The sequence below is a fragment of the Bubalus bubalis genome, chromosome 23 (genome assembly GCF_019923935.1).
Source record: "Bubalus bubalis isolate 160015118507 breed Murrah chromosome 23, NDDB_SH_1, whole genome shotgun sequence".
Taxonomy (NCBI): domain Eukaryota; kingdom Metazoa; phylum Chordata; class Mammalia; order Artiodactyla; family Bovidae; genus Bubalus; species Bubalus bubalis.
In genome coordinates, this window is record NC_059179.1 from 21,739,495 (window position 1) to 21,800,442 (window position 60,948).

The 60,948-nt window shown below is 49.3% G+C and overlaps 1 protein-coding gene and 1 long non-coding RNA gene across 2 annotated transcripts; both read right to left on the reverse strand.

Annotated features, from left to right (window-relative positions):
- Positions 1-12,625: 12,625 nt before the first annotated feature.
- On the reverse strand, positions 12,626-25,683 carry LOC102389524 (octapeptide-repeat protein T2-like). Its single transcript, XM_006053210.1, has 4 exons — positions 25,595-25,683; positions 25,189-25,401; positions 13,616-13,733; positions 12,626-12,877 (listed from the first exon to the last, which is right to left on the reverse strand). Exons 1-4 carry the CDS (start codon positions 25,681-25,683, stop codon positions 12,626-12,628), a joined length of 672 nt encoding a protein of 223 aa, XP_006053272.1.
- An 18,800-nt stretch (positions 25,684-44,483) lies between these two features.
- LOC112581528 lies at positions 44,484-54,476 on the reverse strand. Its single transcript, XR_006547888.1, has 3 exons — positions 54,342-54,476; positions 45,309-45,535; positions 44,484-45,096 (listed from the first exon to the last, which is right to left on the reverse strand). It is a non-coding gene; the product is annotated as an uncharacterized LOC112581528 (long non-coding RNA).
- Positions 54,477-60,948: the final 6,472 nt, after the last annotated feature.

Consider the following 60,948-nt stretch of genomic DNA (forward strand, 5'->3'; position numbering starts at 1 on the left):
GCACGCCAGGCCTCCCTATGCATCACCAACTCCCAGAGTTTACTCAAGCTCACGTCCATTGAGTCAGTGATGCCATCCAACCATCTCATCTTCTGTCATCCCCTTCTCCTCCCGCCTTCAGTCTTTACCAGCATCAGGGTCTTTTCAAATGAATCAGCTCTTTGCAGCAGGTGGCCAAAGTATTGGAGCTCCAGCTTCAACATCAGTCCTTCCAATGAATATTCAGGACTGATTTCCTTTAGGATTGACTCGTTGGATCTCCTTGTAGTCCAAGGGACTCTCAAGAGTCTTCTCCAACACCACAGTTCAAAAGCATCAATTCTTCGGCGCTCAGCTTTTTTTATAGTCCAACTCTCAATTCCATACATGACTACTGTATGCTTGCCTGAAAATTCCAAAAATGGACAGAGGAGCCTGGCAGGCTACAGTCCATGGGGTTGCAAAGAGTCGGACATGACCGGGCGGCTGAACACACACACACACACACACACACACACACACACACACACAACTCAACCCGAAACAGACATGGTCAGAGTTGTGCTTTGATAGATTAATTTAGTAGGGGTGAGTGGGACAAAATACATCCTAGAGTGACAAGTGGCAAGGAGACTGCTCAGAAAGTAAGAAATGAAAGGATCTACTTTGGACCAGTGGCAATGGGGATAAAGATTTTATAGAACCTGACAGTTAGGAAGAGGAAGTGGGGAGAAGGGAGTGTCCAGAGGTTTTATAAAGGAAAGAAGGAAGGGATGAGGAGAGGGAGCAGAAGGAGGAGAGCACAGAAGACTCTAAGCTCTTGGAGGGCAAGGACTGTGTCCTTCATAGGGTGTCCTCCCTTGGTGCCTGGCACAGCAGCTGCATATCATAAGCCCTTGAGAAATGTTTGCCAAAGAAACAAATGCATTTGGTTTTGCACATGGAGAATTTGACATATCAGTGGAAACAAGCAAGTGGAAATTCAAACTTGGCTTTTGGTAGAAAGTGTTGGGATTAGAAATCTCTGTTGGGTGCTCATTTCTAGAGGGATTACAGGTCAAGCTAGAATTGATAGAGCTCATGAAAATGCAGGACAGAGAGGGCAGTGAAGAGATTTGAGGGCAGAATCCCGGGGCACCCTTACATTACATTTAAGGGATGGGAGATGGCAGAGTGGCTGGTAGGAGACCAGGCTAGGACCTTCAGAGATGGAGGAGGGGAAGGAGGGAGGTGCAATGTCAAGGAAATCAAGAAAGGAGACAGTTTCAAGGAGGAGGGGCGGAGCTGCTGCCAAATGCTGCAGAGGTCGAAGAGAAGAGATACTGAGAGGCCTGTGGATTTGCTAATTAGGAGACCAGTGGCGGTGTCCCCACCTGGTCAGGGCAGGAGGAGGCGAGGGGAGCCTACTCCAGGCAAAGAATTTAAGAGGCTGTGCATACCTACACATATGCGCTTGCACACGCACTCGCCCACTTCACCTCTGCATGGGTCAGTATATGAGAAATAGAGCAAAACAGAACAAAAGCATGCTGGGGCAGGGATTGGTGCATGGGTCGGGACTCAGGGTCTGCAAGTGGGCTAGACACGGGGCTGGAAAAAAGCTGGCTCAGGAAAAGGGAGAGTAATTCTTAGTCTCAGATGAACCGTCTCTGGTGGGTGGTTGTGAGCAGTGATGCCCCAAGGAGATGAGAGGCTCTGGGATCCCAGAGGCCCCCTGTCTGTGGAGGTTTCTGTCACGCCTGCCCCTCAGTGGGGGAAGGTGATCTGGCCCTGGTCCTCAATCCTTTAGTCCATGTGGAGCCCACACTACTGCCAGTCTTGTTTATCACTGTATCCCCAAGGCCTGAATCAGTATCTGGCACATAGGAGGTGCTCAGTCAATACTTACAATGGAAATAACAATGACTACATCACCACCAAAAGCTAAGATCACCTAAGCACTTACTATATGCTGGACATTTCATGTTTATTGGGCTTCCCGGGTGGCTCTGATGGTGAAGAGTCTGCCTGCAATGCTGGAGACCCGGGTTCAATCCCTGGGTTGAGATGGTCCCCTGGAGGAGGGCATGGCAACCCACTCCAGTATTCTTGCCTGGAGAATTCCATGGACAGAGGAGCCTAGAGGGCTAGAGTCTACTGAGTCCCTAAGAGTCAAACACAACTGAATGACTATCACTTTCATTTTTCATGTTTATTATCTTATTTAATACAATAGCTCCATAGGTAGATAGTATTATTATCCCCACTTAACAGATGAGAAAGTAAGAGTTCCAAGTCATTTAGTGAGTTTCCAAAAGTCACTCAATCAGGAAATGGTAGAAGCAAGATTTGAACCGAGATCTGTGAGCCTCTAGAATTCTTATCCTTGACCATTAGGATCATTAAACTCCAAGAAGGTAGGAGTTGAGGGTGGAGGGAACCTGTGTCTGCGTACTGTACTATCCTGCATGTATTTGTGAGTGTCCACAGCTGCATGCATTTGTAATTGTGTGTGTGCATGCACACATGTATGAACAGTGCACCTGTGTTCAATTGTGCAGTCTTGTGGATTTCAGCCTAAGATGGTGTTCCACATGCTGTCCCCAGGTTTGAGTGCCCAGTTTCTCTCTGCTGGTGGAACTTGGCTCTCAGGTGTGTTCAGAGCTCAGTCCTAAACCCCCTCCCCTTCAGAAGGCCCATGAGGGGTCCCTGCCCCCCACAGTTCTGCCCATAATTCTCCTTCCTTGTTTAAAGGGGCCAGTGGGTTTAATGATTAGTTACCGCCTTGTCGATATTCTCACCCGGGGAAAGGATGAATGGCCAGGCGCTGCCCCCGCCCCTGACACACACACACATTCTGTGGCAGATTAAGGATGAGGGAAGGGACCCTTCAGCAAGAGAGTTTAGGGGCGGGTGGCTCTGGAGAAGCTCAGCACGGATCTTGGAAGGGCCTTCTCCTGTGATTCTTCAGCTGCCCCCACATAGATGGTGGCAGAACAACCCCCTCCCCCAGTCCTCTCTCCTCCAACTCCCCCAGGTTCTGGGAGGCTGTGGGAAGACATCCTGGTGAGGGGAGGCCTTTCTTGAGGTAGGAAAGCAGGCCTGTCTCAGTTCTCATTGTCATGTGTTTCAATGTGCATATATCCATACAGTTTTGTGTCTTTGTGAGTTTCCATTTTCACATACTTTGGTGGCCAACCATCCACGTATCTGCATGTGTAACCCAGTCCATAAACATTATTTGGGCCTTCTGTCCCTCCACGTTCAAATGTAGCTGCATGTCCATGACCATGTGTGTACCCACACATGTATCCCTGGGGGAACATCAATGTCTGTATGTATGGGTGTGCATACATAGATATGTGTGTGTGGGGGGGGTGTCTGTGTATGTGTGTGTACTTCTGTGTCCTTGCCCTTTACAATTGTCAAGGGAAGCTCTCTTCCCATCCTGTTCTGCATCCTGAACACACTTCTTGATATTATAGGTAGGAGCTGGCCAGTCGTCTCTTGTTGAGGAGGGGCTGAATGAAGCTTCCACCCCTCCCCTTCCCTCTGAGCCTCGAAGGCTGGTCATGGTATTCAGGCACCACGCTCTGGATCCTTGACCCCATCTCCAGTCTTGGCTCACTCAGGCCCTCCCTACTAGGCTTCTGGATCCTCATGGTCTTGAACCTGGGTCTCCTCATTGCCCAGGGATGCCCTCAAGCCTGGAGCTTTGGAAATGAAGTCCATTCGTGTTCTGCCCACTCAGACCAGAAGCCACCCGCATCCATGTAGTGACTCACTTTGTGACACGGATGTCTTTGGGGGCAAATTCCAAAGCGCCCTCACACTTCATAGCTTTTGACCCCTAACCACTTACCCATTAAGCCCACAACTTTTGACACTCTCTCCTTTGGCTTATACCATCTGCCCCTCGCTTCACTGAATTCAGCCCTGGAAGAAAGGGAAAGAAAAGGGGAACTACGTGGCCAGTTGTTCCCCTTATTCTGGGACTCAGAACCTGGCGAGGGGAGACTGGGGGCACTGAGGGCAGCTGAGGGGAGGGAGAGGAAGGAACAGGCAGAGAGAGGCTGAGCTTGGCAGAAAAGAAAGGCTAGGGCTCAGGTCCATCCTCCCGCAATCCCCCTGCCCCTGCCGCACACACACTCACACACACACTCACCCACACTCACCCTGTTGGAAGGTGACATTTGCTATTAACCTTATATTGGGCCATTTTGTAAATCAATGTCACTTACATTTAATAACAAGTGTAATCAAAGGAATTATGCAAATTTAATTTGATGCTTCTTGAATTATGCAAATCCACGGTGCACATAATGTTCTCTGACATGTGCCCGTTGGAGAGAGAGCAAGGGAGAAAGTGGGGAGGGGCAGGGAGAGGGGGGCTAGGACTGGGACTCAGGGGAGGGGAGGACGGGAGTGGGCTGGGACTTGGGATAGGGAGAGGGGAAGGCAGGGTGGTGGAGGGCAGCGGAGCAGCTGCGGCCCAGGTGCTCACCGCCATGGGTGGGAAGGGTGGTCCGGTCCGTACCTCCGCCTTCTCCCTGTGCCTCTCTCTGGCTCAGATTTCACTCCCTGTCCACTGCCCACACAGCATGACCTTGCTGGCCACATGTCCTCAATGTCTCCTTAGGTGAAACAGGAGTGACCCAAAGGTGCTGACCACTTTGGAGACCAAGACTCCTGATACAGCACAGTCCTCTGAGAGGACCACAAACCCCATGGCAAGGTGACCTGTTGTGGCACCTGTTTTATCCTTAATGGTCTCTAGGACCTGGCAGAAGAAATTTCACCACCCACCAGGTGACAATAAAAACCTGCTGACCCGATCCCAGGCACAATGCTAACATGATAATGATGCACTCATATTGACACATGCATTTATATCAGAGATGACACAGTCACGCACACACTGGTAAAACAGTCTGAACTGTGACGTCTAAACAGTCTACTAGTGACGATTAAACATGGACCCAGTTACTCTCAGGGACGCCCATAAAGGCTACATAAATACAAACACTCAGGTGTGCACACGAATATGAGAACATTTAAAATGTAATCTGGACACACCTGGGCTCAAGGGACATTGGTTCCTAGTGGTATACACATCCCAACCCATGCTATGCTCAAAGTCGAACACACACTAACACTGACATGTGAACACACAAGTTTCCTGATGCACACCCTCACTGACTCTTGAAGCAAACTTGGTGATCCAGGAAGCTCCTAGCAGAAATGGTGCCCCTGTTTACTGGCCAGATCCTGGCTGATGTTAATTTGGCCCTGCCCTCAATATTGTCTGGAGCAGGACAAAGATCCTGGCACTTGGAGTAGAAGTGATTCTACAGTGTGAAAAGATGGGCCAATGTGAGGGGGAAAGACCACCCAAGCCATGAAACTGTTCCCCAAACTCTCAGGAGGTTACCTCGCTAGTGTAGACCAGCTCCCCCCAAACCCTCCCCTCCTCCACAGCCCCCACCTCCCACTAAGGCCACCGCAGACTGGCCCTGGGGCTCTGTCTGTGTGAATGGAACACAGCAATATGGCGGGTCCCTCTTGCATGGTGGTGGGGGCAGAGAAGAGGTCCGTGCCTCTCCTGAGATGTCAACATGAATCCTCAAGGGTGCTTGTGAAGAGTACTGGACAAGCATCCTTATCATTTTCCTTTCCTGTGTAAGTCGTGTCTGGGCTTTACACTCTTTTTCAGCACTCCCCATCATACTTGGAGTCCAGGGGTCTATTCCTCTGTACTGTTGATTAGATAGTGACCAGGAGTTTAGTGGGGCTTCGTGGGGCGGCGGTGGGGGGTGGTGTCAGGAGTCATAGTGTTTCTGTCAGTGAGGGTGTGGCAGCGTACCTGTGCATAAATGCTGCTGCTGCTGCCTGGTGGGCTGCCATCTATGGGGTCGCACAGAGTGCATAAATGCTACTATGCACTTATTATGAGTGTCATTATGGCTCAAAGTGTTTCTCCTCGTCATTCATGTGTTGTTGGCTCATTTGTATGTCCATGGATTAAGGTATGTTTGTGTCTGCTCTTTCAGTTTATCATTTCTGTATCAATGCACCATACATTTTTTCTTTTTTTTTAAGCTATTTTATTTCAATGTTGCCGTCATGTGAATGATATTCTAGGAATGTGACATTCTGTATGACATGCTCTGTGTCCCTATGCTCTATTTCATACATGTGAATAAGTGAATACCTGATATCATCATGTTGGAATTTTTAAATATATTCTGTGTGTTACTATGTCTGAGTTGTCAAAACGTGTGTGCTATCACACCAGAGCCATCATGATGTCTGAGTTGATATAATCTGTGCCTAAATCTATCTCACTGTTTGAAGAGCCCAATGTGTGTCTCTATGCTTGAGTTGTCATTGTGTGTTCTCATGAGCAAGCCTGTTTCAGCAGGCCAAGTGTCAGTCATTATGCCTAAATTGTCACCATGACTATACCATTGTATTTGTAATGTATGTGTTGCTAGGTTTGGATTATCAGGGATATTACTGTATCTCCTGTATTATTGTATGCAATCAGTTTTGAGTTGATACAGTGTGTGTAATTGTGTCACTTTTCTTGCAGTTGTCCCCAAGTTGTGAGGGTCTCACCAAGTTTGAGTTGTCATGGGTTATTTGTGTGTGACAATGTATGTGCATTTTAACAACATGGTACATATCTCTCTGAGTTGGCACAATCTATATGCCATCATGTTTGAGCATGTGTCACCAAATGTTAATGTTGTTACAGTGTGTGTCTGTGTGAATTATTGTTTCAGTTGTCACAGTGTATGGTTGTATGTCACCACGTATGAATTATATACATCTGTATTTATGTGGCAGTGTTACAATAGGTGTCTGTGAATATCATGTTTACATTGTCACGATGTGTATTGCCATGTTTAAGGTGTTACAAAGCCCGTTTGTCACAAAGCCTGTTTGTCACAATTGAGTGTATTAACACATTTGAGTTGTCAAAAGGTTTGTGTGTTGCCATGCCTGAGGCACCAGCGTGTTTCACCCTGTGGGTGTGCACATTTGTGCCCATGTGTATCTGAGCATGTTCAAGGTATTTCAATACCTGTGTGTCACCAAGTTTGAGGTGTCTCTTAAAATCTGTGTGACAGCCGATTTCTCAGCATGGGTTCAAAAGGAAAACTCTAGGAATGAGAGGGAAAGAGGGGGAGCTGGAGGAGGGAGGAGGCTGAGCCATAATCTAGATGGGTGGGATGGGGGCTGCTGGGGGTTAGGGTCAGAGTGAGCTCTAATTGGCCCGCGGTGAATTATTCACATGTATAATCCGCACAGAATTTCAGCGCGGGCAGTGCCAGTAAATGCTGTGCATGTTTAAAAGTCATTTCCATAAGTAAGTGCAATTTCTCTACTGTTTGCCCCTGTTTAATGAAGTGAAATCTTGTTTGCATTCCTCCCAATTTCCCAACGAAAGGCGCCCAACCGTTCGCACCAAAATTACACCGCCCAAATTAAAACTCGGGCTCCAAGGGAGGTGAGGGGACGGCAGCATTGGGCCCTTCTGGGAGGGCCTCTGGAGAGGTGGGGGGCAGGAGGAGCCAGGCCTGGGTTTTTCAGCTCATTGCTCCCCTGTAGTTCTTGCAATTTCAAGTCCTGCCCCCGCCATGTTCCCCACCCCCACTTGCCCCCATCATGTTCTTGCTCCCCTTTGCCTCCCCCTTCTTTAGCTGAATCCCCGGGGTATGGGAACTGGGCAAGATGCATTTGTTCATGCATATGTATATGCACCCTGTATGACTTATATGCACAGTCACGTGTGTACTGTGAAATTGTGGCATACAGTCATACACTGTGACAACTGAAACCCAGACATTCACACAGACACAGTGCAACAACATGCACACAAATGGGAATGCGTGCATGATTAGGTTTGCACCCCTGCCTATGTATGTATGTGGATTTGTGTACTACGTGTCTAGCTTTATGTGTTGGGTGTATTGTATGTGTCTAAGGTGGATAGTTACATAGACTATAGATAAAGAGAGATTATGGGTATATGTGTAGTTTCTCCACTGTCCAGAGTGGTGTACTTGGCTCTATTGCTAGGACCTACTCCTTTCTGAGAGGTGCGTGGCTGACCCTTTACCCCCCCAACAGCTGATGGAACTGGGGCCTCGGGATTAAAGGAATCACCTCCTACTGCTCCATACCCAACAGTGCCCTCTGAGGATGGGTGACAGGACTGACCTTTCAGCTCCAGCTCCATATCTGGCCCTTGAACAAAGGCACTCCTGATGACAGGAGACTCTCAAGCCTCCAATCCCTCAAAGCTCCACCCGCTTCTACTGCCAAATGGCACCTGCCTGAGGGTCACTTTGGTGTGGAGCCTAAAACTGAATTGCACATTACCCTCACTTGGCTCGGGTTTCCCAGGTGGCGTAAGTGGTAAAGAATTCGCCTGCCAATGTAGGAGACATAGAAGACACAGATTGGATCCCTGGGTCAGAAAGATCCCCTGGAGGAGGGCATGGCAACCAATTCCAGTATTCTTGCCTGGAGAATTTCATGGACAGAGGAGCTTGGTGGGCCACAGTCCACTGGGTTGCAAAGAGTCCAACACGACTGAAGCAACTTAGCATGCACACACGTGCTCACTTGGATTAGCTGGGAAAGTTGGGAATGGGGTGAAGTAGGGTTGAGGAGAGAGCAGGAATGATGGCCCCACCCACCAAGGCCTCCCAGTGACTCCTCGGATCTGGGATCTCCACTAAGGGTTCTTGAAGCTTTAGAATTCTGAAAACCTGGGCTCTGGAGGCAAAAGACTGAGTGGCATCATGTCCTGGTAGGAGGTTGTGTGTCTTTGGTCTTTGTGGATATAACACCTTCACAATCTAATCATCTGCTGCTCACCTTGCTCCAGTTCACCTCCAGCCTGGATGGGACAAAACCAACCTATCATGTAACTACCATGATACCATCCTCTTATCCATAGACTTAAGACCACCACCCTTTCCTCAACACATTGCTCACTGCGGGACATTGGTGGAAGAGCTGGAAGAGATTCAGAATGTTTGCTGAAGGTCTGGTAGAGAACATAATTCATTATTATTCTGGTAGGTGAACTCCAGAAAGAAAGGAATTTAGGAGGGGTGAGAGATGAATCAATCAATTAAGAGTGAAGGCTCTCCTCGGGAGAGCTGATTTTCTCACACCTCTTTGATGTCTTAGGGGAGGTGAGACCTACAGGCACGGGGGCAAAGTATCATCCTGGTCACAACTTCCCCATCTTGTCTCTTTCCCAAATCTGTCCTCCTATCCATGGAATCAGCCCCAAAGCACAGCTCTGACTTCTGCTTCTACAGCTCAGAAAGGATCAATGGCTCCCTATTGCCCAAAGAAAAAGGCCACATTCCTTTTGTTATCAGACAAAGAAGCCCTTCGCAATAGGTCACGCCTTTCCCCTTGAATTTGCTTTTCTAGCCTTGCCTCCCAGGGATGCTCCCTGACCCCATTGATATACCTCCTAAGCCCCATCCAAGCAAATAGGGAAACTAGATATTTCCCCAACCTCCTCCAGTTTCCCCTCTTCCCTACTTCTGTTCTTTCTACTTCAAATGCCACCATTAGCCTCATCCCCATTCCAATGTCTTCCTGGTGGGGCCCTAAGGATCCTCCAGTGGATGCCACTTTCTCTGAGATTTTTATGCTGCTCCTCATTGTGCCTACCATCCACAGCACCACTGGCTGGCTCCTGCAGAATGGTTTATCTGTCTCTCTGATATGAAGTTCTTGTCCCTTCTCTTTGCCTGCTGGGGACCAGACCTACTGGGCTCCAGTCTCTTTGGGCACCAGGCTTTGAACACCCCTGAGTGAAGGTAGGGAGCATATCACAAAGGTTTTGTGGATAAGATACCAATTGACTGCAGAAGAGATGTGGAGAGTTAGGGTGGGTTTAGGTACATGTTTCAAGGTGGTGGGTGGGGTGGGAAGCTCATGTCTGGAGCTCTTCTCCCTGTTCCAATCCAGCAGATTTAAGCCCCAGCCCCAGTTCTCCAGGGCATCCATCTTTATCCTGTTTCTTTCTCTGTGGCAGCAGGAAATGTCTACTCCATGCCCTTGGCAGGAGGGGCTAGGGGCTTTCTACCAGCTGAGAGGTCCTTATCCTACTGACTCTGGATAGAATTCATTCTCCTCCATGCTGCCTTGGTTGGGGTGGCAGTGGTGGGGGGGTGGGTCTCATCCTGCCTCCTGGGAGCTCTATCAGTGTTATCCAGGCTGCTACTTTCATTAGTGAGGTCCTTCCCTCTCAATAGGGGAAGACTCTGTAGTTAATGTGTGACAGTCCCACTTCTCCTGTCCTGGGCCTGCCTTCCATATTAGCTACACCACTATCCCACCAGAGTCCAAGAGCCCATTGACAGACCCTCCACTATATTCCCTTGGCCCTAAGACCCTCTCAATGATTTCCCCCATTAACCACCCCTGATCTTTTTGTAACTGCCCCCCATATCCATCCCATCCTTCCCCTCCCTGACTCTCAAGGAAGAGCCACCATCAATCTCCACTAACCCTTCTTGCCTGTTGTTTTCCTCTAATTCTCTCACCAAACCCCCTACCCTCCGCCTCTTCTCCCATCACCACAGCCATCTACTGGCCAGTCTGAGGCACCCTGTGGTCAAGATCCTCAGGAAGAGGACTCCAGCTACATTTCTAGGTACACCCTCAGGTCCCACACCTTCCCAACCAGAGCCGACATCCCTACCAGATGCCTAGGGCGGGGGCTGTGGGGTCTGGTGGGTTCCAGACAGGAAGGAGGCGTGGACCTCAATCTGGAAGGTCTCTGTGGGCCCTTCCCCCTCCCCTTGGCAAGTCTGGGAACTCGGCCCAAGCTTGGTCCTCACTCCCCCGCCCTCGCCTCTCAGCGCTTTCATCAGAATTCAATTTCCGCCCGTAAGTGACTCCGCGGGCCCCTGATCCTTCTCTTGATGAATGAGCCGCCCGGCCCGGCCCCGTCCGTCACCGTCACCCTCGCCTCGGCCCGGGCCGCTGCCGCCCACTCCCCACCCCCCCAGCCTCGGCCCCTCCATCAGGCGCCGGCCCCGACCCCCCACAGCTCCCACCCGGGGACCCCTGCCGCCTTCATCCCATCGGGTACCTCCCCCACATCCTGCAGCCTGCCCCACCCCCATACCCGCGTGTCTTTCTCAGTCCAGGTCTCTGCTTCTCTCGGTGTGACTCTATCTCTCCGTCTCTGCACGCTATCTCTCACTCTCCCTCCCTCCCCTCCCTCCCTCTTTCCTCCTTCTCTCCCTCTCTCCCTCTAACACCTCTATTCATCTCTGGGAGCAACATCATTTATTTTGCACTTCCCAGATAATTTACTTTTTTTCCCTTCTACAGGAATTCTCCATTTCCCTATAAAATGAAAATTCATCTAGAATTACATCTTATGTCATCATTATGTTTATTAAGCGTGGATGATGTATATGAACAGGACGGGCTTGCTGCTGAGTGCTTAATGGTGCATAAGATTAAGCCGAGGCTCTCAGCTGCGCAGCGACTCCCCTCCGGTTCCCATGTTGTCGAGGCATGCTGGGAGTACAAGTTCCGAGCGCACGGCCAGGTGAACGCGCCGCAGCCGCGCGCCCCCGCCCCCCTCTCCCCCTCCCCCCAGACCCGCCAGGCCTATCCCCGCCCGACTGGGGGCGCCCGCGCGGCCTGCGCCCCCGGATTCCCGAACACATCCGCGGGATGAGGGCAGCCCGGCCCCGGGGTCACTATCATCCCCCATCCCCGCCCCCACCCAAGGCTGGGCGCCTGGATCACACGCCCCCAGCGACCTCGTCCTCCCCGCTGAGTCGCCCCTCTCAGTCCCGGGACCTGGCAGCACCCCTCCCTCCCTCTCTCCTTCTTTTCTCTGGGTTTCTGCTCCTGCTCTTTCTCTCCATCCTGCCTCTCCTTCCCTGTCGTATTTCTTGGGGCTCTCGTCTTTCTTTCTGTCTGTCAGTCTGCGTCTCCTTCTCTCTCGACTCCCCTGACTCGCCCTGCTTCCCTGTGTCTCCGTGTGTCCCTCCGTAACTCCCTCTCTCTCCCGGGTTTGTCCATCAGTCTGTCTGCCTCTCGCGGTCTCCCCGGCTCCCCCTCTCCCCCTCTCTCCCCTCTCCCGGCGCTGGCGGCCACCGCACTGCAGCGCGGCACCAGCAGTCTATGACAAAAACATTATCCTTCTGCTGCTAAACAATCCAATAAACCTCTCCACAGGGAGAAAGTTAACCTCTTGTCTCTTCGGCTGATGCCTTCCCGCCCACGTGACTGCTGCCACAGTAAATTCAAATCATTAGTCTCCTCACCCCATCAAAAAACTTCTATTAGTAATGGAGACCTCGCCGGAGACCTTCCGCGGAGAGCGCTGCCTTCCCAATTCCCAGTGGAAAAATTCTGCGCGAAAAACTAATTCTACTTTTAATAATCTGTCATCAGGACCAGAGGCAGTCATAAATTATATGGGAGCGCGTGCGAGAGCGCGCCACAAGAGGGAAATCAGGGCGAAAAATCAAAGCCCAAGTTTGACAAACTTTCCTGAAGATAAATAATAACTTACAAACAGGATTAGTTGTAAAGTCACGCTCCGGCGCGCAGCCACGGCGGCAATCACGTCTGCCGAGGGCCGCCACCGCCGAGGCACCTGTCACCGGCCGCTGCCGCAGCCAGCAGCCTTCCTCCCCATCGTCCTCCTCCTCGCCTTCCTCCCTTCACCCTCCTCCCCCCGATCCTCTTCCTCACCCTCCAACCTTCCTCTTCCCTCCTTCTCATCATCCCCCTGTTCTTCTTCCTCCTCGTCTCCCTCCTTCCCAGCCTTCTCTCCCCTCCTCCCCGAGCCTGGGGTAGGGCCAAGGATCTGATCCTCATCCTCCCCCATCCCACCGTCGAGGGTCCCCAGCTGCCAGGACCGAGGTCAGAAGAGGGTAAGAGGATTCGCGGAAGCACGGTCAGTCCGTGCCGTGACCTCGAGTAGGAGCTCAGCGTGTAAAAGGGAGTTTGTGTGCGGCCTGAGGCCCTCGGTCCCCGTTTCGACGGCCTCCCCTGCCTCCTTCCCCCAACCCAAATCTCCCTGCTCCCCGCCCCTGCTAACCCAACCGTAGGGGAGCCGGTCGCGGGCAGTGTGTGGTTGGGGGCGCAGTCCGACCCCTAAGTTGGTTTGTCTGTGTTAGCGTAGGGGGGCCGCAGGTCTGCTCCGCCAGCCTAAGGGCCGCCCCTGCACCCGACGCAGCGCGACCCTCCCCCACCCACCCCGCCCTCGCCCCGCACAATCTCGGCTCTGACAGCCGAGCGGGTGATAAATGCCGGCGACGCGGGGAAGGAATTGCGCAAAATAAAGAAGCATGTTCCAACAAGTCCTGTCAGGATTGTATTGATTTAATCATCTGCAGAAATACACATTCTGGATTACTGTAGCGTGCCGGGGCCGGGGAAGGGGCGGGCCGGACAGCTAGGGCCGGGAAGGGAGGGGCGGAGCCGTGGAGGGAGGGGCGGGCAGAGCCGGGGTTGGCTCCGCCCCTCGCCCAGGCCCCGCCCCTTAGGCCCCTAGGCTGGGTCTGAAACTTGCCGGGGACTCGAGGGTCGTTTTGCACCACTGGGCCCTTCTTCCTCACAAGCCTGGGGAGGTGGGCTCGCCGACCTCCGATCCTCGGAACTCTTCCATCCGGCAGTCGAGGACCCTCTGAAGCTGGACGCGCTCCCGGGACAGGGAGTTGGGGGAGAGGGAGTTGGAAGACCGGAAGAAGAAAGTCAAGGTCCTGAATTGGGCCTCTCTGGGCTTGCAAATGTTTTAGAGTGGTTCCCTGCCTAGGCAAGTTCTCGGCTACCAAGTTTAGGGGTACGTGGAGGGACGCAGGGCACTCCAAAACTACCACTTCATGGAGCTAACCTGTACTCAGCAGCTATCTCCGAGACAGGGATAAATGAGAGCCGCCTCAGTCAGCCCTCAGGAAGTGGAGCTGAGGTCTTCCTAGTAGGTCCTCAATAAAGGTTAAATAAACCAACAAACATTACAGCTTCTGACTTCTCTCCGGTCATCCGGGCTCAGAGCCCACGTGAGTACTTGTAGCAGGACTGAATTTTCTTTCAATTGAAAACCTGGCCCTTTGGAAGAAACATTCCTCCTAACAGGGGTTGGAGCAGCAAAGGAATGGGGAGATGAAGGAGCCCTCAGAGTGGGTGGTGGGGTCCAAAGGTAAAGAGGAGGAAAGAAAGTCACTTATTTACTTATTGGTTGATTTTAACATGTTTATTTCAGAAGATCCATCCAATAACCTAAGGAGGTTATTACTATTAATATCCCCCATTTTACAGATGGGAAAATTGAAGTTCCAGGGGTTGAGTGATTAACTCAAGGTCACTGTAGTGTTAGGTTGGGAAGCCCAACTTTGAGGCTGTGTCTGTTATACTCCAAACCTCTCTCATTGGTCTTGGCGAGACACTGCAGTGGTTTCAGAAACTGCACAGTGGTGGTGGGGAGACATTGTGAGGAATGCAAGGGAATCAGATCTGGTAAGCAGCAAACCTTGTCTGTTCCAAAGCATAGGCCTAGTGCTTAAACCTTCCCCAGTGGTCCAGTGTGTGTGTTGGGTGCAGGCACCAGAGAATAAACATCACAGTGATTTTGATAGGTGCCATCAGGACATTTGTCCTGGCTTGGAGGAGAGGAACGGACTTCAGGAAAAGGACAAATGGTGGTGAAACATGTAGACCAGAGTAATTTTATCTCAAATCAGAGACTAGGCATTAAGTTACCAAGGGTGTGGGAGTGAGGTCATTTGTGGTGGGAGAAACAGACTTCAATAGAGTAGCTTCATCAGTGACAAGCACAGCTCCTCCCTAAGTGACCCCTCACCCAATTGAAAGCCCAAAGGAATGAGCACATCTGAAGGCACGAGTATGAAAGGAGATCCTACAAGAAAGACCCTGAAGACCCAATGGATGACAAGCAGAAAATGATATGTGAACAGAACTAGGTGTGAGAAATGAAGATGTACTTTATTTGTGTGCATGAGGGGAGAAGGAAGACCAGGGAAATGGGGTGATAGAAGAGATGAAGAGATGGGAGAAGGGAGCAGAGGACTTCCCTTTGAGAGGGATGAGGTATCCATCCCAACTCCACTGTAAGAAGAGTCCTAGCTCACTCATTTCTCCCCATCTGCACCCATTCTGCCTCAACAGGAGCTTTCCTCTGTGCTTCCATCTCCCATCAGCCCAGGAAGGATAGAAACACACATTTATCAATACTTAATCAACAAATGATTTTATAGTTTACTCCTTGAAAGGCGCTGTTCCAAACACTTTATGCATATTAACTCAGTCCTCCATAACAAAGCTAATAGCATTGTTATTTGTTAATAGTGGATAATAGCATATCTCGATTGTACAGAACAGGAAACTGAGGCACAGAGAGCTTTATTAATTTGCTCAAGGCTATCCAGTTAGCAGTGGTGAAACGGGCTGAACCCAGGCATACTCTCACTCACTATGCTCAGAACCCTCAGCGCCAACACCGGACTGGGAATCAAGCTACCGGGTCCCAGCTCCAGGCCTACCATCCCTGGGCTGTATGACCTTGGCCAAGCCCCTTCCGGTCCTGGGCCTCAGTTTCCGCATCTGTAAAGTGAGAGGATTGGGCCGAGGCTCCCCTAAATCCCTTCCAGACACCAAGCGCTACCATCTATGATTCCTTCCCCACAGACCCCCGTTCCCTGACCCCTCTCATACCCTCTTCTGTGGTCAACCCTCAGCCCCAGCCACCCCTCGCCCCCCACCCCCCAGCCCCCTGTCTCCTGCCCCGCCCGCTCCCCGCGGGCTCTCGCGTGACTTTAGCGCGCGCGGCTCGGCCCAGAAGGTCACCTCCTTCATCACGGATTCTATTTGCATCCGGAATCGCATGTACATGAAAAATGTGTCCGCGTGCGGCCCCGACTGCAGACGCAGATGAAATTCTGTGCCGAGCCTGATGCGCGGTAACCTTTGCAGATGGCGCCGCTATTGCTGAGAAATGGATTGCTTAATAAAGCGTATCATCCGGCATATTTGCTGCTTGGCTAGCCAAATAGAAGTTGTTTTTTGCACAAATTTCCTTGTCAAATTTGTCAATGTTCATGTCATTTTTGCTTTAGGTCACAGAGCAAGGTGCAAATTCCTGGCATCTTTACTAGTTGCAGCCAATTTCGGCGATTTCGGCGGTGACGGGGATTCTCTGAGGAGTCGCGTGCCCGCGCGCGCGCGCCCGCCGGTTGCCCCAGCCGAGCGCGGCTCCGACACCTCCTCCCGACACCTCCTCCCTGAAGCCAGCGGGCAGACGGATTGAGAAGAGAGGCTCAGGGGGGCCGGGGGTGGCGTGGGGTGCGGAGGGTATCTTCCTCTGCTAAGCACCCACAGCTAACCGCAGTGCCCGCGCCCAACCAAGGAAGCTTGCGGGGAGGGGTGGGAACGGGGGGGTAGGGGGCGGGGGTGGGGGTTGGCGCTCCAGATCCACCTCTCCCCGTGCCACCTCCTCTCCCCCAAGTAGTGGCCCTTTTCCCTTCTTCTTTTGCCTCCTCTGGCCTTACAGAGAAGCTGAGGAATGAATGGGAAGGAGAATCCTCTTCTTTCGTAAGGAACTTTGCCTCCCAGGGTCTCACAAAAGTCCACCCCCGCCCTCAGACTGACCTCTCCTGCCCTACCAGAGATTTACTGAAAGGGGAGAGTGGGTTGAAGAGTAGTGCCCTATGCCCTCCTCCCACAAGCCCCATTGTCCACTTTGGGGGATGCTAGGCCTCTCCATTCCCCCCGGGGAACCACGGATAAACAGGTTCGTGTGGAACAGGTAAGGATGCAAAGGAGCACACCTTCCTGAGGAGGTATGAAAAGCTGGTCACTGCCTAGGTTGTCACCATTTGTGCTTCAGCCATTGGGATTAGGTCAGGCCCACTCCGGGCTAATCTGGTAAAAGCAGATTATTTTAAGAGGTCACTTGGGGGTTGGGGCAGTCCAAGCTCATTGTGGGGCAGTTTATCAGATTATCTCCACCCCGCAAGAGTCAACAACCACCACTGGAGAGTGCTCCCAGGTGCCCTCTGCCTGGATTATCTCATGAAATAATCACTTCAACAATCCCATGAGGCATTGACTAATACTATCCCCATTTTACTGACGCAGCAACAGCTCTAGGAGATGGGACCACTTGGAGAGTTTTGGTTGAGGTTTGTGGGCCTGGGAGGAAGGGAGGAATGGGGGGAGGGTGCGGAAGAGATAAGTGGCAAGGAGAGGGTACCAGTGAAGCAGTCACGCCAGAGTTACTGGTGTGAGAGGAGAGGAGCAGATGTGTGGGAAAGGGTGTGTGTGGACAGAGTTCTTGAGTATGAAGATAAACGGGAGATTTGGGGACATGTATGGGGGAATAGATGCTGGGGACTGGACTATGGTAAAGGCTGTATTGTAGATAGGTGTCTGAATAAGACATAAAAGGGATAGGTACGGGAAAAGGGCATGAGGACAAGTGTACAGGGCAGGCAAGTGGAAGGTGTGTGAGGGCTAGAGTCAAGCATGGGTGTGGGGGTGTGGGCACAGGTATAAGGGTCAGGCTCATGTAAAGGGTGTGAGAAGACAAGTGAATGATGACTCTAAGCTCTAAGAGGTTGATTTGTGTCTGCAGTAGCTGCTGTGTTCCCGGTGCCTGGCACATGATAGGAGTTCAGGATATATTGATCTAATGACTGAATTGCGGAAAGGGATTGATGGGAGACAGGTGCCAACCAAGGTATACAGGAGAGGTGGACAGGATGATGATGAGATAGTTTAGGGGAGAGTGGGTTCTCCCTTCAGCCTCTCTAGCACTGGAGCAGGCTGGGGAATGGTCAGACCTGCTTCCCCCTGAACAGGAGACCAGCCTGGGACGGAAGCCCAGTGTGCCCAGTGGGGGCTGCAGAGCATTGGATGATGGCGGGTGGGGGTGGGGTGAGGGTGGGGGAGGACTGCCGTCAGATTATTAATGGCCATGCGTTGACTCAATTAAATCCAGCCTGCTTTTGTTGGCAGGCCTCCGCAATTATGCATCTCATTACGGGCGGCCGCCCAAATGCATCCTGGGAAGAGACCAGAACTCCAAATTAACTTTTCTTGGCGCTGCGGGGGCCGGTTGGCCGGCACTGCCTGCATGGCAGCCAATCAGTGTTGGCTCCAAGGGGGGCGGGGTCAAAAGAAGGGCGAAGGTAGGGGGAGGGTAGGCTTTCTGATCTGGGGTGGGTCCGGTCGATAGGGTGAGGACCTGTGCGTCCATCTAGAATTTAACTCCCAAGCCCACCTCACCCTGATCCTTACCATGGTGCCTGCCTGGGTGTTTGAACTCAGTCTTGGAGGGAGTCTCAGCCTTTTCTGTACTCCCTCTGTGGTGAGGTCACCTCAACGCTGAGCACAAGGAACCAGGGATTCCAGGTCCTGTTAGTTCCCTCACCTCCCTATCCATGCATGACCTGGACTAAATCAATGTAACTGCAGGACTGCACCAAACCCATAAGAAAGTCAGGGGTGAAGGTGCAGAGAGGGTATCCTTCTGGATTCCGGAAGATCACTCTGGAGATTGGCCAGCCTGGCTTCTGCCTGCTGGGTGTTGCTCGCATCAGGGTGTGTATGTTTGTGTGTGTGTGTGTGCCCTCTCACAGCCTGCCTCTGCAGTTATACCACCAGTATAAAGCGCTTCATTAACCTGTCAATCAAAGCCCTCTCTCCAGCTCTTGTGTTCTGCCCTCCAATAACCCATATGTATGTATGCTCTGGCACATTTTGCCATCCTGGGACCACTTGGCATTGCCCAGTCTCTCCCTACACAAACATGGCTCCTGTTGCCTCCCTCACAACCCCTAAACATTCACGCCTTACCCGGAAGAGTCCCAGTGTTACCTATGTGTAATATGTGTGTATGTAGAACATTATCTTATTGTTTGAGTGGCCTTGCTCCAAGCCATGCATTCATGAGCGATGGATGCTTTAAAATCTAGAGCACCCCGGACTAGTATGAGATCTAGCTCTGAACTGTGTGACCTTGGAATTGTCACCTTCCCTCTCTGGGCCTCACGGGGCATCATCTGTGTTAGGTCAGCTGGTTTGGGTCAGATGATCTCTGATGTCCTTCTTCCCTCTGGCCTTCTGAGTTCAGATGGGTGTGGTTGACTCTCGACCTTCAGAGATGTACACATGTGTACGTGGTGCATGTCCTTTCTCATCTGTTTTCCCTCCCTGGGAGCCAAAAGGTGGTGGAGGGGGGCAGGAGGCTGGCTTCAGGAAGACCACCAAAGCCCACAGGTTGCTCTTGACCTCATGTCCCTCGCTGAGATTTCACCTTCCACGATCCACCAGAGTCCACTCATAGGAAAAACACTTACTTTGATTAAATGTCTACAGGGCTGCAGACATGCCTTTCTAAGGCAGGCACTCATGTGTACCCAAGCAGGTGTGGGCCGGGACAATGCCCACCCTTGTAGACAGGTGCCCTCAACAATAAGGGTCACCTGATGGTCCCAAGTTTTCCAGTTATGGGATCCTGGTCTTGGTCCCACCTGCCAGCCCCATCCGTGGGGGAAAGGAAAGAAGGGTTGTCTTCCATGAAGGGGGGGCCTCTGTTCACCCCACTTGTGGTTTCTTTATTGTGTGTTAATGAAACCCTGTTTCTTCTGGGTGTTTAATTCTTTCCATCTATTATGTTTAGACAACTCATTAACAATCATTCGTTATAATTAGACTTCAATTTTAGGCTCCTTTCTCAGGGGAGACAATGCAAAGCTTTTACACATATTTGCATCATAAACAGCCTCCAAATCTCTGGGTGCCACCCCTGCCCTGTCCCACTCCAGCACCTGACCCTCCTTTTCTCTCCTTCCTTCCCTCCCTTCTGCCCGCCCCCTGCTCCAAATATCTGCTTGAGGGTGGAGAAAGGAGAATGAAGTGTGCTTAGAAGGCCCTCAGATCCTGCCTGGCCTTTGTTGAATGACACTAATCTGCCAATATAAGAGATGGGTTTCCCTGGACCCAGATCCCTCCCTCAGACTGGCAAAGCATGGCACTGGGCTTTCGTGCCCTCTAGTTCTCCCCAAGACCCCTGTGGCTGCTGGTTCTTTGTGTGTTCCCAGGTGGTTTCATATACACAGAGATATGCCTGCCCACACCAGACACATACAGCCACTTAGGGGATGGTGGAGGGAATCTCTGTCGAGGATTTTTCTTTTTCTGTTTCTAAACTGAGGCATTGGTTCCCACCAACCCCAAATTCCTTTAAGTTTAGTCCCTGTAAGACTCTGATCCCTTTTAGTCTTTATTTGCTAAATCAGAGGTTCTCTATTTGATGAATGAATGTTTGTTGAGAGAATGAATGAAAGAATTTTAGTGGAAATTGTATAAGTATGAAGATAAGACACACTTGATTCAAATCCTTGCTCTGTAACTGACTGGCCATGTGGCCCTGGCTCCTGCTTTGACCTTTCTGAGCCTCAGTTTATTCATCTGCAAAATGAGGATAATAATGTCTGCTTTACAGGTAGTTGTTTGTGAGGATGAATGGAGACGGCTAAAAATGTAAAGTATGTGCATTTTATAGGCACTTGACCTATGGTGGCTATAATAATTAGTACTGGTGAATAATTATATTAATAATTTATAAGTAATTATAATAATAATCCCAGGAAGAGGTCTCATGGGTCATTCTGTGCAACTTCCCTTCCCATGGATCGTATTCTCTACAGCATCCTCAGTGAGTGTTGTTGAATACTTCAGTGATGGGGAGCTCAGCACGGTCCTCTTCTATTATTGGGCAGATCTGGTTACCAGAAAGGTTTTCCTCAGGTCCAGTTACAATAAGGATCCTTGCAACCTTTCCCGTTAGCCCTAGATCTGACCTTTAGAGCCTCTGGAAATCTGTCTCCTATTCAGTGGGTACCTTAGGAGGCCCCCATCAGGGAGGAGACAGAAGAGGGCAGGAGAGAGGGCAAATGCTGTGATGGGGTAGGACCTTCAGGAGGAGGCAGAGAGGCTAATGGGAGAATCAGGGTTGGGATATGGCTGGACCTCTCAGAGGCTGTGGGAACCAGAGAGAGCCACAGGAGGGGAGACAGAGACAGAGAGGGGACGCTGGGGGAGAAGGATTTTCTATCAACAAAACAGCAGGACAGCTTCTGGCTGGTCTCTGGAAACATCTTCATCCGGTGCCTGAGGCCAGCTCTGAGCTCCTTTTAGCTCATTACTAGCAATTAGTCCTCTGGGCCCAGCCTGAGGGAGGGGGGCACTATTAGCTCTCACTCCCCTGGACACACACACACACCATGAATCAAGCTGACAACTCTGCCCGAGCCTGCCCTCCTGGCCCTGCTCTGTGTGTGAAATGGGATGCGCACATTTACAAGGATGTGGTGTGTGAATGCACATGTGTCCATGTGAAGCTGTCACATGGCAGAAAGTGTGAGAACACGTGCACAGCAGTGTGAATGTGAGTGTGCATATGAGCAAGGAATGTGTATGCACTTGTGAGAGAGATGGACATATGTATGCCCAGTGGGAGAACGTGTTAATGCCCAAATGAGCACGTGAGCACAGAACGTATGCATGTGCAGAACATACGCGTGTACATGTCGAGGATGGGCATTGAGAAGGGATGAACTGGACGTGGGAACTTGTGACTGCATGGGTTTCTGTTTCCTTGGGAATCCTGAACCAAATGGCTGATTTAGGGGGTTAGGTTTCAGAAAGGAAAAGGAAAAGATTCCTGCCTCGATCCATCTCAGAAGTTCTGCTCCTTAGGGGGCCCTGTCCTCTAGGAAAAAAAGGGTCCTTTTGAAGTGAATCCCAGGGAGGGACCCCCAGAATTGCTCCCCTCCCAAACCCCTTTCCTTCCTAGGAACTTTAATTTAACACCGTCCAACAGAAATATCAATAAAATGTGTGTGGGCCACATACACAATTTAAATTTTTCTAGTGGCTATATTTTAAAAAACATTAAAAGAAACATGAAATTAATTCATTTCATTTTATCAAGTTTTAAATTAATATGTAGTTACAATTTAAATAAATATTTAAAATATAGCTCAAATAAGACCATCTTAGCATGTAGCCAATATTTTTAAAGTGAAAATGAGACATTTTACCTTTTTTATCAATACTAACTCTTTAAAAATCAGTGTGCATTTTTTGTTTGCAGCACATTTCCATCGGGATTAGCCACGTTTCAAGCACTCAGTGGCCACATGTGGCGCATGGCTGGACTGGCTTGGCTGGTTCCCCCCCTACCCCGCCCCCAGCCCCGTCAGTGAAGGGTGCTGTGTGTGCCAGCGAGGAGATAAAGGAGAAGTCAGGGCTGCACTCTTCATTCTAACTCTATCTCAGAGCCTGCCCTTGCAGGGTCTTCTGGCTCCTTTCTCCACTGACTGATTCCCAGGTCACAGAGGAGACACATGGATTCAGTCTCAGAGTCTTACTCTAGGAAGTTTTTCCATTAATCTCACTTCTGTGCTTCCTACTGCAGGGGACTAAGACTCATGACTTTCAGTTTTGAATGTCTTGTGCAAGTCATTCTCAAGAGGCCCCCTACACCCACCTCCCATTCTATTCCATCTAAGAGACTTTGGGGTGGGAGGAAAGAACCAGTAGAAACTTCAGTGGGCAGGGAGGGGAGATGGGAGAAGGGAAAGCCTAGAAAAGCCCTAAGTCTAAGAGAGGTGGATGGACTAGAAAGTGACCACAGAATAAAAGCAAAATTTCTAGAAGGTAACTCTTCAGCATCTTAGCCCCCTTACCCCTTCAGATTTTCAATCTCAGCCTCTTAGATTTCTTGGGCCTATTTAGGCCACCCCCATCCCTTTAGTTCCCTCACTTCTCAGCCTCTTATCACCTGCACCTCTTGGCCTCTGTAGCTCTCCATCAGCTTCTCAATCCTTCACCCTTCAGCTCGCTACCTGCTCCCACTCATTATTTTCCATTCGAGCCCCAGCCTAGAGTGCTGGGACTGGGGAAAATTTGAGGAGTAGAGACCTGGAATGGGGTGTGAGGGCCTAAGCCAGCAGCATCTCCAAGAGAGAGATGGAAGCAAGACCCTCCCAGTCCCCTCCCATCCTCTTACCCCTCCTCCCAACCCCTCCCCCACGGGGCTGCAGTGATTCCACAGTCTCAGGGCTTGAGGGTCTTGGGGCCCCTCGCTAATGTAAGGTTATTGTAATTGATATGAAGGTAATTGATAATGTGTTACGGTGAATAATGTCTTCAATTTTCTGCTAAATCCCATTTTTGTAGCCATCTGGGCTCCTCCAACTGCCCCCCTGGGACGCTGGGTAATAGAGAGTAATTATTCTCAAGTCATTTACTTTTTCAAAGTGTTTAGTGCTTATCTGTTTTACAATTAAAATGGAAACGACCCTGATTCACTTCCTTTCTTTTTTATTTAAATAGCACTCACCCCCCCACATACCCCCCACCACACACTTTCAGTCACACACAACCACAGGGGCACACAACACTCCAAGAGACACACACAAACACAGTTACAATATCCTTGTAGGCAGCAAACATGTCCATGTTCAAAGCAAAGAAATACATGTAAATTTTCTTTGCCATTCACACATAGGCACACATATACAACCTTACATTCAGACAAAGAACACAGACTCTGTGACCCGGACATACATTCGTAGCCTTTTGCCGTTTTCCTTTGGAGTAAGAAGACTGGAGGTGGGCGTTGTCAGGGTAAAGGGCAGGGGGATGGAGCCACCTTGAGTGTATGTCTGAGTGTGCAAGGTTACATTTGAACATGAAAGGTGATCATCTGTGTATCCACATGAATGTGCTCTGCATGTGTATCTCAAAGTTGGGTTCATATGAGGCTAAAAATGTCCACATTTAAAGCAGTAGTGTGAGAGCACATTCATAGCCTCACTTCTGTGTTTGTATGTGTTACTGGTGCAGGCAGATGTGTGTGTATGGAGCTAGTGTTCACACCCAGTTACACACTAACCAAGAGCCCTAGCGTGCAATCTCAGCTTGGACACATGTCCCCAGGAGAGCAGTGAAACCAGAATCCAGAGGCGTCTGGCCATGCTGAGTCGGCCCAGGATGAGAGCCCTCACCTGGCACTGAAATGAAACTTGACCCATTTGCTGTAACTGAAAATGTCACAGGAACACAGTCCATGGAGTGCCAGGAGATATAAGAGTAGGGGGGAGCTGGGAGGTGAAAAGAGCTTACACTGGCCCCTCAGACACCTCCACCTCCCTCGCCCCCCTCAACCCCACTAACACCTCCAACTGTTGGAGAACCTCCTCACTGGCCTTCCTGCTGCCTGGCCCTTTACCCTCTTACTGGCCTCTCACTGAGCCCTGATTCTGGTTGGAGGTGTGGAGAAATGAGTGGTCCTCAATGACTGGAGCTTCTTGGCCCTCCCTTGGGCTCCTCCCCACAGTGGGTGCTCTGTGAACACATCACCAGTGGTGAGGCACTGACCTTGGGGAACCAAAAAACAAGATCATATATACCCCAGATCCTTCCACAGTACCAGGTATGACATCTCTCAGATGTCAAACAGGCCCAGGGGAGGGCAACGGAGACACTGTACTCAGGGCAATCTGGCCCTCAGGTGACTGTGGAGTGGAGGTCCAGAGGCCTGCTTCTCATTATACAGACTGGGACACTGAGTCACAGGGGCAGCCAGGATGGCCATTGGCCCCAGGCCATAGACCCTGACGCTTGCCTATCTGCTTCATCCCACACCTGCTGTCCCCTGAGTCTCCAGCTGCAGGCACTCCAGACCTCTCTCACACACACCCCCACCCACCGCTGGACAAATGAGGGGCATGGAGGGCAGTGCTGTCCCCCACTTCAGTGCAAGCCCAGGCCAGCGCCTGCAAGGCCCAAAGGACACCAGGTTGCAGGGTAAGGCCTAAGAGAGTACTATTCCCAGAATACACCCCAGCTCACTCCAGCACTCCCCTGGGAAATGCAGCCCACCCCCACCCCCTAACCTGCCCCCTTTCCTCCCCCACCCCCGCTCCCCCCGCCCCTCGCCCCGTTCTGGTTTTCATTTTGTTGTTTAAACTGGGAGAGTGGCAGCATTATGAGCGGGCAATGTTTCTTTCTGCTTTTTCTCATGAGGTCTCATTTTGTGGGCATCCTTCTTGGCCCTCCTTGCTACTCTCTTGGGAGTCTGCCTCTCTTTTTTTTTTTTTTTTGGTCTCAATCTCTGTTCTGTCTTACCCTGTGTTTCTGGCCCTTCCTCCCCACGTCGCTCCCCTCTGCGCCTGCTCCGAGTCTGTCTTTCTGTATTTCAGTCTGTCCTGCTGTCTCTCTCCAGCCTCCTCCAGCTTCCTCGTCTCCTCGCACTCCTGGGTTTCTCGGCTTCTTGGTCTCTGTCTCGGGTTTCCGTCCCTGTCTCTGCCTCGGCCCCTCCCTGACTCCGGCCCCTCACACCTTCGCGGAAAAGTAAACATTTAATTTTTTTTGCTGTTAATAGATTTAATGTTCATTTGTTGGTAGCCCAGGGGCAGAAACGCGTGACATTTCAAATAATTGTTGTTTCAGGGGTATCCTCTGGAGGGAAATGCGGCAAAAGTGTGGAGAAGATTTAAGCAAATGACTGTGTCAGCTTCTATTTACTCCTGACAGGATCGCCGGGGGCACGGCTGCGAGATAACCATTAGCGCGGCCGCCGATAAAGCGGGGAGGCTGCACTTCTAAAGGCTCCGTGGCCATTACGGGAAAGTTAGTGTGAAACATGTTAAATTATCCCCAAAGTGGAGGGAGCGGGGGAGGCGGCGGGGGGAGCGGGCGCCACTAGAGCCGACGCGCCTCCGCCGGGCCGGGAGCGAGGACGCGCCACGGTCGGGCCGGGCCCCGTTGTCCGCCCGCCCCGCCGCCACCAGGGGGCGGCCGCCTGCCGCCCGAGCCTCAGTCTTCCCGCCCAGAAAGTGGGTGGGTGGCCCCGCTTGCGCCTTCCTCGCACTCGCGGGCGCCCGTCAGGTCCGCGTGGCTCTTCTCCCCGCTCCCCGGCCCTCGCTCAGCAGTCCCGCAGCCGAACCAGCCCAGGGCGCGAGGTCCTTGGGACTCCACCCTTTTAGGGTCGCTGCCAGGTCCTAAAGAGCTCCCCCAGGTGTACGCCTGCAACAAACCTACAGTTGCAGGAGCCCAAATGTCAATATGACCACGAATATGCAGGGCCCCGACTTCACCTCTCAGATCTGCTTCTAAGTAGTGGGGTGGCTCTCTGCAAGTCCTCTTGGCCTCAGTTTCCCAATCTGTAAAATGGGAATATCTGTCCCACATACCTCACTCTCTAGACTAGTGGGAACAGTGAGGCCATGTAAACGTGATCCAAGAGGTCAATAAATGCAGTACAAGTGAGGAGTATTGTTACTATCGTGCATTAGTTATTATTAACATCCTGCTGTGTCCACAGGAAATACTTGTGTGCAAGGCCACAAACCAGATGCAACAGTACGTGGAAAATAAGACCTCGATCACAGCTCTCTCTGAGTTTGGGACGCATTTCTCCCAACCCTCCTCATTTTGCCGCTGTCAAGCTCACTTGGCGTAAATAAACACCTACCGGCTAGTGGAGGGAGTGCTTCAAGACAGCCCCTTCAAAAGCGTACTTACAGCATACCTGCACCAGAGCAGGAACAAAACTGAGAGCCCTGTGCTGGGGGCGGTGAGGGGACCATGTGGGGCAGGGGGAGAAGAAAGCAAAGGGGAACAGCTTCCTCCTTTGTGGTAATATTATCTCTCAGACTGAGTTTCTTCCCTCCCTTCTTAAAAAAAAATTCTATAAATATATTGAGATTGTACCATCATCTGCATTAAATATTTTAGGCCTTGGAACTCAAATCTGTGGAGCAGTGGCAACTCAGTGCCTTGAGTCATCATTAATACTGCATATTCACTGGTTTCCAGCACGCGTTGGTGTTTTCGGGAACTTGGAAGTTCCTCCAACTCACCCAGCACTTTTGAATTCTCCCACGTGTCAGAGCTGCTGAGGGCAAAGGAAAGCCAAGACTACCTTAGTCTTCCTGAGGTTCACCATCAGGCAGAGAGACAGATTTCTACAAACATCACAATGCCCTGTGAGCACTGAAATGGAAGCACACAGGAAGTGCTGCACAGTCAAGGGGGCAGGACTTCCTGAGGGCATCTGGGAAGGTTTCTTAAAGGAGGTGGCATTTGATCTGGGGCTTTGACAGAAGGCGCAGAGTTTTCCAGGGGAGAGAAATAGGCTGTTACATAGTAACAATAATAATCCCTGTGATCACTGCAAATAATGACAAATACAAGGATGATAATAGCACTTCTGTGGCAGGTGCTATATTAGGCACTTCACACTACACTGCTACTTTCGATTTGTCATAACAACTCTTGGGGGAAAATACTATTATGTACCCCCTCTACCTGACTGATAAGGAAGCTAAGACTCAAAGAAATCCAGTAATTTGCCCATGGCCACACAACCATCCTAGTATTGACACTAGATGAAGTACAATGCCTTCCCCTCTCTGCCTGTCATTCCAAGAGCAACTTTGAAAAGAGGCTGAATTTGCCTCTGATAAAGGTCATGATCCCCTTCTCAACACCTCTTCAGTCATTCAACTGTTTTCTGCTTGTTTTCTAGGTGTTAGGCATTGGGTTGGCACTGGGGGTACAAAAAATGAGATGTAGACCCTGTCCTCATAGAACTCACAGTTCTAATGAGGGAGGAAGACTTACAAGTCAATCAACCACAAAGCAATGAGCAAGATGCGGGTCGGAGCAGCCCAAGATGCCCTGGGCCAACAGGAAGGGGTCAAGTGCAGGTATAGCAGGGCTCAGCAAGAATTGAGTTTGGGCAAAAGGAGTTTACAAACCAAGGCAGAGGGCACAATAGATGCAGAAGAGCAGAGATGAGGAAGAATGTGACCCTCTGGTATGTGGTGTTTGAGGAAGGCAGGGAGGTGGAGAAGGGAGGAGGTTGCATCATGTCCATTGAATGTAACCAGGAAAGGGGCTTGAACTTGATCCTTAGCGTATTATTTTCATGGAGTAAAATAAAGTCAAATAAAGGACTCCTCCTTCCTTCATACAGGATCTCAAATTTAAAAGGGATTTTTCAAACCTTATAAATATTAGAAAGTTCTGTGTTTTTTTAATATGGGCCACCAGCCCAAGAGGTGACCAGCCCAAAGAGGGACCAGCCCAATGTCACCTTACTTTAATAAGTGATCATTGGAATTTGGCACCATTTGCTTTCCCTGTCATAATGTCTGTCTCCCCAACAATGCTAGGATATGGTTAGCTTTTTTCCCACAGTGGAAATCCCTGAGCCCGCATGTTGATCCACATGTTGGCATGATGACGACTGGGGGTACAATGGCAGTGACTGAGTTGGTTCCCACCCGTTTCCTTGCACTGTCCTGGCTCACATCTCCCTTTGACCTCAGGACTCTCAGCAGACACTACTTTACCTTCTACCATCTTTGAAGAACATCTCCTTACTGGGAATGGAGGATAAACACCTTCCAGGAGGTAGATATGGGTTAACACATTTCTTTAAGAAAGAATTTTCTAATCATCAGAGCTGCCTGAAACCAAAAAGCTTATCTCAGGAAGAAGCAAGTCTCCTACCCTGAAGGAGTTCAAGCAGAAGATCCTCAAAATGAGACTACTATGGGAGCAGTGAAATCCTTGGCCTCTAGTATCATTTGTAGGCCCAAGGCCCTAAGAAGTTTCTCCCCAGAGGAGGATGATTTCAGGCACTTTCAAGAGGGTTATTTTGACTGAGGAAGTTAAAAAATGATTGAGGATGGACTCAGTGATCTCTTATTATGGGAAGGGGCATTGAGGACAGAGACTTCCCTCCCCAAAGGGTGTCTCCACAGCTGTTCCAGCCTTATCCAAGGATCTCCTTTCCCCTACTGCCAAGCCCATGGACTCTCCAGGGGATACGCATCTTCTCACTGTCTTCTCAAAGATGAACATGGATCCAGCAAGGAGCCGGCAAAGGGAGGAAGATGACACAGTTTGTAGATATAGAACATTGATGATATTCAAGCTATATCAAGTTATCGCACATTTGACTATATATTGTCAGCCCCAACACCTTTGATGTGGAGGTTTAATCCTGGGCGGTCCCTAAGGGGATTGGCATCTCACTCATTGCTATGCCCCCTGTGTTGAGTGCAGAGACTGGTGAACAGAAGGCACATAGGAAGCTTCTTTTTCTTCTTTCACCTTTCCTTCCTACACAGGAAATACAGAGAAGAAAGACAAAAATAATGCCCATATAAGTTAGACAACCCCAGTTGCTATTTTAATGACCATTCACCAGACAACTCTTTCTGCCTGTAAATAAACATAGACACAGGTGCATAATATGACACAAACAGGATCAAATTCTATGTTCTGTTCTGTAATCTTCTCTTACATAAAAATATATGATGGATGCCATTCTGTTTCAGTGAATATAGAGCTGTGTGATTGTCGGCATAACTGAAGTATATTCCACTGTATGATGTGTTGAGTCAGTCTTCTGTTGATCCACATTTACGATATTTCTAGTTTGCACTGTTTTAAACACACTGAGATGAATATATTTGTGGACAGATCTTTTCACATTTGTACGATTATCCCCTCAGGGCAAGTTCTTAGAAATGAAAGTATTGGATCGAAAAAATACACATTTTACATTTGGGTAAATATTGTCAAACTACCTTCTCAAAAGGTTGTACCACTCTATATTCTTACCATAAGAGGGTATCATCAGTCCTTTACCATTTGCTTAAATAAAAGGGCTCTTTCTTCAAAGGCAAAACAACAACAAAACCCCTAATTCTTCAGACCACTTTGTATGTGTGTGTGTGTGTGTGTGATTAAGAAGGTATAAGTAAACCTTCTATACAAATGTGGTTGTGTATCTGTATGTGTTCTATATACAATCACTACCTCATAAGCTGAAGTCCTACATGAAAAGTTCTCTACCAAATCTTTCTCTGCCCCCTCAGTGCAGGGATGAGGTCTGTTGCAGCCTTCCTGGCCCCAAGAATGTGCATCCATTGTCAGTCTTGCTGTTGTTCTTGCAGTCCCCTGGCCAAGGTTGTTAGGGAGAGAGTAGGAGGGAGGCTCGGCTGGGTTTGCTCATGGTGGGACTTCAAGTGTTAATTCACCACAGCTGTGGAGCATAAAACTGGGTCTCCAGCTCTGTGTGGGGGAAACAGTGAACAGATTATCCCAAATCAATACATCTGAGTCAGTTGTAGATCATTCCAGGGGGCTCCATAGGTTAGGGAAAGGGGAGGATGATGCGGTTCAGGGTCTTCCTACTTGTGGTGCCTACTTTACAGATCGCTCCACCATCCCTCTCTCCATATCAGCCCATGGTCAGTCTCCGTCTCATATATATCACCCCTACACTCGCATTTTCACATATAGTCCACAACCCATATACTTCCCTTAAAATTATACTCACATTCTCACAAAATTTGACTATAATAATTTTCATACCATTACACCCACATCCTTGCATATAATAGATTCATAGAACTTGATGCTTACACACAACCACTTACATAAACACACCCAGTCACCCAATATTCACTTCCCCACAGTCTCACACTGTCATGCTTTGTCCTAAGGAAACCTAGTCACATGTCCCTCCTAGTTATTGTCATTTATATTATTGCAACCACAACTCCATACCTTATATCTCCACCCAACACTCCCCTTTCACACTCTCTCAGAGTCCCACAAAATTCATAGTCATACTCTTAGATCTTATTCAAAGTCTCTTGAACACATCCAGTTACCAGTCTTAGAATGTCTTAGCTCATCCAGTCTACCCATCTTATTTTACAGACGGGTTAACTGAAACTCTGAGAAGAAAAACTTGACTAAGGTCACAATTAGTTAATGGAAAATCTGGGGTGTCAATTCCAATCTCATGACTCCCACACTAGTGCTTTCCCCAATGCTTGCCCCTCCCCAGTAGTCTCCCTTCCAATCCCCTATGTCAGTCCCCAACACTGACCCTCAGTTCAGTTCAATCGCTCATTCGTCTCCAACTCTTTGCGACCCCATGGACTGCAGCATGCCAGGCCTCCCTGTCCATCACCAACTCCTGGAGTTTACTCAAAATCATGTCTATTGAGTCAGTGATGCCATCCAACCATCTCATCCTCTATTGTCCCCTTCTCCTCCTGCCTTCAGTCTTTCCCAGCATCAGGGTCTTTTCAAATGAATCAGCTCTTCGCATCAGGTAGCCAAAGTATTGGAGTTTCAGCTTCACCATCAGTCCTTTCAATGAGTATTCAGGACTGATTTCCTTTAGGATGGACTGGTTGGATCTCCTTGCAGTTCAAGGGACTCTCAAGAGTCTTCGCCAAAACCACAGTTCAAAAGCGTCAATTCTTAGGCACTCAGCTTTCTTTATAGTCCAACTCTCACATCCATACATGACTACTGAAAAAAACCATAGCTTTGACTAGACGGACCGACATTCAAATAAAACAGACGGCTCTTAAAGAGGCAGGCAGCCAGGTGAATGGAACAAGTGTGAATCTGGAATACAAAGAAGCCTGAATTGGAATATCAAATACCTTATGGGGTGATGACAGGGTTCAGAGAGAATGTATGTAAAGCACCTAGCACAGAGTAATAACTGCTAACATTTATTGGACACTTACTATGTGCTAGGCACTGTGCCAAGCACTTTATGCATTATCTCATTTAATTTTTACAGTCTCTTTAAGTGTGATTATCTCTTTATCACAGAAAAGGGAAGTGAGGCCTGGAGAGGTTAAATTCCTTGCCCAAGGTCACACCAAAATCACAGAGATTATCCCCTCTCTAACTCCAAGTCTGGCTTCCATGAATTATTGTGCTTCTTTCTTTGATGACAAAGGTCTATTTTTTTTTAACTGAATTCTTGTTCTGTCCCAGATGCTGTGCTATATATACATAGTTTCTAGGTATCTTTACAGAAGAGAGAGACTGGGGCCTGGCAGGTGCTCAAGATGACTTTATCATTATGGAGAGAAAGATTCCAGCTTCCAAATCAAATTTAGATCTGTTTTGTCACCAGATAAATTCTTCAGATCATATCATCTTTAGTGGATTTGATCATCCCCATTGATTAGTTCATTTCAAATCAACTCTCTTTTCTTGCTAATCTGTAATCCCCTGCATCTTCCACCCCAGGCATCACAGGAAGAGGGGTGCTGCTATGACTACATACACAGTTCCTTACTTCCACCCACTAGATGAAGTCATATCAGGCACAAGTCTTGCATACACTATTAAGGCTACTGTGGTCTAAGCAATTACCAAGAATATTAGGGAGTAGAGTGAAAATGCCTGGGTTCCAGTTCCATCCCTTAGTATAAGACCACAGGAAAATTACTTTCTCTGCCTCAGTTCCTTGCATCTGCGATACTGGAATAGCAAGTCTTCCCTCCCAGGATTGTTCTGAGTTTAAAGTGCTGTAAGATATTATTATAGAAAATCTGGCATACAGCTGGCACTTAAAATTTGCCACACAGAGATCTCACACACAAAGAAACAACACCAACACTTAGGTCAACCCGAGCAGAGATGACCACACAAACTTGTAGACAGACTTGTATAACACACCAAGCTGTAGATCTGCTCAGATCTGCTGATGGTGAGCTGCCAGAGTGGTTGAGAGAAGGGACTCTTAATTAATCTTGGGCAGGTCACTTAACAGCTCTTTTTAACCAAAAATTTAACAGTTAAAGAGGTTTTCTTGCTTTTCCTTCCCAGAAAGAGTTAACACACACACATGCACACACACACACACACACACACACACACACACACAATGTCATTATCATATCTAAGAAAATTGGTAATAATTCCATAAATCATCAAATACTCAGTCCATATTCAAATATTTCATTTTTTTTTACATTTAGCTTGTTAAGTAAGGAACTAAACAAGGTCCACCCACAATGTATTTGATTATTATCTCTCTCTTTCCCTTTTCTTTGAAGAACCTCAGTCATTTGCCCAGAAGAACGTCTTAAGTGAAGAAAAAATTTTCAAATTTTTCAAGCTTATTTTTAATGCACAAGTATTACAAGAACATATTTTGGGTTATTAAAAGAAAAAATAATGGAAGAAATCAGACATGACAGATAGAGTGAAATTCCCCCCTAACCATCCCCAACTCCAGCTCTTTAACCTGTAGAAGTCTCGGTTTTCTCATCTTTAAAATGGGAAAATCTTTCTTTTTAAGGTTGCTGTGAGTATTAAATTATACAGAGCTTGGAAGCCCTTAGCTCAGTGCCTGGCTCCTGGTAATCTTTCAGTAACAGTCGCCTATAATGATTTTTAGTCATTGTTAACATCCCGGCAAACGCAGGAGAGACACCCAGCACTGCGTGCGATCAGCACCCTGGACAGAGGTGGCGGCGGCCAGCGCCCTCCCAGCCCAGCCTCTACCACCGCCTGCTAGAGGATCTGTAAATAAAGCCGCCTGGCTTCCGGCCGCCCCGGCACGCCGGTGAAGGGGAAAGAAATCCGGGATTTTCCAAGCCGCCTGCTTCGGCAATGGGTCTGGCAGAGACAATTACCCGGATACGCTCCGGCTGGCCTCCCCGAGGCCCCGGGTCATTTCAGACTGGGCCCCTGTCCTTGATCAGGAAGCAGGGCCAGGCGGGGGTTAGAACCGATGACTCAGTCTCCAGAGTTGCATTATAGCCACAAGGGGAGGATCACGGAAATCGCCACGGGAGGCCCCTAGGAAATCTTTGCCCGCCACAGGGCCCCAGCAGGGGCCCACCCCAGCCCCTGTTGTCCTCGGGTGTTGTTGGGGGCGGGTACTGGGACGGGGAGAGCGACCTCCGGAAGCCGGCCCAGGGCACAATTAGCAGGGAGTGGAGACGCCCGCGAAGGCTGATTTAATTAGGTGACACGGTGCCAGGCAGGGATGCGGGGGAGGAGGGGGCGGTAGGGGAGAGCAGGGTCAAAACATTTTGTAAAAATCTGTTTCACAAACGCTGCTGCTCCCCTCGGGGCAGAGAGAGATTACAGAGTCTTTGGTGTCGATCAAGGCTGGAAAGAGGCGGCCAGGAGCGTGGGGGCATTGCCTCCTCCTCAGACTCTCCCTTTTGTCCAGCCCCCAAAACAGTCCCAGGAGGCAACAACTCCGCTGGGTTGTGGGGCACCGAGGGTGAGGGGTGACTTGAGAAGAAGGCCCCTATAAGTAGGAATGAAGTGCTATGGGTCTAATGCACCCTCCCCTCCAATGCTCACATGAACATCAGCAGTAGTTGCAGGAAGCATCTACTATCCAAATAAAGCTATCGTTTGCTGAGCAGGTACTCTGCCTTTCCTAGCTGTCTGATCTTGGTTATTTATACTCTGTGCCTCAGTTTACTCATCTCCAAAAGAGTAAGAACCCTTCTAGAATTGATGTGAGAAGTAAAGGATTAAATATGTAATAGTAAGCACTCAATAACTTATTATTATTACTACCACCACTACTGTTACTGCTACTACTTCTATTGTTTTATTACTCTTAGGTGCCAGGGTAGCTGTATGATATCCTGTGTCCCTAATCCTGCAATGACTATATGCCATAGCTATGATTATCCCCATTTTACAGATGTGGAAAGTGAGACTCAGTTTAAGTAACTTGCTATGCCACTGACCTGATTGGGGACAGATCTAGGAATTGAATTCAGGACTATGGTATTAAAGCCTGTACCTTTTCACCATCCCATTGCGGAGCTGCCTTAGTCCCCTACCTGTGACTTTTTATCTCAGTTGACCTCACTGGACCCACCAACATAACCATGCATGCCTTGCCTCACCCTCCCTGGCACAACCAAGCCCATATCCAATAACCACATCTTTGTGTGGTGATGAGTAAAAGGAAGCATACAACACACACACACACACACGCACATGTTGCCAGAGACAGTCATACATGATCACCCTCCCAGGTGGTGATCAGAAAGATACTCCCATAGTCACATCACTCAGAAGTGAAGCAATACTCACAGAGGTACCTACCTGGCACTGATCACATACAGAGTACCCCATCACAAGAGAAAAGGAACTACTGCCTAGAGAAAGAGTTATATCCAGCATCACAGGAGGGATAAAGTAATGTACAAAATAAACAAAGTGTGTAGATTTTCACATACAAATCAACCAAAATAGAAAGACATGAACAATTACATACATCATCACCTACACAGAAAGATAGTTTTTTGCAAGACACCATTTATACAAATATACACAAAAATACATGGTTACAATATATCCACTACCACACAGTCACACCATCTATAGAGCTGTATAGCTATACACCCACTATAACATACACAATACACTCATACCTGAGAGATGTAGCCAGACATAGTATGACACAGAAAGAAAATCAATCATAACCCAGTTCAGACACACTCCTTAAACACACCTACACAGATCAGTGATGACACTAATCTCACAGGCACACACACACACTTGCTCACAAACATACACACACACTGAGTCTCTTCCCAAATCCTCTGGCCAGCTGGCTTGAAGCCAAGACTTTCCTGCCTCCTAAAGTCTTCAGGGCTTGGGGGTCAGTTGATTCCCTTTCTCTCCCTTCTCCCAGCTGAGCCCAGGACAGCAGGGACAAAGTCCTCCAGCACATAAGGGGAGGGTGTTTCTGGACAGCCAGTCTTGGGGATACATTGTCCAACACCATATCCATTCCAAGCAGGGGACAATCACTGGGTCTTGGGGGCAGTTCTCCCATCTCCTAAATTCACTCCTACCACCATCCCAGCCTCAGGCCCCCAGCATCAGCTTTAGGGAAAGGGTAAATGGATTAATCTGTGACCTCCTTCCCTGGGGAAAAAGGACTCACTCCTCAAGTCTCTCCCCCACCTGTTGTCACCTACCTGTGCCAGGTGTTCAGTCTCAGCAGCTCAGAGCTCCAGCCTGGGCAAGGTCCCGGAGGCAAGTGGGTGGAGCCTGGTTCCATCCTCTGCACGCCCCCCACCGCCCCCACCCCGTTCTGGTTCCCTCTGCAGCTGCCCCCTCCAGCTCTAGGCCCCCTGGGCAGCCCCCTCCTTCCAGCAGCCTGCTCACCCAGTGCTGCATCTCTTCTCTGAAAACCAGACTAGGGACTGGGGGGAGGGGGAAACATCCCAGGAGAGGAAGTGGCATCTGACGGCCCCAGCACCAAACCTGGGGGGCTGCAGAGGGGAGGGAGGAGCAGGGAAGCTTCTCATTGTGTGAGGGAAATTTTATTTTTAACAGATGCTAAGGCAGATGGCGCAGAATTAACAGAAAATGGGAGAGGAAAGAGAGGAAGAACATTACTGACTCCGGAGAGAGTGGACATTAAAAAAATAAAGAATAAGGGAATGAAAACAAGTTTAAGTGCTCTCTCCGGGGGGGGGGGGGGAGGGGAGGGGAGTTGAGAGGCAGAGAGGGACAGAGCAGCGTGGTGATAACCAGAGGCGTGAAATTACAAAAGTAAAATTTGTGGGACTCGGGAGGGGCTGAGAAGGCCCCAGTTTCATTGCAAAACTCACTCAGAAATTACTGATGTGATGTTTGAGCTTTTATCATTAATAATAATCGAGAGGGGAGAAGAAGACAAAAGGACTCAGGGGCTTGGGGTGGGGGTAGTTTGAGGCACCAGGAGAAAAGGTGCTTGAGCCATGGGGGAGGGGTGAGAGAAGAGTCATCTCTGTGACAGAAAAACTCAGGGAAATACAGCAGAAACAGACAAATGGAGAGACACAGGCAGAATTTTGTAAATAGGAAGGAGAGGAAGCAAGAGGGAAAGGGAGAAAGAAGGGAAGCTGTAGGAGCTGGGGAGGAAGTGATTGACAGGAGATACAGAGATGGCGATTGAGACAAAGAGACAATAAAGAGACAGAGATGGGCAGAGGGAACCAGAAAGAAGCAGTGTAGAAACATAAACACACTAGTGGGCGAGGAAAGTAGCTTCAGAGATGAGAGTCATAGTCAAAGTGACCAAAAGCAGGGGACCAAAGGAAACAGGAGGGAGAGACAGAGACAAAGACAGAGGCCCAGTCAGAGAAATGCAGGAAGAAAGAGTAAAAAGGAAGTAGAAAAAGAACAGAAACTAAGACAGACTTTGAAAGAGACACAAAAAAGAGTCGGAGAGACAGAAACAGATTCACAGGATCAGGATGAGAAAAAGGTGAGGTGGAGAAAGGGAGAAAGAAAAACTGAGCTAGAGGCAGAGAAAGACAGAGACACAGAGAGGCTGTGGGGGAGATGACAGAGAGGGCAGGAAGGGAGGAAGGGATGGGAGACAAAGAGGAATGGCCGTTTATCTCTCCTCCCAAATTAATTGAGGCTACATCAGCCTGAGCCACTAAAACGGAGTGATTATGAATGGGTTAGTCACAGGTGGAGTTAAAGGCCTTCAGAGGGATATTAGCCAAAATTGAGTGGCTTTTAATTTCTTTCTAACGAGAGACTGTGGCTGGGGAACCAGGCACCGCCTCCACTCAGCTCCACTGCTAAACACGGCGTGGGGGTGGCCGGGGCCACTCGCCACCTGACCTGTGTGGCACAGGCAGCCAAGTGGAAATGGCCATGCCTTAAACATGCCTGAACACGCTTGCAACATGCCTATAACATTGCTGTGACATGGGACACAACGGTGGGTAGCCCAGTGGAGGACTGGTAGGGGAAGAGGGGTCACAGTCCCTCAAAGTGGCCAGGCCAGGGGGCATGGGGCAGGGTTGAGCAGTCTGGGATCAGGGGAGGGTGGGAGGGGCAAGTAGATACCACACTGAAAAGTCCTGCCATTGCCACAGGGTTCTCCAATGATCCCTGACCCCGCTTTAGGAAGAAACATGGTCCAGGACTGCTTTTCTCCATTGTGGAGAAACCAAGGCTCTGGGATAAAAAGAACTATTGCATTAAAAAAAAAAAAAAAAACTATTGCCAGTTTACACCTGAGTGACAGAGATGACCTGAACCTTAGAAGATGAATGGTGAGGTGGAGAGAGCACTGGAACCTGAGTCCGGAGACCTGGATGTGAGTCTCAACTCCCTTCCTAACTCCTGGCAGAACCCTGAGCATTGTCCCTCTTGCTGGGCCTCAGTTATTTACCTCATCAATAAAATGAGAGAGCTAAGGTCTCATAATCGCTTCCAGCTCCAGTATACTAGGACATCTGAGGTTTTATCCCAGGTTCTCTGCTGTGTGCTTGGGGCTCAGGGGATAAGGTGTGTGACCCAGCGAGCATCTGTGGCCATGAGGTACACAAACTGAATTTAGGGTCCCTGGCCCAGCAGGGTATAAGTCAGTAAGTATAGTGAGTTTCAAGTAGTGGGTAAGCAGATGGATGAACGGCTGGATGATAAGGCCAGAGAAGAGGGTAAATTGGTGTGGCCTAGGGAGGCCCAGCAAGTAGGTTGATTGAGGGGGGCTCATGAATGGTGGATAGAGTAGAAGGGTAGAGGGTGCTCCTAGGGAGGACACCAGGAGCAAAGGTGCCACCCTGGTTTGAGTTATATACATGAGTATATGGTAGGCAAGAGGGAGGGAGAACAGAGGGGAAATGGTGGGCCATGGTCACTCAGGGCTATGAGGCTTGAGTGAGAAGTTGGACCTCAATCCTGTAGGCATAGGGTGGAGGGCGTATGGGGGTTTCTGAACAAGGGCAGCAGACTGTTTGGGAATCTGGGGTATCTGGGCAAGGTCACTATGGAACAGGATTGGGAAATGAACATGGAAACAAAATAGGGAAGGGCTGATGTGATAGGGTGGGTGAACCCCAGGGAAGAGGAGAGAAAGGGTCAGATAGGAAAGTGATGGCAGAACGTGGTAACTGACATGGTTTGGGGGCTGAGGGTAGGATAGGAGTTAAACGATGACCTTGGGGTGTTGAGGCCAGCTCTTTGGAGAACACTGGTGCCAATAACAAGGTGGGCAACACTGGATGGATGCCGAGACAGACACGGAGATGTTGGTTTCCATCCAACAGGGCAGAAAGAGGTGGACGCGAGACAGTGTGGTCCGGTGGAAAGTGCATGCATCTGTGATATCCAACGTTTTGTCTGTCTTAGCCACTAATTAACCATGAGACCTTGGGCAAGACACTCCCCATGTCGGGGCCTCAGTTTGTCCATCCCTAAAATGTGGGGGTTGGTCTGGGTTTTTTTAAGTTTCCCTCTGTGTGGAGGGTTCCAAGACTCAGAGACAAAGCTGGGACAGAGACTGGCAGGGAAACAGAGACAGAGACTGGAAAAGGAACTGGCCATAATCCTCCCTGCCCTCCGTCCGGAGCCAACAGCTGCGCTCCCTCCCCCTTGAAACTCCATTAACACTCAATTAGAGGGCCTGATGGGCTCAAGCCAGGGAGCCCCACCCCACCTCCTACACACAGTCCCCATTCCAGGGTTCCTCTGATGGGCCCCTGGAGAGAAGGCTTCACTCAAATTTATGACTAACTCCAGTGGCTGCCTTGCCAGCCTCTCCTGCCTCCTCTCTCTTCTTTCTCCCAGGGTGGAGCCCAGAGGGTTGGGTGAGGCTGGAGGGGGCCAGAGCCCACGATGGAGGCCCTAAGATGAAAGGGAGCAGGCCCTGGAGCAGAGGAAGTGGGAGGGGAGAAGTGAGGAAGCGCCGTGAGAGTGTAAGAGAGAGAAAAATGACAGGCCCTGAATATTGGGCGCCCTCACTTTAAATCAAGATAAAAGACTGAAGTGGAAAATGAGAGTCCAGAGAAACCCCGGACGGCTCGGGGCGCTAATGGAAACACATGGCTGCCGGCTGCGGGCTTGTCAGCTTCCCCCGGCGCTGCCATTCCCGTCTGATAATCCGGCCTGCCATAAAATTAGACTAGCAAATACCTCCTGACAAAGATGCATGTTTCTCTCTATTGTGCCATCATAAAAAAAACTCCGCTGGTGACTCGGGGAGCCGCAAACTTCAATTTAAATTTACAGTGCTGCGGAAGGAAAGTGATATGCACTCAAAAATTTTAATAACCTATTAAGTTACGACTTCAATTTCATTTTATGAATATTTTCCTTGGGGAGCACGGCTATCACAGAGAAAGATAGAAATTTAAAAAAGATAAATAGTGCCATTAATCTCCAACATTTCTCTTCCATTATCCTTGAAAATTAGGAGTTATTTTTGTTCAGATCTTCATGTAATTAGCTCCCTCCACTTGATTCACTAGCCAGAAAATGACCATGTTCAGAAAATTAAAAATTTGTCATTAAGTGGAATTTAACATAATATCATTTATCTTTATCTATTCCCCAGCTGACAGCAGGAAGCCTTGGCTGCCGTACCGGCTGGTGTGTCAGAGCGGGGAGGGACTGCTCAGAGAGAGATACTGGGGGAGACAGAGATAGAGGCGGACGGAGGGAGAGAAGGCCATCCCAGAGGTGGCCAGAGCTAGAGTGAGGAGGGACGGGAAGGCCTTGTGAGCTGAGTGTCAACCACCATGGGGAGGCAGAGGCAGCTGAGGGTGGGTGAGGAGGAAAGGAGGCTGAGGTGTGGGCAGGGACTTGGGCGTGGGCCCAGGAGCAGGGCAGATGGAGAAGCTGGGGGTATGAGAGGAAAGCCTGAGGGGGACATCAGTGGCAGAAGTCAAAAGTAGGAGGTGGCTGGTCGGTGGAGCTGTGGTAAAGACATGACCTGAGAGAACGGAAACCCAGCAGAATTAAAGGAACTTCTGGAAAAGAGGGGACTGGAGGTGGAGTGGGAAAGGCCAGGGATCATTGCTTTCCTCATGGCAGGGGTAACTAGATGCCATCACCCTAACTACCATCTGGCTTCAAGAGAAGACAGAGTGACAAACAGAGACGGTCAGAGAAGTGAGAAAGTGATGAGAGCCAAGAGGTGGAGACGGAGCAAGGCCCCAAGTCAGAGAGACCAAGATGGAGAAGATGGGAAGTGGCCGACAGACCGACAGCAGGGCCACAAAGCCTCCGGGTTAGAAGCCCCCAGACAAGCCCTTGGACTTCTTCTCTCAAGGGCTGCATGGCTCTCTGTCCTCCCCCTCCTCTAAATAGCCCCCACCCTAGTCCCCTCAAGTCAGAAATCATCCAATAAACCATTCAAACCTAGTCCTGGGTGGAGAGAGCTGTGGCCGAGCCTGAGAGACTGAGAATTGGATAAAGGGATTAAACAGCAGCACATTAGTGAGAGATTTAGAGTGTAATAAACCCATTTCATAATAATATGTGCGTTGGGGCCAGCGATCCATCATCACAGGAGCCTGTCCGTGGCGGGGGGAGCACTGACCTGCAGGCAGGGGACCCGGATGGATGGCTAAGGATTTTTCTCAGGGTCTCAGGATGTGGGCAAGGGGTGCAGACTGGCCCATGGGACCAGGAGGGAGGCACCGGGATTTTGAAGGCACCTTTGGCTCAAAAAGCCATAGAGATCATTGTAGGGGGTACAACAGGGGAAGCTGGGAAGAGGCCTGGGGCCTGACAGCCCTTCCTGTCCTCCCAGCCCAGAACCCTAGCAGTAGGGTAGAAGAATTCTCATGGAGGGCTTGGGGTGGGGCCAGGGGGCATGCATCCACAAACTGCAGAGTCCACAGCTCACAGCCAGGACTCAGGCAGCAGAAGATTCCCAAATAAGCCACTCCTTCCATTCTGGTTTTGTCACTTATTGGCTATCCGACCTTGGCAAGTGACTTCACCTCTCTGAGCCTCGGTTTCCCATCTGCCCAATGCAGATAATTAGGACAGGAGTGTTATGAGAGTCACCTGAGATAATGAGTTTGCAATTGTTCTATAAGGTAGAAACTCTTGAGGAAACATTTTATTATTCCTATAATTCCCCCACATTTGGCTGCCTACCCACATGCTTCCTTGGGATGTCTTTCAGTTTGCTGAAAGTCAAAGACAGCCTCATCTCGCAGATGGGACTCTGAGCTTATTCAAGGGCCAGTAAGAAATGCTGTGCTGATTATATGATTGACTCTTTAATCTGACATATTAATAGGCAAAGGAAAACAGTTTCCTGCTGTTTATCTCCATTGAGGAAACCTGCATTGGCAATTGGAAAACGAACTTTTAGTTGGAAAAAGGATTGAGCAATAGGAATGGACCCATTAGATTTCAGTTGTCAGTCAAAATATTGCGAGGCCAGTAGGGAGTGGTAGTAGGAAGACCTGGAGATGCTTAGCACAAACAAGGATGCCTTTCTAAGGAGAAAAATGCCTGGGAGGGTGCCTGCCACCTTGTCTTCCTTCCCTGATCCCTCCAGCTCCCACTCACCAGGTCACTGATGATCTCCTGATTAAAAAAAAGTTCCAATGACTTCTTATAGGTTTGCAATCCAGCTCCATTATTTAATAGCTTGGTAAATTACTAATTCAGTCTGAGCTTCAGTTTCATCATCTGTCAAACAGAAACGATAAAAGGACATACTGCATAGCACCGTAACAAGTCAATAAGATGAAACAAGGAAAGAGTGTAGTCATGGTACACAGTCAGCCTTTAATAAATAATGGCGTGATTGTTTGCTCCTGCTTTTATTCTTCTTGATCACAAATCCTCAAAAATCCAATCAATAATGGATTACATTAAATGATACAATATTGCTTACAAAATGACTCGAAGCTCCTTTGTCAGGTTCTTGAGACCCCCATTGCTAGAACCCATATGCTCCATCTACCCTCCCTCATGTGGAAGAATGTCATCTGATGGAGGGGTTTTCAATCTGGGGTCCATGGAAATCTAAGTTCCTTTGAGGTATTTAGAGGGTCCACAGAGTTTTGATTTAAGTTTTGTTTAAGAATAAACTCTTTGAAACTTCAATTACAGATCACATGTTCACAGAAGTGTTATGAATTGAATTTTAACACATTAGAGAATGTGTGTGCTAACCGACATGTTTTCCCTCTAATGTCTAAAAAGCTAAAATGTGAGCCTTCATAATATGTGCTAGGAAAATACTCTCTTTCCCAGTTTTATCAATTGAGTTTGTTTGAAAAGGAGGACAGGAGGTACTCTACTAAAAAGAAATTTTTGAAATCATTAGTAAATGATTAGTAAAGTGGAAAGAGTCACATTAGTAAAGTGGAAAGAGTCACATTAGTAAAGTGGAAAGAGTCACAAAGACCTAGGTTCCAGTCCCAAGTTTCTGAAGTACTTTGGGCCTGTTTCCTCATGTGTGTGTGTGTGTGTGTGTGTGTGTGTGTCTGTGTGTGTGTGTGTACATGGACACATAGGGTTGACATTAGGCTTAAGTAAAAAATATATATATATTTTTTATATATAAATATGAGGGACTTCCCTGGTGGTCCAGTGGTTAAGACTCCACACTTCCAATGCAGGGGTCAAGGGTTCCCCTGGTTGGGGAAATAAGATCTCACAGGCCATGCAGTGCAGAAAAGAAAAAAATCCTTATATTGTACTTGACAGAGCTTTGGTAATATCAAGTGAATGCTTATTGAGTATTAACTATACACTAGGCCCTGAACTGAGAGTTTGCACTTATCACTGCATTTCCTCCTTGTACCAACACTGGAAAAGAATCTTTACCATTAATCTCATTTACAGATGAGGACCCTGAGGCTTAAGTAATTTGCCAAAGGTCACAAAACCATAAGCTGTGGAATTAGGTTTTAAACCTAGGCAGTTGAACACTAGATTCTTCCTTTTAAAAAACATTGAGCAATTACTAAGCACCAGCCAAAGTTCTAAGTCCTTTTACATGTTTTAATTCATACAATCCTCACAGTTACCATGGCAAATGGTATATCTCACAAGACTTGTGCAATGTGACTTTCACATGAGGTGAAGTCTGTTTCCCCTCCCTTTGAATCTGGGCTGGTCATGTGATTTATTTGACCAATAGACTTTGACAGAAGTGACACCTTGTGACCACTGGGCTGAGGCCTTGAAAAATCGTGCAGCCCCATAATCACCCTTTGGAAGTCAGCTACCATGTAAAAATGTCTGAACTATCCTGCTGGAGAGGCCAGTGAAGGGAGGGAGGCCCTGTGGGACGAGAGGCCCCCTATCGTTGTTCAGTCGCTCAGTCGTGTCTGACTCTTTGTGACCCCATAGACTGCAGCACTCCAGCCTTCCCTGTCCTTCACTATCTCCCGGAGTTTGCTCAAACTCATGTCCATTGAGTCAGTGATACCATCTAACCAGCTCATCCTCTGCACCCCTCTTCTCCTCTTGCCCTCAATCTTTCCCAGTCTTAGAGTCCTTTCCAGTGAGTCAGCTCTTGATATCAGGGAGCCAAAGTACTGGAGCTACACCTTCAGCATCAATCCTTCCAATGAATATTCAGGGTTGATTTCATTAGGATTGACTGGTTTGATCTCCTTGCAGTCCAGAGGACTCTCAAGAGCCTTCTCCAGTACCACAGTTTGAAAGCCCCCTGGAGGAGAACTTAGGCCTTCCAGCCAATCACCAACATCAAGCATCAGATGTGTTAGTGAGGGCAACTTAGATGCTGTGATCCCAGCTGAGTTTCCAGATAAATGCAGCTGCAAGAGTGAACACAGCAGTACCACGGAGAGCAGAAGAACCTTCCATCATGAAAAAAAAAATTTTTTTTTAATCATTTCTGTTTACAGCCACTAAGATCTGGCATGGTTTGTCATATGGCAGTAGATAGCTGAAACAAATAAGGTGTATACTACTGTTTCCTTATTTTACAAATGGGAAAAATGAGGCAGAGAGGGGTTAAATAAATCACATAGGATTAAGCCACTAATGAGTGACAAAGCCAAAGCTTGAGCTGAGGCACTCTGACTCCAGAGACCACAGGGATAACCACTAGGGTGTGATAAGCTGGAAAAGGGGCCCCTCAGATGAGTCCTCACCCTAATCCCCAGAACCCATGAACATGGTAAAAGGGCCTTTGCAGATGTGATTATGTTAACAGTCGTGCAATCAGGAGATTATCCTGGATTATCTGAGTGGGCCCAGTGTAATCACAAGGACCCACATAAGAGGGAGACATTGGGGTCAAAGTCAAAGAAAACGGTGAGGGGAGGCAGGCCCATGAACCAAGGAATGAGGACGGCCTTTAGAAGTTGGAAAAGACAAGGAAAGAGATTCTCCCCCAGAGCATACAGGAGGAACCGGCTCCATCAACACCTTGAATTTAGCCCAGTGAGACTTCTTTTGGACTTTTGATCTCTGGAGCTGTAAGATAATAAAATGGATTATTTTAAGCCACCAAACACTAGAAAAGTAGTACAGAGGGCCTCTCCCATTTTAAAGAAGCTGGATCCTTCCCACAGACTACAGCCAGACCAGTCTCCTTGTGGTCTCCCATCACGTTTCATGCCTCTGTGCTTCTCTGGTTCATCAAAAAATCCCTTTTCTCCCCATCTATTTAAGTAATTTCTACCCACCTCTTCCAGGAAGTCTTCTCTGATCATCCTGGATCACACTGCTCTGTCTTATCTCTACAGCACTTGATGTTTTGCACCTTCTCATTCAGCACTAATATCGGTGCTAATGTGTTGGCAGGCAGCCCAGTGACATTTTTATGAGTGTGAATCATCGAATCCGAGGCCATAAGGCGGGAAAGGCCCTTAGAGAGTCTATCCCTTCATTTTATGGATGATGAAACTGAGACCTGAGGAAGGGAAAAAAGTCACTTATCCAAAGTCACATAGCTAGGGCTTAAAGACAGTCTTCTGACTTCAAATTCATAAGCTCATTCATTCAGTAAATACTTATCGGGCCCTCATGATGGGCCCAGCATTGAGGCAGGTGCTGGGAATCATTGACAATCATAAGCAGATAAGGTCTCTGCTCTCACAGGGGGCTCCGATTTGGAGAAAAACAAACATTTATACAATAACCACACAGATATATCATCACTTACCATGATAAGTGCTAGGAAAGAAAGTTCCATAAAGTGAGTTGTGGAAATGCAAAACATAGGGAACTATTCTAAACTGGAAAACCAGGGAAGGCTTCTCTGAAGAAGCAACCATCAAGCAGAGATGTGAATAATGGTGAGTAGAATTAACTAGATCTTTCTAGGGGTAGAGCAAAGGAGAAAAGTGTTTTAGGCTATAGAATGGTGTGTACAAAGGCCCTGGGGCAGGAGGGAGCAGAACAAGAGGAAAAAAGAAGGCCAGGATGCCAGAAGAGTCAGAGCGACTGGAAGAGAGGGCTGAGGCTGGAGGGGTCCACTGAGTCAGATCATCAGAGCCCAGGAGGCCATGGTGAGGTTTTGATCTTAATCTCAATGGCAGTGAGAAGCCAAAGGAAGATTTTAAGCAGGGCAGTGACATGATCATACTGGAATTTTATGGTGTTTTCCCCTGCCAGGGCCTTCTCTTCTCTCTATAGACATGTTAGAGATCATTATTACAGGGAGTTTTATGCCACCCTCCATTCCACTCCATGCCTAGCCTTGTACGAAGCAGGTGCTCCATAAATATGTGTTGATTAACCTCTCAGCAGCATGTGACACCGTGGATCATTCCCTCCTTGTTCTCAGGCTTCTGTGCGGCTGCCTGCTCAGGCTTCTCTCAATCCTCTGACCACTCCACCCTCCCACCACCCCATTTTAAATATTTCTCATTGTTTCGTCTTCATCCTCTTTCTTCTTTCTCCACACTGTCCCCCTTGGTCATCCTGTTGCCTCCCACAGTATTGATCTCTCCCTTCTGAGCAGAATTTAAGTTCCACGAAGGTTGGGATTTTGTCTGTCTTGTCACTGTTGCATCCCCAGGGCTTGGCACAGTGCCTGGCACCCAGCAGGCACCCAGTAAATTATTTGGTGGTGCGATATACTGTATGATTCTGTTAATATGAAGCTCAAGAGCACACAGAATGACTCTACAGTGATCAATGTCAGAAGAGTGGCTGCTTATGGGGAGACAGTGACTGAATAGGAGCACAAGGGAACTCACAGGGACTAGAAATCTTGATCTGATGGTGGCAGCATGTGTATTTGCACATGTAAAAGCTCACTGAGCTCTAAGCCTAGAGCTCTATTGTATGTGTGGTATAACTCAACAGAAAGGGGAAAAAATTGCAATACCACCATTCTCCTGAGAGGGAATCCCTAATTTCTAACTGCTTTGTATGTACACCTAGATGTCTACCTCATGATCTTTTCCAGCCTCCCAAATCAGCTCTCCTCCTGATTCCCCTTCCCAGTGTTGTCTCCACTGTGCTCCCAATTATTTCGTTTCCAAACCTTAGCACCATCTTGTTCCCATACCACCCCTTTGTCTATCCTGCCTCACCTAGCTTTCCAAGGCATGTAAACGCAAGTGGTTCCATGGTTATACAAAATTTTAAGTTGGCCCCATGACTTTCACTCACTAATGTTACTCCTGTGTTTATGTTATAGGGCAAAAGGGAAACTAAGTGTTTAGGGGATGCTAATCTAATCACACACTCTTTAAAGTCAAAGAACTTTCTGAGTTTAAAATTTTGCTGCTAGCTGAGGAGGAAGTGAGAGGTATTCAAAGCACAAGAACAACGCACTGTTGCTGCCTTTGAAGATGTAGTGGCTACATGCAAGGACTGGTGAGTGCTTCAGGAACTAAGAGTCAATCCCAGCTAACAGCCAGTAAGAAAACAGGAACCTAAGTCTTACAACCACAAGGAACTGAATTCTGCCAACATGAGTGTGCATAGAAACAGATTCTTTCCCAGAGCCTCCAGATAAGAACCTAGACTAGCTGACACATTGATTTCAGCTTTTGCACTCTAAAAAAGAAACCAATCCAATCCACTCAGACTTTGATCTATACAACTATGAGATCTTAAAGTGGATGTTGTTTTAAATCACTAAGTATATAGTAAATTGTTATAGCAGCAACAGGGAACTAATACCTACTTAAATCCCAACTACTCAGAGCAGCCTTTGTTGTCATTCCTTCCTTTCCAATATTTTGATCTCACTATGGCTCAGACTCTCTGACCTCACTGCTGCTCAACTGAAATACTAATCTCTGGACCTCTCTCCTCAACCCATCTGTCCAACTCACTGCCACCAGATTAATTTTCCAAAGTTACAACCCTGATTACATCCTTCTTTCGCTCAAAAAGCTTCCATGACAGTAGAGCCTGTTCATTACACTCTGAAAACCAGAACGTAGGGTATAAGGCCCAGTTCCACCTCTAAGTAGCATGTGCATGCTGTGTGTGTGTGTGTGTGTGTGTGTATGTGCACACGCGCACGCTAAGTTGTTTCAGTTGTGTCCTACTCTTTCCAACCCTATGGACTGTAGCCTACCAGGCTCCTCTGTCCAGGGGATCCTCCAGGCAAGAATACTAGAGTGGGTTGCCATGCCCTCCTCCAGGGGATCTTCCTGACCCAGGGACTGAACTTGCATCTCCTGTGAGTCCTGCATTGCAGGTGGATTCTCTACCGTTGAGCCACCAGGGAAGTCCCTTAGGTAGCAGGTAACCCAGATCAAATTGCTTAACTTCAAGGCTTCCCTGACAGCTCAGTGGTGAAGAATCTGCCAGGCAATACAGGAGACAGATTCAAACCCTAGTCTAGGAAGATCCCACAAACCTCAGAGCAACTAAGCCGGTGAGCAACAACTACTGACCCCATGTGCCTAGAGCTCATGTTCTGCAGCAAGAGAAGCCACCACAATAAGAAGCCCCCACACTGAACTAGAGAGTAGCCCCTGCTTGCTGCAACTAGAGAAAAGCTGTTGCAGCAATGAAGACTCAGCATAGCCAAAATAAAATTTTTTTAAAAAACTTTAAAAATCACTTAACTTTGTCCATAACTTGGGCATAAGAGCACCATCCTCATAGGGTAGCTGCAAGGATTAAATGACACATGCATGTGAAAACTACTTCACTCGATGGATCAAAGACTATCAAAAACTCCAGGTGGCCAAGTGATTAAACTTTTCATCTTGGCCTTACATTCACACCTCACAGGCTACACACACACACACACACACACACATATACACATGATCTCTCCAGTCTTTTCTTCCACTCCTATTCTGTTAGCCCCACCCTTTTCCTTCCATCTTCATCATCACTCTCCTCTGATACATTATCACTTTCTATTCTGAGTGGTCTTCTCATATTCACTGACCTCCATTTCTCTGCAGCCAGCAGGGACTGCCGAAAACACAAGCCTGACCCTGTCACTTGTAGGTTTAAATCCTTCCATGGCTCCTCATTGCTTTTAATATATAAATCCAAAATTCTTCCAATAACTGGGAAGGCCCTGGACAGCCTGGCATGCCAACATCTCCAGCCCCCTTCCCTTGTTTTCTGCCCTTGTCTTTCATACTCACTAGGCTCCTGCTGACACTGGGTAACCCACCATGCTGTTCCCTCTTCCTGGAACATTACTCTCTTTCCTCTTTGCCTACCTGACACCTATTTGTCCTTCCAATCCATAATTTAGTGGGCACTTCCTCTACAAAGCCTTCCCCGACCTCCCTGGTGAGGCCAAACCTCTCTTTTAGAAGCTGCAAAGTCCTGCTTCTTTGTAGATTTTCTCATTAAAAAAAAGAAAAACAAAAGGTAACTTGGACTTCCCTGCCAGTCCAGAGGTTAAGACTTCTCTTTCCAATGTACAGGGTGCAGGTTCAATCCCTGGTCAAGGAGCTAAGATCCCACATACCTCCTGGCCAAAAAACCAAAACAGAAAACAGAAGCAATATTGTAACAAATTCAAAAAAGTCTTTAAAAATGATCCACATCAAAAAATATTAAAAAAAAAAAAAAAAAAAAAGAGGTAAGACTTCCCTGGTGGCACAGTGGATGAGAATCTGTCTGTCGATCCAGGGGACATGGGTTCAATCCCTGGTCCGGGAAGATTACACATGCTGTAGAACAACAAAGCCCGGGCAAAATAATACTGAGCCTGTGTGCTGCAACTACTGAAGCCCATGTGCCTACAACCCAAGAGAAGCCACCACAATGAGAACCCGGCACATTGCTCTCTGCAACTAGCAAAAGCCCATGCACAGCAACGAAGACTCGGTGCAGCAGCCAAAAATAATAGTAATAGAAAGGTAACTCATACCTCTTCATTGTACTTATTCCCACACCACAAGGTGTGGGACTGTTTCTGTTTCTGATCACCATCATGTCCAAAGGGCAGAGCCGTGCCTGGCCCAGAATCTGACCTCAATAAATGCACGTCAAATGAGTGAATAAAAGAAACAAGTATAATCTTCCCAACTGGATTGATTTTCCCACAGATGCTTTCTCGTCCACATCTTTACTCAATCATGTCCCTCCACTTGATATACTTTCTTGCCAACTCTGCTTCCTGAGAATCCAACCCACCCCTGGAAAGTTCTCCCAAGTAATCTTGCCCAATACATGAGCCTGCAGAGGCTTCCACCTCCATCCCTCCCCTCCTCCCCATCATCAGCATCTAAGTTTGTATGACTCCTTTCTGACTGTGAAAATAATGTGTGCACATTGTAGACATTTTAGATAACATCAATAATGCAGAAAATATAAAAGAAAAAATAAAAACATTTCAAATACTACTCCCCAGTGGTAGTTGCTACTTTTATTGTAGAGTATATCCACTCTTCTTCTCAAACATAATCATGGAAAATATTTAAACATCACACAAAATCTCACTTTTAAAAAAGAGTTCAGATAAGTTCAACAGCTTGCTCAAGATCACACAGAACCAGTGTAAAACAACAACAACAACAACAACAACAACAAGATGGAGAGACAAGCCTCCAACCTCCCCAGCTCAGAGCCCCTCACTCTCACCATCCTTCCTGGCCCTTTTCCCTCTCCCTCTCTTCCTATTCCTCTTACATCAGAGTTTTTTCCCTTCACACTCATTGGGACTGACATGTACATACTGCTGTATTTAAAACAGATAACCAACAAGGACCAACTGCTTAGCACAGGGAACACTGCTCAGTATTCTGCAAAAATGTAAATGAGAAAAGAATCTGAAAAAGAGTAGAAAAAAATAATTTTAATTCAAAAAATTTTTAAAAATGTGACAGTACATCTTCACAATGGGATACTATACTGCTTTTCTAAAGAATAAGGGGGATCTTCATGTATTGTTCTGGAATAACCTTTAAAATAATGTGTTAAATAAAAAAAAAACTAAGATGTGGAACAATGTGTATAGTTTGCCATCATTTGTGACAGTAGATAATATTTCTACAATACATGTGTACAATATTTTTGCACACAAAATAATACCAGTAGCCTCTTATAAAAAGGAGAATCTAGGAATTGAAAGTGAAGGGTAAAAAAAGATGCAATTTTCATTGTATATCCATGTATAATATTTAAATTTTTACCATACCCACACCTTTAACAAGTAAAAAAAAAAACAAAAACAAAATTTTCTGGACTTTCTCTGATCATCTCCCTGAGCCCATCTTCATTCTATTACATGAACGTGTGTGTGTACCTAGTGGTACACAGGTGTGTGCCCTGTTCCTCTCTTCTGATAGGGACCTCTCAAATAAGCCTAACCCATGGACCATTTTAAAAGACAGAAGACCTAGTCTCTTCCACCAGAATAGCAGATTCTGCAGTCACTTGAAGGCCAAGGACTTTCGTTCGAGCCCTGGCTCCGCCATTTGCTGCTAGCTGTATAACCCTGGACAAGTCATTGGACCTCTCTGCAAGTAAGTTCTGTCTCCTCTATCAGGTAGGTGAAGCGTTCTCCATCAGCCTCCTAACTTCCAGATCTTCAAACAGTCTGACCCTTCTGCCTATAGAATACTGTTCCCAGCCATTCTTCAAGACTCAGTTTTCACGTCACCCTTGGGGGAAAACCTCCCTAATCTCTTAGTCAAGGAGAGTAAACGTTGTCACAAGCCCCATCACACTTGGTTGGCATGATTTGTTCAGTGTTTCCCTTCCCAGTTAGACTACAAGCTCCCTGAGGACAGGAACCCTACAGGGCTTTTCACACCTAGCACAGTGCTTGCCACATGGTTCAAGCTCAGTAAATACTCTCTGAGAGTAAAAGGACATGCCCTTTTCCAGAAAACCCACGCTTCACCCCTCCCCACCCCACCACACCTAACCTGCCAATCCTATGTCCTGTTAAGACTTTAGCAGACTTGTTGGCCACTCTAGGAAGAGGGACGTCACTGGGAATTAGCCCCCCCACCACCACCTTCTTATTCTTCCCCTAAACCTCAAGTCTCTCCTTTAGGTTCCAAGCTCCTGTAGTTTCCAGCCTGTTTAGGCCTCTCCTCCAGGACAGGGCCCCACCCAGGCCAAGGCCAGGGCCCAGACCCATTCCCTGCCCCCAGACCAGTCAGAGAACGCGGTGGCCCGGCCCAGCCTGGCGGCCTGGCCCATCAATCGTGCTCCCAGGGGTACAAACCAATTTCTCTTGCTTTCCAGAGCCCCGCTCCCTGGCGGAGCCTGGAGGAGCCTTCAATCGCATTAATCCCAGCCTGGCGGCAGTGACGAAGACGGATTTCTCCACCAAACGATCCATTTGTATCTCTCGTGCACTCACTTGGTTTTTTTCTGTGCGGATGTTCAAAATATCATGAAAAAGGCGTTAGCCGGCTAGCCATGGCGCAGCGAAATAATAGAGTGATCCGGCAATGCGCTCCTGACCTTGCAGGACAGCTAATCCATCCGCACATCTATCTTAATTATTCCTGGTTACAAAAGAGAAACTCCACCATCCATTCATTCCAGGCTGGCAATTCCATTTTCCACCCCCACTCACGCCCCATCCTTTCTCCACTCTTCCCCTAGCCAGAGAGGCCCATTCACCAGTGCTCCATCAGACTCTCCACACGGCAGCCCTGTCTGGCCAGGCCTGAGTCCCCAGCCCGCTGCTCCATGAGATCACAAGAGAGGCACTCTGGCTCCCTTCCCCAGAACTCTGACACACGCCCATTGGAGGAAGGCTGGCTACCCACAGGATTAAGGCATAGCCAGGACACACAGAGACACACACACACACAGATACCCTCACAAAGGCAGCCATAGACTCAATTCCATCCAGACTCTGATATTCAGGCCACCTCTCACACAGACACTAGCAGACAGGCCCACCCCCTCCCTCCCCCAAACCAGGGCATTTTAACTCTCCTGCGGCCCTGGCACCGATGCTGGGACAGATGCTAGGAGGGGCATTTGACTAAGGGCGAGCTCCACAGGGGATGTCTTGGTCTGTCTATCTCCCACCCTCAAAGCCAAACACCCCACCCACTGTATCCTCTCATCTAACTCACTGCAATGCATACAAAGCAGGCAGCTGAAGAAGCAACATGGCATGTGAGAGAGGAAAGCGAAAGAGGAGGAGGAGAGAGTTTGAGATCCTACAGGTGGAACAGAAAGAAAGAGGGGAAGGGAGTTTGGGATGGTGTCCTGAGAAGGTCATTGAGGTAGTACGTGGAAGTATCTGTGTAACACAATTTGAGCTAATTGTACCAGATTCACTGTGGGGATGCCTGTGCCAGTCTCTAAAGCCCTTTCTAATTCTACCCCTTAATGTACGATTTTCAGATCCCCCATTCTAATGATTTTAATGCAATCAGCAAAACTAGACATGTAATTGTCTTGGCTATGTGCTTGGCCGTATTGGCTCCTAGGAACCCTGGCTCCCAGTTTCCAAGCCTTCCTTGATCAGTCCTTCCCTCCCTTCCCTTTTACCCTTCTCTTCAGCCTCAGTCAACAAGTCCGTACTGAGACTTCTTCAGCTCTGGAGGCTGTGACAGAAACATGAGAAGTTTCAGTCCTTAACAGCATGGAGCCCATATCTGTCTGAGGAAAGGCCACAGGGTGTCTAGGCCAGAACTGGGTGGTGGGGACCCAACTACCAGCCCAGCCAGGTTAGAACGGTGGGGTTAGAGAAGGAGGAAGGCTTCCCAGGAGAGCTCTGTGGGCATTCCCTCCCCTTCCCAGGAGCAGCAGGCAGTCTGGGCTGGGCCTGAGGGGCGGTGTGCAGGGGAAGGGCCATTTGTCCCGAGACAATGGCAGAAAAGGGGTCTCTGAGCGGCTGTTGAGAGCCAATTTGTAGTGGTGATGGCCGAGGTTGCTCCAAAGGCTGGGAACAGCTGGAGCTCCGGGTGACTGATGGGTGGGCCCGGGAGAGGGGCCATTGGCCTGGCAGACACAAAGGCCCGGATGGTACGCGGGTGGGGTCCGTCAAAATCATTAAGTGCTGAAGATGGGAGCCGCAGACTTCAGATGGGACCCGTGGGTGGGGGGAAGAGGTCACGAGCCTGCCCCTCTCTCCCTGCAGCCCCTCCTCCATCCCTCCACCCGCCATCCCAGCTTGGGAAACTCGGCCACCCACACCCCCATTATCATCTTATTTGCATTGATGCCCCTCCCCAGCCTTCCTGGTCCCTGGTCTCACTCCACTGAGAGTCCAGGTTCCAGTTCTATTTGAGCAGCTCTGGCTCTGGGGCCAACCTGGGATTGACTGGGCCTCCTGGCTCCTGTCAGAGGGACTCGCTCACCCTCAGGCACTCCATTCTCTAGCCAGTGGCCTCATCCACTTCTCAGGGAACAGGACATCCTTAATTCAAGACTAGGAGAGACTTCCCCTCCATTCCAAAAGGAAGACACGGAGACCCTGCGTGGTGACTTCTGCCGATGCTCCCTCCAAGTGGGAAATGCTTCTCCCACTCGACCTTCCCCAAGGGAGAGGGAGGGGCGGTGACACTGGGAGAAACCCGCCCCCGCCCCATCCTTCAGCCCCGCCCCCACTCGGCGGCGCTCCCGGCTGGAGAGGGAAGCAGTGACCCGGCCAGGTGGTGATGATGCGGCCGGCCGCGCTGGTCACTCTTGGCCGCTCCCCGCGCGCAGCCCGACCCCCCTCGCATGGGTCACGGCGCCGGCAAAACTCCCTGACACAGAAACGCCGCGGGGCCTGCGCGTGTCGGGAACAATCCTCCGCCTGATGGGAAGCGACAGCCCCGCTCCGCCTCCCTCCGCTCCCTTCCCTCCCTCAGCTCCTCCCCTGCGCCTCGCTCACCCGCCAGCTGCAGGCCCAACACTGCCCGGCCGGGCGCCCAGCAGGTGCCCCCGACCCCCTCACCCCAGCCCGACAAGGACAAGTCGTCACTCAGCCCTCCCGTGCATTCTGGGGGCAGGCGGGAGCAACGTCTCCCTCGCTGCAGCCTCAGAGCTGGGATGAGGGAAGTCGTGGCCCCAGAGAGGCACAGAGGCAGCCAGGATGGCAGGGGGCAAGCAGACAACTGAACAGTTTGCGTTGCACGACCCCGCTTCTGCTTTCACCCTGTTCACATAGAAAAAAGTTCGGAAAGAAATATACCAACTTGTAGAGTGGGTTTCCCTGGGTGTAAGTTGACAGGTGGGTTTTTCCTTCTTTTCGTTTATCTGTATCTCCTGAGTTTCTTTTGTCTTTGTGTGTTTGCAATAAACATATCATGTGTGACACCCTCCTCCCCTAGAGGTAGAAAAGCCACACAAGGACAGAAGGGCTGTTGGAGGGACGCTCTGTCAGACCCCAGGCTCTGACACTGATTCAGCCACAGTGAGGGAGGCCAGTGCACTCTGGAAGGGCCCTGGGTGAGAGACCCCTCCCTGGGGGACCCTGCCCTCCTCCCACCTTACCTGCAGAGGCTGAGGGTGCATGGGGACCCTCATGGATGTAGGAGATGTAGGGGACCCTCATGGATGTAGGAGATGTAGGGGACCCTCATGGATGTAGGAGAAAGGCCCAGATGTACAAAAGGAACCTCTCACATCTCCTCACACGTGAACACTCAGGTCAGGGGCATGCTGACATGCTGGCACACATCCACACTCACTCACACACCTATAAACATATCCTTGCAGCCACGGCCACACACCCAAGAATGCACTCATGCACAGGTATGCGCCCACAGGAACACTCAGCCTGCCCTCACAGCCCCCACCACACACCACCAGTCATGGCCTCCTGCTCATATCCTTTCTCCAGCCCTGGCCCTTCAGGGAGTGAAGGCCTTATTCTCCTCAAACACACTCATTCATCCTTCTCCAGTTCTTTAGCGGCTTACCTCAACCCCTCCCTCTCCCCACCATTGGTGTCTCCTTTCCCTCTCCCTTAAACTCTTATGTCATTTCATGGTGCTGAGATACAAGGGAAATTTTGCTCGCTTTACAACCCGATCTCAGCCCTTTATTTGGTACAGAAGGAGTAGGGCCTAAGGCGGGAAATGAGGGATCCCCCTACTGTGCTTCCCCAAATAAGAGGCCTATGTGGAATCCCTGTGGACTCTGGGCTGGAGTGGGGGGGGGGGGGGCAGTGTGTGTGTGTGTGTGTGTGTGGTGGCTCCTGCCTTCTTCCTATGAACTGATGACCTGCCCAGCCCCACTACAGAGCCTTTCTCCTCCTCCACTCCTACTCCTCCCACCTCCTTCCTACCTATCCTCTGTGGCCTATCCTGGGGCCCAGATTCTCCAGAAGCCTCCCCTCCTGGAGCCTGGCTGCCCCCGGGACTCCTATCTGCTGACCTTACCCCTCACTCTGGTGACATTCCTTTTGTGCCTTTACTTTTGAGTCTCTCTTCATGATTGTCTTATGAGCTCTTATGAGTCTTATGAGCTCCTACAAAACAGGGGCAAATCCTGGCTGCATCTTGCATCCCTTCACCCCACATACCTGCCTAGCAGTCCCTCAGCCGATATCTTAATGAACAAATAGATGAGTTAAAGGATGTGGGTGAACATGTGTTGAGAATGTGAGCATGTGTGAATGAAGAGGAAGTGGGTGCAGAGGCAGCTACATGGAGTAAGCACTACTTCCCAATCCCTCTCTACTAACAACCAGTGCACTCCTCCCAACTACCCAACCTGGGAGGTGTCCATTTTATAAGACTCAGAGGCTCAGGGACATTACATTATTTCCAAAAGGTCACAAGGCTGGGATGCTAAGACCTGGATGCTAGCTGCACCTCCCTCCTTCCTCTTGGCCCAGGATAGTACAGTGGGGGGTAAGGGGTGAGGGGATAGAGTCGATTTTTGATAACCAGGCTGCCTGGACCAACCTATCCAGTGTGGGGGGCTCTGGTCCCCTCTCCACCATGGTCTTAAGTCTGTTTCTTTCTTCCCAAGCCCTTTCTTCAGTCTTAATCTCCCTTTCTGCCCTCTGTTCTATCATCTCTACCCAAGATCACCATCTCCTCAGTGTTCCTTGAACATATTTCTAAGAGCAAGAAAACAAAGACTACAGCCTTAGCTCCATCACTAACTAGCTAGTGGCCTTGAGCAAATCACTAGTCACAAATTCACTCTGGCCTGGGTTTCCCTGAGTGTGTAGACTGGCCGAGATGCTGTCTCAGATTCCCTCCAGTGTCAGCAATCAGGGCTCCAATCCCTGGTGAGAGGAGGACAAGAACAGCCAGTATCTTACCCACCCCAGTCCACTCCCAGACCCCAAGAGGGGTCTGGGCTCAAAGAGGGTTGGGAAATGCTGTGAATTAATTACCATCAGACCTCTGGCCGCTGTTCATCTCTGTAAACAAACATTTTAATATGCAGTAATTAATTACATCTGCCACACCGACCCTCCTCTCGTTCATCCTTCTTCAACATCTCTTCTGTTCACTCTGAACCAACCTCCTCCTCCTAGTTGAGTCCTGAGAACCTAGGCAGGGCTCCCTCCCACCATCTCCCCAGCCTTCTCCCCCCACCACCAGATGCACCTGCTTACATCTGCCACCCTATTCTGCAGCTTTTTGTTCCTTTTTCTGTTTCTTTAACACCTGTCTGTCTTTTTAACAGCCCATTGTCTCTAGTTCTCTCTGCCCGGATTTCCCTCCAAGACAAAATTTAATCCAGAGACACGTTCTGGGACAGACAGGGAAATGAGGAAGCCAGTGGATCTGTTCCGGGTGTGGAGAACACACCGGGTGTGAAATGCTGAACACCAGCATTTCAACTCCTCTGTGGTCCAGAACCAGGCTGATTTACAGGGATTATTCTAAAACCAAAACAGACCCCGTTCTAGGAGTAGCCCTCCCGACCCTAAGAGCTCCTGAGAGTCGTTCTGTCCCTGTCTATTCTATCTCCCAGCCTCCACAGCAGCTCAGTGTGAAAAATAAAGGGGACACATCCACGCTGGTGAGCCCACCTGGCCACGTCACAATCAAATTTCACCATTTCCAAGGGCCAGGAGTACCACCATTGGATCCACCTTCCGCACACCAGCCCTCCTCGGCCTGCGTACCTCTCCCAGGGGTAGGCAGCCAGGTATGGTGGGCGTGTGGGCGGTGCCCCCATGTGGAAGGGAGGCAACCCTCTTTCTGGGGAAAGTTCATTCTGCCCTGCCTGGAGTCTCCGGTGGGAGCCGGGGAACCAACACTGGATCAGAGATGAGAACTCCAAATGAGAATGAGACGAGGGGGGCAGGCGCCTAGGGTTCGGAGCGACAGGGACGGTGGGAATAGGACCAATGGTCTGAGAGGTTCGGGCCAGGCGGGTGGCGCAGGGGTAACCGGGAGCGGAGTGGGCGGGGTGGGGCGGGCGCCACCAGGCGTGGCGCAGGGAACCGAGCAGAATGAAATGCAGATGCAAAACGTGCTCGTAAGAGTTTCCTCTCTCTCCCCATCTGCCAAAGCCGAGATTTTAATCTTTAATCCATGAGCAATCAGCGAGCAGCGGCGAATGGCACATTACAGATGTTTTACTGTCGCGGGCGCTCGCAGCTTCCACGCTCCGTACAGGCGCGCGGGGGGCCCCCACCCCGCTTCACCACGCCTGCCCCACCCCTCCTCCTCCGGTCCCTCTTCTTCTCCCCCCAACCCCCAGTCGTGGTTTAAAGATATTCCCTCACCTGCATGCTCCTGGTCCGACGTGGAGCTGGGAGTGGGGCGTCGGGCCGTTAACCCTTGCTAGAGGACCTGGGGTTCCGCCGGTGACGGTACACGCGGGGACACTGGCAGGGAGGGGGAGGTCCTCAGCATTGCGTTGAGGCGCTTTCCGGGCCAGGTACAAATTGGAGGAGGCGAGGAGCTGGGCATCGAGGGCCTCGCTTGCTGAGTTATCCCACCTCCCGTCCCATTCCTCAACCCCACCTCCGGGCCGATCGCGGCTCCTGTGATTAGCGCTCCAGATGTTCGGCGGTTGCTGGGGCTGAGTTTTCCAGATGTTGGGCATCTCTGTTCTCATGTGTGGGGCAGTACTCCCCTCTGCATTACAAGGAAGGAGAGTACCTTAGTGGTCAGATCCGGGAGTCCCTAGGGAAATCTGATGGGGTGACTTCTTGAAGACCAGCTGATAAAACTTACATGAGCTGGGGGAGTAGTGCCCTCTGTAAAGTAGGAGCAGGCGTGGGAGGAGGAAGATGAGAGGCTCTGAAGCTCTTATCAAGCCCTGTGGTCAATTTGCTCCCTCCAGCTTCTGAAGGATCTCTGAAAGCCAAGGGGATGTACTCTGCCTCCAGCTCAGAAATTCTTAGCAGTGATTCTAGTTTGCAAGTTGTGTGATTATTTAAATATCTGTCACTTCCATTAACCCATAAGTTCCAAGAGGCCAAGGACTATGTTTTTATTTACCTTTGTGTTCTCTGGGTCGAGCACTGGGCCTCAGTTGGTGCTCAAAGCAGATGCTCGATAAATATTTGTTGACTGAATAAAGGAATCTGTGTGGTCTTCTACAGTCTTATTGTTCAGTTGCTAAGTTGTGTCCAACTCTTTGCAACCCCATGGACTACAGCACAGGAGGCTTCTCTGTCCTTCGTTATTTCCCGGAGTTTGCTCAAATCCATGTCCATTGAGTCAGTGATGCTATCCAACTATCTCTATGCTAGTCTTAGATCATATTTTCTTCTACCATTATCATTAAAGACAGGCCCTTCACTCCATGCACCTAAACATGCACACACAATCCCCCTCCTTGGAGACTATTCCCAAACTGCAAGCCCATTTTCCTCCTACCTCCATGGTGGGTCTCTCCCATCAGATAGAAGAGAACCTCAGGGCAAGAGTATGTCTGACACTCAGCCAGGGCTTCTTTGGCCAGCTGCCTTCTCTCCCCAGGCCCCAGCAGCTAGGACCCTCTGAGCCTTCCCCTGACTCTTGGACATCCTCTCCCTGCCCCCTCAACTGTCCCCAACTGCCTGCATGGCCACAAACACCATAACCCTCTCTGATACTCCTGTTGCCTGGTGTTTTCAATGTGCTATGTGCTTAGTCCAAAGGCACCCCTAATCCCAACCCAGCCCCAACCTAGTTCAAAACTCCATTTCACTAGGACCAGAAGCCATTTGGGATGTAGAGTTGGGAGTTTTGGCAATGGTCTGAAAAGAAAAAAGCAAAAGAAGTGGAGACCGGAGATGTAGAGGAAAAAGAGGTAGAAAAGAGAAAAGCCGGAAAGAAAACCGAAATGACTGGAAGGAGAGGGGAAGAGAAGAATCCACAAAGAAGAGCGCTTTAGAGGACAGAGGCAGAGAGACAGAAGAGGCAGAAACAGTGACTGGAAGAGACAGACAGCCAAAGAGGCCCAGACGGACAGACACAGGCAGAGGGATGGAAAACAGGGAGTGTGCTCTGGATCCCGGAGAGTGGAGCCTCGGATTCCGGGAGAGCGGGAGCAGCAGCGTCGGGGAGGGAGACGCCAAGGGGCGAGGGTCTGGAAAAGCGCCCGGGAGCCTGGTCCTGCCCTAGCCGGGCGCCGGCTGTCGGCTCTCTCTCGGAGCCGCCCCAGGCCTAGGCCGCAGGGCCCACAGGCGGCCCGGAGAGGCGGCCGCGGCGGCGAGGGAAGCCAGAGTGAGAGGCAGTCGAGCCGCGTGTGTGTTTTTATTATTATTATTTCTGATTAAAGAGGAATTCATCTCGTATCTGCCTCCTGCCAGGGGCCGAGGCGCCGCCATTGGGGTTAACGGTGCGGAAGAATACAAAAAAATTTCATTGAGGAGGATTATAAAAGTTACTAGCTGGAACATTAACAGAAGAGTAACTTGTAAAAAATGCAATATTACAATATTCACAAGGACGGCAGAGCGTGGTAAAGCTATAAAATTCAACATTAAAATCTTCCACAGCCTAGATAACCTAGTTACCAAACATGGTATTGGAACTACTTTTCTGTTGGGGCTGAGGGATACGAGCCGGGGGC

Bases quoted from the DNA above. Each gene is read 5' to 3' on its own strand.
- LOC102389524 (XM_006053210.1), bottom strand. From the start codon at position 25,683: ATGGCCACGGAGCCTTTAGAAGTGCAGCCTCCCCGCTTTATCGGCGGC. The intron at 13,734-25,188 runs GTAAGACAGAAC...GGCCCAATTCAG, and splicing joins GGAAGGGCCAGAAACACAGG to GACCTTGACTTTCTTCTTCC. The intron at 12,878-13,615 runs GTCGGCGAGCCC...CGGTCCTGGCAG, and splicing joins AAGAGTTCCGAGGATCGGAG to CTGGGGACCCTCGACGGTGG.